This window comes from Pieris brassicae, chromosome 1 (genome assembly GCF_905147105.1).
Source record: "Pieris brassicae chromosome 1, ilPieBrab1.1, whole genome shotgun sequence".
NCBI lineage: Eukaryota > Metazoa > Arthropoda > Insecta > Lepidoptera > Pieridae > Pieris > Pieris brassicae.
The window spans coordinates 4,700,276-4,752,361 of record NC_059665.1 but is presented as its reverse complement, the minus strand read 5'-3'; the positions used below and the strand labels follow the sequence as shown (position 1 = coordinate 4,752,361).

The 52,086-nt window shown below is 32.1% G+C and overlaps 1 protein-coding gene across 4 annotated transcripts; it reads left to right on the top strand.

The window, feature by feature from the left end:
- The first annotated feature begins 1,143 nt into the window (after positions 1–1,143).
- Positions 1,144–51,663, top strand: LOC123706929 (fasciclin-1). Of its 4 annotated transcripts, XM_045656580.1 has the most exons (16): positions 1,144–1,360; positions 29,983–30,121; positions 30,608–30,786; positions 33,213–33,352; positions 38,296–38,392; positions 39,341–39,518; positions 41,957–42,117; positions 42,781–42,789; positions 42,933–42,968; positions 44,131–44,136; positions 44,433–44,590; positions 45,941–46,031; positions 46,842–47,062; positions 47,755–47,917; positions 49,107–49,254; positions 49,714–51,663. In XM_045656580.1, the coding sequence occupies exons 1-16, from the start codon at positions 1,253–1,255 to the stop codon at positions 49,911–49,913; spliced, it is 2,034 nt and encodes a 677-aa protein (XP_045512536.1). In that variant the 5' UTR covers positions 1,144–1,252; the 3' UTR covers positions 49,914–51,663. The 4 variants fall into 4 exon arrangements, with proteins under 4 accessions (XP_045512536.1, XP_045512553.1, XP_045512545.1 ...); XM_045656597.1 differs by lacking the exon at positions 42,933–42,968; XM_045656589.1 differs by lacking the exon at positions 42,781–42,789 and having other exon boundaries at positions 1,145–1,360.
- The last annotated feature ends 423 nt before the right edge of the window (positions 51,664–52,086 follow it).

The following is a 52,086-nucleotide window of genomic DNA, read 5'->3' as shown; positions in this document are numbered from 1 at the left end:
CACACAATACAAGGGTGTAAACTAAAGTGCTTAAGGGAAGATTATAGATAAGGAACAATGGGCCATAGGTATGCTTGTCACGTTCCCTATTCCTCGTTCGAGCAGGTAAAAACTAATCCAGAGAGCCTTTTGAAATCTTGCGGTAAGCGAAGCAAAATTTTCAAATGATAAATCAATTTATCAAGACTTTTTTTTTGTATGTAAACACTTACTAAGCATAAAAAAATGTGTCTATTTTGTTGAAACTAACGACTTAGTATTAAGATACTTTTAATTATAACATGATTTTTTAAGTTTAGTCAACAATCAACTAAGGTTTTTTTAGTATACGTATCGTATTCAGATTTTTTTTGAAATTTAATTTTTGTTATTTAAAGAATTAAATTTACTCCAGTATTAATGAACAGAAAACACATATTGGCGAATTAAAACTCGTTTCATTCTTGCATTTTACGTGAATTTATTTTGAATTCAAATTATAATAATTCCGTTTAAACAATAATAAAAATTGTATCTTAATTAGGTAAGTGTTTAATTATTTGTTTTGAATTATTAATTCAAACAACATTAAACATATCAACGACGTACAAAAACGTACAGGTAATATATGTTGTAAAACTTAGCATGAACTGTTTTTTCTATATAAATTAGTATCTAAAATATTGTTTTTTAGTTCCTATGTCTTTTAAAAAAATGCAATGACATATATGCGGGTAATAAGTAAAATCTAATAAAAATTTAAATTCTAACAAAGAATACATAAAAAAGATTCTAAATTTAAATTTGCATGTGACATAAATGGTTAAAATAGACGTTTTAAACATTTTATTTTATTATATAATGAATTAACAGTAGTAGCAATATTGAAATAAGAAAGGACATACTTTGCTTACTTAACTTTGGTTTGTAATTCTACACTTTTACATGTTCTAAAATCAATGAGTTTCAAAGTAACTTTTTGCATAAGGACTGTCCATTTAATTAGCGAAGGGTCACCTATTTAAAGTACGACAAAACCGTTAAAGTGACTAAGCCTTAAGTCGTTACTTTTTGAATGGACTATGGTCACGACGACCAGTGTGACCACATTGTGCGTGAGCGGGAAGGAGGTATGTGCGTCAACGCGTTACCGCCTGCCTTCGCGGCATCCATCCGGCATTTATTCTCGCGTGCCCCATAGCAGCGCGCGTCCTCACTTTGTAGATGAATTCCGCGTGTGCTTAGTGAAACTGTGTATTAGGATGCTTTAAAAATGGGTGGACGAAATGTGGTAATATTTGTGATGTTATTAGGCACGGTCATAGCCGACAGGAAGCCGACGGTATCAGAAAAACTTAAGGAAGATGCAGACCTCTCACAGGTAATAACTAAAGTTTCTCGCAACTTTCAATTTGAGCGAAACATTTGTCTGCAGTAAGTTTTGAGTTCATTTAACTTTAAGAGCTTTTAAAGTTCTTTTGAGTTTTTAAAATTCATCTACTTTTAATATGAATATTTTGCTTTGGGGTAGCGTACGAAACTTTACTTGGATTTGTGAGCCTAGCGCTCTATAAACATACTTAGGCTAAAAGTCTTAACACAGTTTGCCTTTAATTCTCCTAAGCAACGTATCTTCACTAATGGTATTAAAATCCTTGGTTAAGTCTTAGATGCAGAAATTTTGTGTATTGACGTCCTCTCAGGGATTTTTTATTATTATTATGGTACCATTCTATAACTACTAAATTTTAGTGACGTGTGGCATCGGTAATTTAATTTAACCTATGCAATGAAAGTCCTTGGTTCGTGATAGTATTCAATGTAATCCTCTGCAGTGTATTTGCGCTAAAAAGCTGCCCTTGCGGCTCTAATGAGATTAAGTTAATTCTTATCTTGTTAGGAGCATGTCATGCGCGGACAGTGAACGGTTATAGTGACTCACCTATGGTATGCTAATAGGAGCATTCCTACGCGATTTCTTTGTCATTTTATACGCTGGTTCAATTAATTGCATTTAGATATATTCAGGCGCCGATAGGCGTTAAAATGTCAACGTTGTAGATTAATATACATATATGTAATAAGCGTGTATTTTGTTAACATTAGTATATAATACACAAAAACGTCGTAACTTTTAATAATCTGTGGTGCTCCCATAAAAAGTAGTTGTGTATTAAAAATTGTCTCAACGTTATATAAAATTATTTACGTAAAAACGTAGTCGCCTAAACCTCTAGAAATTTTGTATTTTTGCAAAATATTGTAAAAGTAAAGAAAGCCAAGGCTGTCCAACCCTTTTTCAGTTGGGTCAAGACGAGCCGTTCCCAATATGCGGGAGTCGGGACATCATGTGGAACATCTATCTTAATTTAAAACCCTTGTCTGACGTAAAACTATACTGAATATTGATGTTAGTTTAAGAATATTTTAGATTTCAGACAAAAATAACTAACTATATGTTACTATACTATCTTTTACTTCGAAAATGGAGGATCGAAATTATTATGTATGTTTCCCTATTACTCGTATAAAGGTCCCATTCTTGTGTGAAGGTTGTATATTCTCATGAACATCCAGATTCATTACATTTGGAAGCTGGATGTCTGGAGACAACTTGGGAAATTCTCTGGCAATAATTATACTAATCTGTGCATAACTAAGATCGAATTTTATAAAAATATGAAAAAGATATAGTCATTTAACATAATTTAAATTTCACCTGTTAAAAATAGTTTTGGCTAATATCATGCATTTGGTAGTAGGTTTTATGTAGTCGAGACGTCGAAATCAAAGGATAAAACTGATTGAAGCTCAGACAATGTTGCAGGTGAACAACAAAGACTAGTGATGCGTAATATAGCTAATGTTTCACCTAATCAGGTTAATTAATTTTGTACTAACTTCACCGATTTGTTCTACTTTATCTTTCGCTCCTACGGTACTGGTGCAACTGTATAAATTCCATACTATTTACTAAGAATGAGATGGTTTAATGTATTTGATTTTCATATGGTTTTTTATAGACCTTTAATAAAATAATACTTAAGGAAATTATACAACAATAGTAGTGAAGTGAGTGCAAGTTTGTAGCGCTCGGAGCAATCACAAATTTAGACGTAGTCACTCCATAAGAAAACTTATGGAATTGTAAACTTTATACAAAGGAAACTTCAAGTAGAATGTGTCCAAGTTTGCACACAGTTGTTTGTCTATTAAATATTATCATATGTATGACAATTATTAAAGTGCTATGTGTGCTAAGTATTGCCTTTATTGCTTATACCACGACTGTCAATTAGTAGTATTGTTAATTACTTTGCGTTTAGATGAACTTTTCAGTGCACGAATGTAATTTTTGATGCCAATGGTCATCAAAAATAACTTTTAAAGTAGCTCTATTTATTTCAAAAGTAGCAAGTACAAAGTAACAAGGTATATCACAAAACATTTGTGTTTTAGTCAACTACAGAAGATTAATTTTACACTTAAAAAGATAGATTTGACTGTTCCGGGTGTAAATACAATCCTCATGGTTGAGAATAGCGCACCTAATAAACTCAAACTCAAAATAACTTTTTTTCATATAGGTATAAACCAGTACACTTATGAACGTCAGAAAAGAAGTTAAATTAATTGTAAATTTACATTTACTACCAGTTCGCAAGTCAAGGGCGTAGAGCGGGCAAGAAGAATTGACAAGAATCTTTCTTTCTCAAAAATTTTATAATTTTCTTTACTGCTCAGCCTATTCGAAAGAGAATCTATGTGTGGGCCCCACTGGAGCTTACTATCCATTATTACGCCTAGAAATACAGTTTAATAAACGCTAGGTATAAAAGCATGTAAGCAAAGAATAATCAGTATAACAATACCATACCCATTATTAGTTCACAAAAAAAAACAACCTTTTGGACCATAATGACCACCAAAATCTATTTCTTTATTACTAGGGTATATCTTATATATGAGCTGTGCCCTGCGGTGGAGTGTGATGTTATATAGCCTTAAGTCATCCTGAATAAACATACTATTTACGAAGTAAAAAGTATTTTATTTCGTATATAAATTCTGACATTAGCGCGTTCAATCAATCAATCAAAATCTTCAGCTTTATAACGTTACTAGAGTCAGTACGGGTATGCAAACTGAACTAGGCAGTTAATTTAATTTTGATTTGCTACGCGTCATATCATTATTTAAAAAAAGACATTCCTTTAATTAAGCAGTGCTACTAAAAAAACCGTTGGTCTGCTTGCCGGCATGCCTTAGACACGAAAGGCTTGTGTCAGGCACAGAAGGCTGACGCCTACTTACCTACTAGAAATAAAACAAAAGTATCACGAAACAGATACAGAACTCTGAGGCCCGGATTGTAGTGTGTAAGTAGTTGTAGCGCCACTGGTTTTTTCCTTTCAATATTTTAAAGTATCAAGATTGTGTGGTCAACATAACGGAAAAAAGAATATAATTTAGTACTGTAGCGACCTCAAATGTTTCCGCACAGACTATATAGATTATAGTTTGTTATAAATATTTTGTCTGTGTTTATTTGTCTATGTATTCTTACTGTAAATCTGCAATTTGAGACCATATCATTATATCGCACTCCTTATATGCTAAGTTCCCGTTAATTGAGCTGTCTCAAACGGTTGCATCCGCTTATCTTACGGACCTTGTCGCCAAGTGGGATTAAGGGCCAGGTCTAATGTAGGGTTTTGTACCTTAGATTATATTGTAATAAGGTTTGTTTTATTACACGATAATATATTATGCCCAAAAAACAGAGTCTAGAGAGGGAGAGATCTATTGGCTTGAGATTTCTGTATTCTTTGCTGGCATGTAGGTGAACACATTTTTCGAAATGTTTCCTCGTGATTTTTTTGTTTCACTGTACGTTCTGATTCATACACTGCTTGCTTACTTAATATCTAACTATTTCTTAATGGCCTAACACTGAATGAATTCGTTTTATTCATCAACGCTTCTCAAGTTACCGCTTCCTCAAAACTAATTATTATGGACAACGACTCCTTTATAAATGACGAACGCTTTAACGAAGCTTCCTGAATTTTACGATTAATTAGTAGCAAATAAAAATTAACTTTCAATTACAGTATACCGCCGTTGAATTGATACAGTATAATTTGTGTATCATCAATTTAAAAATAACGGTGAAAAATGTCTAATGAAAATTGTTTTGCGCATTCGCTTTGGTATTCGTAATTAAATTGTAATCCACCGTGGCGTATTGTGCTAAAATTCTCAAAATTTTAATAACCCAAACCGAGGAAACTCCAGACACCGAGAAACTCAAAGGCAGCTAAATAAACGAAGTTTCAATTGTCAGATATCTTTGTACGCATTTCGCTTTTAGGATTTTTATCGCTATTTAAAGTTTGTGAGTTCAGGCAATATGGCAACATTTTCAACAATACTTTGATCATTAATATTAAATTGTCTGGAAGCTTGTATATGTCTCTAACTGTCCACGGTAAAGCATTCGACAGAAACAGACATTCTATTCAACAATTATTAGTTCTTAAATTTATCAAAGATTAAACAGAAACTACATAGTGATAAAAGTTATAGAAAAAATCTCTTGCAAACACTTCGAGGAAAACATATTGAGTAACGAAATTACGCCTGCTGAATCTTTTAACACCGACGCCATGCTAATTAAGTAATTCTGGGAGGTGTAAAAAATATCCTGTCTCCATTTCCTGGCTTCCTGTAAATAACAATTGATGTGGAATTTAATATAGGCATCTGGATGCGGGCACACCATCTCAGCCTATTTATTATTCCAATCATGAATCATCGTTTGACACTGTCGTAAATCGACGTCTTTTAACATTTAAAAACTAATAAACTTTATCGGCAACTAAGTGATACCAAAAATAATCGTTTGTTATTTTTAAAGACTTATTAGCTAGGAACAGTTTGATTTTATTTTGTCCAAGCAGAAACTGGAATGTCATATGCATTATATGTACTTTGATATAAGTTTTTTTAAAATATTAAAAAAAATAATATGCAAATAAAAAAAACTGTTGTTTTCTTTCTTACTTATGCTCCTTCTCTAATAAGGAAGATACTTTATTATAGACTATATTATAATTGACTTGCAATCAATTCGCATTCACGACAATATGACTCGAGAAATAATGTAATATATCCTCATATAATGTCATGTATGATTGCGGTGTGTAGCTTTAGCCCAAAACAAAATATATACTGTTAAGAATATATCTCCGTTTATACATAGCCTGCATGAAGCATAATTTACTAGAGTTCTTTGAGTATTGTGAGTAATAAAGATAAAACTCTAATTTTGAAAATTACACTGAAATCTTTGAACGTGTATTTCAAAAGATTCCATTTCAGATATTGTAAGCAAAGTTCCCTGAAACAAAGCGCCGTTTCAATGTTTATTATAAAATTGTACACAGCTTTATCAAAGCGTATTTTTGTTACAATAAAAATAATTCGTCATATAAATTTGTGAGTTTGTACACTCTGTATTTAAAAACAATAAGTTATTGTAAATATCGATATAAAGTTATATGTTGATAAAACGATGATACATCATGAATATTGCTTAATAAAACCCAGCTTTTATTCCCTGCCGTGATTAAACTGAATAAATTTGTAATAATGTTATTCGTAATACGAGTATGTATCTGCTTTATTTAATGACAGTAATATCGCTTTTTGACCGCAAAGTACATTTATTTTTGGTGGTTTCAATTTGCATGGAATTTGCAAAATGAAATCCATATTTCTCTTAAGTTGCCAAGCCATAGTACAAGTTTATAACAGGAATTTACAATTCGCGTTGAAATATATGAGAGATGAGTCAGGAAAAATAGGTGTATGCTGAAATCGTGACATGTTTTGTATATTGATGAATTGAAGCGTGTATCGTGAACGTGACGAAACGCGTCCATTCTATTGTCTTTCGTAGCAACAGACGGCTTATCGCGTTACCTACCTTCGCGTTATATGGCTGCTACACGTTAAACCCCCGCAAAGTGTCCACCTAATCATTTTCGACCTGCAATGACCGGATAATATCGTTTAATGATCTAACCCTTTGTTTTGCGGTGGACGCTCCATTGGATAAACAGACGTTCTTAATTAAATATATCATTAAACAATTTCACAGTAGAGAGAAGTTTATAGTAATATTTTTTTATTAGGAATAGGCTTCTGAAAAAAACAGCATCTGTTTACGTAATACGATTGAAATAGTAACATATACTACATAAAATTTCAATAATTAAAGCTAATTTTTATTCAGATAAACGTTGTTTGTCTATGAATCTGGGAGTTGTATTTTACGTAAGATAAGTTCGAAATCGATGTCTAGCGGCATGGTTTATTTAGCACGAAAACTAAGCTCTCTACTCAATCATCTAGGGTAGCGATACGAGAGCTTTTTGTAAATTTTAAAAGCACATACGACCACGGAACATTAAAGCTGCCATCGTATCTAATTTATCGCTGGTTCTCTTCCCCCAATGAAAGTACATGAACCATGATCTTTATGAGTCTTCACTAATAACGTTGAATTGATTTTATTGATTATCAAATTCCTACGAATTGAATCAACTCAAGCTTAAAGTCATAATGTATTCCGAAATGGTTTATTTGATATCATTGATACAATATTACTCTTTTCCACGAATTTCGACATTTCACTCAATATTATACTCGGAAAAGTGATTATTAATTCCTTTGATCTACCTGTATTCCTGTGTTCATGGGTATAAACTATTTTATATGTTTCCGTGGATTCAAACGACTGTACATCACAAACAAAGTTTGATGAGATCTGGTACTTACATATTATGTAAAGCAGCGAAACTCGCCGCAGGCTTCCCGGCTCCTTTTCCATTCAACGATGTAAATAGCCTGGCCGATTAGAGAATTTGCAATTTAAATGAATTGCTTGCAACTGCCTTTATGCTCTTTAAGTTTATTTAGCCGTTCATTTGATGAATAACTCTATGTTATTGCTTTTATCGCGACTGCTTAGTAAGCTCTATTGATATTTATCGGAGTTTCCAAGTAAAATTATTCAACCATATACTTATTAAAAGTTTTTATTAATCATAAAATATATATGATTAAGTTCCGTTATAAATGTTTAAAATATTAAATCATATTTATTATTTTTTTATTATTTAATCCACCACTCTTTAAAGAAAAGAGCATACCAATTCTTAAAAGGCCGACAACGCAATCGCGAGCCCTCTGGCAATGAGTGTCCATGGGCGGCGGTATCACTTAACATCAGGTAAGCCTGCTGCCCGTTTGGCCCGTGTTCTTTGAAAAAATGTACTTTGGGTGTTCGTAATTTTGTTCAAATATAAACCCGCAATTTCGTATTTTTTTGATGGTTCATTGATTTACCATTATTATAATTCATAACTAGCCCGATTTTGTCAAATTAAATTACTAGAAAACACATATAATTTTTGAGGACTGTTAATATTAAAGGCCAAAGGTCGCATTGAAAAATTGTAATCATCTTGTAATAGATACACATTATAAATAATAATTTATGTTTCTATAATAACTGTGGTTAATATGCGATTGACACCTGATTCAGCCTCGTTAAAAAGTAGGTGAACCATATCACATTTTATGATAATTAATATCTTTCAAGCGTCTACAAGGCAATTGAGCCCAGTGACTTTTGTTTAAAGAAGAATATTAAAGAACCTCTCTTTGGAATGTCTACTGATATAAACAATGTCTCACGCCTCACTTAACGGGACCTTTAAGTATGCTATCGCATAATAGAGTGGCGTTAGAACCTTTTGGGCCTGGCCCACAGATTGTATCTATAACGTGATCAATTGTTTTTCTAATCTGTGCTAAACACACGTTGTCACGATGTTTTCCTTCGCCGCACGGTAAGAGCGAGAGTGAAATTGTATATATATTGCAGTGTTTAGTGTCATTATTGAACTAACTTGTTCCACAGATGAACGCTAAATCGATAGACACGTAAAAGCCGTTATTTTTGGATGTTGGTTAAAAGCAGTCATAATTCAAAGATATTTAATTTAACTGTATCACATTAATGTTCTTTAGGAGTTAGAAACTTTGTCCATTACACCCTGATACATATTAAAGCATGACGGTGAGGTCACGATCAAAATTAATGAGCTTCCAAGTGAATAAACTCACTTTGAGCAAGATACTATGTTTACAGAACCACGATATACTTAAGATAAATTATTCATTGTCTGAGTCAATAACTTTTCATAACTCGGCATCTCTTCTATGAATAATAGTTTTTTTAGATGATTCAATCGGAAACTATTATTAATAATATATACGTATTAAGAACATATAATAGATTAGATTAAATTATTTTTAGCATGTCTTCGATTCTAAGTTATTATCACCTCATAAGGTAGGTGGAGGGAAAGCCTGACGAGGTAAGGATACCAACACGTACAGATCCATCAACGCTGGTGCAGCCCCCTTGGGACAAAAAGTAGGTTGAACTTGGTACTTATATGCATACTAGTACACTTCAAAAGTTTTATCCCATGTTAATGCTATGCTATATTTAAAATCACGGCGCATGTTAAACCCATTTCCCTTAACTTTCTCGCTAATGTCACTATAATGACAGTTCCGTGTACAGTCAAAGTTTTGGTCAAATGTCGGCATTTTTCTAACACGTCAACAATGTACAATATTTTGTAAAGTGGAATAGACAAACTTTGTTGGTTTGATGTAACATTCATTGGAATTGCTTTTGCAACATTGTTGAGCGTTAGTTTAACTTTTATGAAGCAATTTTAGTTCGGCCTAGGTATTCGAGACCTTTCATTCTAATTTAGGAGTTACACAGTATTAGTGTCAAATAACTTCAATTTATTTTTTATAGCGGTGTTTAAAATTGAATCTCGGTTAGGTAAAAAAACCAATTGTCAATTAAGACAAAGAGTCATTTAAAATATAATTTTGCCATTACATAAGTTTGAATTTAGGTATTTCTTAATATTTTGAATTGCCATACAATTATTAAAAGATTATTGGTGGGTAGGTGAACCTTGTAGCTTTTTGGTTCATTAACAGGCTTTCAAGTCTTGTTATACCTACAATCAGAATACTTTTTACCTTTTACCAATACGTAAAGTTTAAAACTAAGTAAATGCATTGAACCCTCCTAACTATTTCTAGTTTTATACTCAAAGTTAGACTGCTCTCAAATATCTGAGAAGCTCAATATAGCTTTTGTTTTCAGCAAATATTCCATTCTTTTGTAAAAGGCTTGTATTATGTGTTTAGTAATAGATTTGTTCCAATTTCCTCGAACCCATATAACAAATAACAATAAAATTAAATGTCAAATTCTTAAAACCTCTTTAAATGTATAAAATATTTATTTACGCGAATGAAATAGAAGGCAGGAAAAATGAAGGTAAGTCGTGTAAGACCCGTATGAAGTTCGTAGTGACATTAACAAAATAATAACAAAACTTTTACTCAGAAATGGTTATAATAGCTTTAATATATATACATATACACGTCATTTTATGTTCTATAAAACCTACTTCTATATACTTTGTTCCCATCATATTTGGTGACATGAAATACAATTCAGTTGAATATGAGAATTCGTTATAAAAATACGAAGTATAATATTTTATACAATTATGAAGCTAGTATCGTCTACTATTTTTATAAATCTATCACGTCTATTAGACACGTGTAACATCAATCCTATTCAGAATTGTCCCTAAATGTTGTGTCGTAAATCATAAAGCTTTCGGTATTAACTTTCGGTGAACCATGATTTGGTGCCATTATATAAAGTACAAACATTGTTACGATAATTGAACAAAAAATAAGCAGGGAAGCGTAATGCAACCTACTTCGCTCGAATTATTTGTCATAGTAAAACGTTTCGCCCTAGAGCGGACTTATTTTTTGTTCGCGATATAAATATAACGCATGTTTAGCAACTAGCGATTGTATGACGACCCCTGATATATAACAATAGATCTCCTTTATTATGCGGATATTATCAATATTTTGGGACCGAAATCCATTGCAGAATGATTTTGTAAAACGACTAAAATACATGTAGTCTAGTAAGTTAACACTTTAAAGTACGATAAAATAGTTTAATATGTAATTAAGATAGTATTTAATCGTGTACATGGTTTTAGTGCAAGTGAAAATCTTCTTCAAACTATCTCAGACTTAAAACATCAGGTTATCAGTAAATAGATGTATGATATACCACCATGTATTTTGTTGAAATGTATCATTGAGTATGATATATTTATGCTTCCATGCTAATAAGTGTGAACGAACAGTTCACAAATTTACAAAGACAAAGTCGGTTGTATCTTTTTTGATATATCCACACTTTAGTGGACATGTCTAAGGTATATATAATTTATATTGTGTCAATATATAATAATATAATATATATATAATTTTTAATGCATTTTTTTTCAATTAAGTTAAATTTATCAAAATTATTCATTACATTACTTTTACTAACGTATCTAACGATTCCTTCCAAATAAAGTGGCGAGAACTATATTTTAACAAACCACATGTACTTTTAATTGACATATTATATATGGCATATGGCATATTATAAGAGAAGATGTCAAGGCAAAGACAAAGGCTTTTAAAAACAGACCGATGATTATTTAGATGGATGAAGTTCCATATTTCAGCAAATCACCTCTATTAGAAGAATCCGTGAGGTTTCACAAAAACTAACTAATATTTGTACAATATTATTTAACAACTATTTTGAGCTCACGTTGTGATTTTTTTATTCTTTAAACATCGATTTTTTTTGTCTATCTACGACTACTGACTCATAGCACACTTAAATTAGGGGATGCTTTGCGAAGTATGGGTAAGGACAATGCGAATGCACTGTTTTATAAAAAGCGGATAAATTGACGGAAGCCTGTTAAGGGCGTGTTCCGGTTTCCAGGCAGCCCGATTACGGCTTCCGCTTAGTGGTTACCTATGGAGACACTTGCTGTTTTAAACCCCAACTACGCTGTATTGTTTGAACGTAATTGTATTGTTTATTATAGAACTTATTCTTGAAGTAACACTCATTGTAGATGTGAAATTCCGTATGGCACCAGAGGGTAATTCTCACAGATTTGATATAACAGTTTTAAAAATATATTTATTTATCATAATATACTATAGGTATTTACTATGTAAAACAGCTATATAAAGAACTACGTGGCTTAGTTCACCGATGACTGGCGAAAGTATAATTGTTTCGGATCGGAACAGAAGACAGACGCAACAGAAATGTGTTTGTCTTTTGCCATACTGGGGGACCCGGAACCTATTTTTACGAGGAGGTTTGGTATATAAGGTAAACCCTTATTTAAAAGGTTGGAGGTCTTTCGGAGGAGGAAAGGTTCACTCCACTTTATACCACTTCCATTTTAGATTAGTTCACGTTATTCTTTACAAAATATAAATTGAAGGACCCGGAATCTTTTTTAGTTTCGCAAAAAGTTATTTTATGTCATAATTTGTCTTCTGTATAATTTTAAATGTGATATTTGAGTATATTTAGTCAGCCTCTTACACAATCTTAACAACTTATTAAAACATATCACGTATTTAAGTCTAACGAAATGTTAGTTTTCTCCTGAAATAAAGATAAAAGCAATCTTTTCGTTTGATAGAGTCGGTTATTGAAAACCACAGTTGTACTTGAAAGCCGAAGGAATTGGATTGAATTGTGTCGCGGTAATAATGAGGTTCAGAATGTTTCTATAGCATTTGTTATATCTGTGGAAAATACACAAGATATAAAATGTGAAGTTCTTATTCTATAGTAATAGTAAAAAAACTTCATTTATTTAACCTTATTCTATTCTTGCAATATTTAACACACGCCTGTCCTTACATCAAAACATTTCTGTGTTATGAACGAACAGACTCTTCCGAAAAAAAATACAGTAAAAGGAAACCAAATATACCTACACTTTTATATACTATATAGATATCTGATGAATCATCTCTTTTAACATATAATTATTATCTTTAAAATCTAAATTTACCTATCCACCACGACAGTGAAGGCTACAGATGCTTATAAGGGTTCAGAAACGAGACAGCGCTGAGATTGACTCACATACGACAAAAATCTATTGGATTGTCATTGTTCGCGCTAAGTTTTGAATTTAACCCTAACTTTATTCACTAAGAGAATAAATAAATCTATCGAAAGGGTGAGGTACTTAATCGACTACGAATATCTTTAATGCGGCCGCATTGCAGTGCCTTCGAAGTCGCTTTGATTTTCGAAGCTAGAATTTCCCATAATAACTGTATCATATAATAAAATTATATGAATCCTTCAGAAACTCCTCCTACTTAATCCTATCAATTAAGACCCTCATAGGTCTTCCATCATGAGAGTGGAGGAAGAAGTGCGGTACTACTAGAACACATGCCATTTAAAAATGAAGAGCGTGACTGAAGAATATGGAATGCTTTTGTTATGCGTTGAATATATACGAAATGAAAGATACATACGCATAACCTAGTTATTTGATAAAAAGCTTCAGAAGCGAAGAATGTGAAAAAATACAAGAGTTTCTTTGTTTAAACGGTTCATATTGAATGCAACCGTGCGCGTCTGATTGATATCGTATCAAAGGCCTGCCTTTAACAGCTTGGCGCATGGTGGTCTGACATACCATGCTGTATTTATATTAAATAAACGTTATTATTCAGTGAACATTTGTGTGCAAAAAACTTCCGGAAGTAAAGCAATTATTTGTGTAGGAATTATATTAATAACAAGCTTTACATTCGCACAGAAATCTAAAGTTTTACGGTGTATTTTCTAAAACAGTAATAAAAATTATGGATTCTAATGATAATTACTCCAGAATTCTTTATACCAAATTTCGTTTAAATATAGTGTTAATTTTTTGATGGCAAGTACCTATGTACGTGAATATTTCGTATAACAGGCACAAAACAGATTAATATAGTTTTTAGTGCGCACTTTACCAGAGATTATTAGCTAGTTTTATTCTTATTCCAGTCCAGTAAATTTCTTTCCCTTATTTAGATTTTATATGGCCAGTAACAATATACATTGTCAGAGACTGTTAGCTACTTTGAAATCAAAGGACATAAAAGTAGTAGTAGTAAGTATATGTTAATAAGACGAAAATGTAACTAATATTATAATTATATTAGTACAACGATCCGAAACAGCTTCGGAACATTATGCTTAGTCACGCTATTCAATATATTTTCATTTTAACCCTTATTGTTCAGATTTTACATAATAGATTTAATAAAATCCTTTATGCCACGATAGAGATTGATTTTATATCAGGAACAGGTACCTATAATAAATAAACTTGTTTTTTTTTTTACTATTTTCGAGTGTTGTGCGATTTTGAAAAACATAAATATATACATATTAACTGTCTAACAGCATCCAGTATATAATAACTGTGTAACAGCATTTAAACATATGCCATGTATTCTTGTAAATTTCACATAAATTAGTTGTGTAATTTGATAATATAAGAAAAAAAAGGACTTGCGCCAGTTTGCCCCTTAGCAAATTCGATTTGTTACCTAAAACAATCGAATAAAATGATATATTGCCAATTTGTGGAACAATAAAGTTCGTCCCCAACGTTTCTGTATTCATTGTAACCTACAAAGGGCATATTGGCGTTGAAAGTCTGCCGACTTATGTTCATTCAACGCGGAAGCGCAGATCTAGCGAACAATAGCCAGGGACGATTGCTCGTGCAAAATTAATCAGGAGGTACCATATCCATGCTGCAGTTGATTTACGTTCGGGGAATTAGCCAGCGTTATACACTAACTAATCCATAGGTTTAATTAGGGATTTCAGTTTATTTACGATGATGAATTTGCTATTCAGATTTTTGTATATATCTAATGAAAATGAGTGTTAGTAAGATATTTAATTATTTACGTTTCCAATAACACGTAATAGTTATGTGATGTAAGATTGTCATCTAACTTATGCATGTTGTATAAATACGACAGCGCTATAATTTTTTTAAATCAGTTTTGTTAATTACAAGATTGTTAGATGTTTTCAAGTTCCGACTCGGGATAGGCCAACATATGCGGCCCATGCGTAAGACATTATTTTTGTAGATATTGTAGTAGTAGTAGTAGATTTTGTAGATATACGTCTATCATCTATCTACAACAAATAATGTAATACTGTACAACATTTTTTTATTCTATCGAATAGTTTACACAGCGCACGCGATGATTTTTTATGGATAATGTTTTTACACGTTGGATTATATGATTGCATTTTTATTAGGAATTCCTATTTTTTTAATGTAATATAGCCTTACTCAGTCAGTGAAAACACAGATGTTTCCTCTTTATAATATTAGTATAGATAAAAACGCACTCGTGTATAGATCACCTCAATATCAAAAATTCCATTGATTTCATCCGTACTTTGACAACAAGAAAATTATTTTATTTACATGAGAAATTTAATATGTATATACGAACGAGATACACGTCGCCATCAGCCGAAAGTACCAACTTCAGTCGACTAGGCTCATTCTGATATGTATCTTTGATGCTCTTTTAAACTCGTTAAACGCGTTAATATTACGAATTTTAGACGGTAATTGATTAAATAATTGCACACCCTCAGACTTAATAGACTTCTTCAAATAATTTGTACGCGGCTTTGGCAAGATAAGCAAACTTAACTAAAAGAACCCTATAACACTCTATGGAAAGTAGATCCGTGATCGTAGATATGACGTAAGCCTTAATCACTGTATTGATATTCTGGATTCAAATTTGTTTCAACTGTATTTCAGGTTTGTCAAATGACAACTACGCGTATAAAACAAATTATCGTACTTCCAAGCATTCAGAGTATGTACATAACCATTGTGTAAGATGAAAACTGTGTGATGAGTACGGCTTCCTATTGTGCCTCAACGTACGTGTAATAACTGTTTTTGTATGTCATTACGGAAACCGTAACAAAAGTAAGGAAATATGTTTTATTGTAAATTTCACGTTATATCACTAGACATGGTTCCTCAATCAATTTTTAGACATGTATGAAGGTAGCCCTGAAGATCTTGATTAGGGTTCCGGTTTTACAAATTTCGCCTTACAAAGCATGATAATTACGTTTTTTTTCCTAAAATCCTAGAATCCAGTGACTAGTTGTAAGTTCAAATTTGTAAGTACAAATCCCTAATTTGTTTTACTTGTTTTAAGTTATACATTAAATGAATGAAAGCAGAGTATGAAAATATTGTGAAAAAATACAATGCACCAATAACTATCACATTCATTCATATTGTCAAATGGTTGAATTTTTAAAAACTCGGAATTGAATCGAGATATTTTTATTTCAAATTAAACTTAAAAAATATTCTCATTATTTTGTTTTATATTCCCAAATAACTTAGGTTTATGTCACAAAAGAAATACTGTCAATATTACACCATTTCTATGGTTATTTTTTGGCCATTATGGTTTGTTGGTGTATGTAAACCTGGTTTACTATGTTGCTTTATGTTAACTCAAAAATCTATATGAACAAAAGAGATGTGAGACTATTTAATAGATTTTAGTAATGAATAGGTATCGATCATAGCTTTAAATGAATAATTAATAAAAAACATCACTTACAAGTATCTGGTTTATCAACGATTGTTCCAGTAGTTTTAAAAATATAACTACAATTTTTTCGTATGTCATTATCTATTTATAACTCAAAACTTAGGTTATAAACTTAATTTTACTATGTTAACGAGCTTAGGCAAATTTGACTAACATGAATGTTAATATTTCAAATTCTCTTAACAAATGCTGGATAAAGGAATTCGAGCAATAATTGTAATGCGTAACACTACTATTAATTGAAAATGCCTGCATTGTAGATTGGTTTAGCTGTATTGATCTGTTCCTTAAATGATAGCATAAATACAATAAGACCGCAAAGGCGAATAAATAGTTAAGATAAATAGGATTCCCATTTTAGAAACTGTTATATGTTAAACGGCTTTTACTTACTAAATTACTATGAAAAAAGCGGTATTAATTTAATTGTCTTTAATTTATTTGCAAAGTGATAACAATAACGACGGCATAAGATGGATTTTTTTAAGGTTTCCTTATAACAAGTTTTGATAAAATCCTCCTCATCCTAAGTACTTAGAGGCAGGAGACTGTGTAAGTGTACTGACAAAACTCACTGATAAGAATCTATAGGTAGGAAGTTATAGGTGTTTTAATTTACTAACTGCTAAATCATGGGCATAATTGTTTATAAATTGTCCTATTGAAAAGAGTTTTTGCAATAGACCCACCCTCTTCGACACTGGGTTCTTAACATAGGGGATCCATACTTAGCGAAAACCGCTCGGGCAAATATCACAGAGTATTTTTATACGTATTTAAATTTTACCTACAATGGTACGTGGCCACATGCAAAGTGATTTCAATTAAACAAAGCTTCTTGTGACGACAAAGTGGACATCGTGTATTTTATTTAATTATGACTATCGTCCTACAAAAAGTATATCGTCATAATGTCACAAGGGTTTTAAGAGATAATAAAGTGCCCTTTGAAATAAACGTTATGATTAAAGCTATGACAAGTACCTGCTATTTAATAAAACCTTTGAAGTCCTACGCGTGACTCTTGAGCTCCGTTAAACGTATTACGGACGCAGATAAAAACAATATTACTTAAGTTAAATTAACCGTTATATTTCGTATGAGTTTTGAATGAAAAAGGAATTTTGATATATTAAAAAAAGGAATTTTGGTACTTCTACATGTTATATGTATTTAAAGTACGCCTTTAAATTCCATCACACATAATAAATAAAAAATACCAGAAACTAAAATTAAAAATAAAATCAATCTAACAAACTCCACATGTTTTCTCTTTTAATAAAATGTGGTTTTCTCCTTTAATCTGTATTATCCGAGTTCGTGAACCCCATGTAAACAGTCTGAATATTTGGCGACGGGATGGCTCTCTCAGTCGCGACATCCTGGCGCCGTCACTCTTGGAAATACGAAACTGCGGAAATAAGTCGAAAAATCAGCTATGACATTGATCGTGAAACTTTTGATGGACGAGCGTAAAGTTATCCATTAATAGAAGCTCCAACACTGATGTACTTTCATACTTCAGTTTCCTTTTAAAATGAGAAGTTAATTGGTGTGAAGCCCAGTTGCATCAATTTGTTTATCTCTCAGAACTTAGTAAATATATTTTTATAATTATATAGCTATAGTTGCGCGGAATATAGTGGAGATTAATACATTAAAAACTATATATAAAATGTTTAGTTTGTAATACTGGTTAATGAAATTCTAAAATGAGTACAACATGCATTAATGACATATCAGACAACTGTAATTTTAAGAGGGGAGATGTAACCATGAGCTGATAGGAAGTTCATATTAGTTGCTCTTGAACTAATTTATTTTTTCATTAATAAATAATTGACATTAAAACAAGATTTCGTATAAATACAATTGTATATATATAATATAATTGTGTCAATTCTTATGTAATCAAACTAGAGCTTCAGATTAGGTTTTAGTAAAACTAACATTAAAGAACAAATAAAAACAACGAAAAAGTACTTACGTTATTATGTATAAAAATAATTTTGATATACGCAAAAGCTTATGCGTATGTCAAAATCCAGTATATTTGCGTCGTATGAAAGCCAGTCTTAATGTTAAACAATTGTTTATTAATCTATTTCATGTTTGAAGTGCAGTCCAACCATTCCACAATAGAATAACTTCGTAGCAGATTACGGATTTTACTCATGTATATTAACATATATATTACATTAATAGTATTTGTTACTTTTTTTGACGATTATTTTTTAAACCCATCTGTACTAAAATAAAACGGTAAATTTAATGAACGAACGAAAACGTTTCCTACGAACGGTGCCGAAACGATGACTTGCGTTAGTGACATATGACATCTTGATAAAAATTGAATAGCTTGAAAATGCCTACAAAAAATAAGCGACAGCATATCGAGTTTTATGGTTGCCCGTGTGAAGCCGGGGCTGGTCGTTAGTTCTATATCAAAATACTAAAGTAAGCTGTAAATAGAAATTTCGATATTACAAAATCACGTATAGTATACGATTCTGTCTAATATCGCCAAGGCCTTTATCGTATGAAATATTATTTTATTATTCAACCTTCATGTAACTGAAAGCTAACATTATGTTGTCTTGAATTACTTCACATCTTTGGTATGTTATTTCGTGCCAGGCCGCGCGCGTATAATTTCAAAATTATATGTAAAGCTTTTTGTTAGTCCTAACACAAATATGGATCTGTTTTTGCTGAATTTTGTTACATTCTTTCATTTTTAACGCGATAGTTCGAACGCCTATTTAAATATGCCAATTGGTACGTAATTATTTATTCTGAATAATCTTTTATAATAGCTTAGTGCTTTGGCTCAGCATTTTAAATAGTAGATTATATACTTAGTCTGTCCATAAATACTGTTACAATTGAAAATTAAAAAAATATTACATTTGAATGGAGAATCTGTCATTTTTATATCATTGTTCATTGTGTTTTCTGATTTTTGCGCCAATGCATTGTACAATATTTTGCGATATTAAAATGGAGTGTGGTGATAAAGGTAACCGAATAGTTGTGATTGCATTACTCAAAGTAGGTATGGAGCAAATGAAATTTTTAAAACTCTCCATACGCTTGGTATTAGTAAAATTTTAGTGTAGAGAGGAGAGCTCTGTGACAGAAAAAGATGTGGCCGTCCACGTAGTGTTCGTACGAAAAAGGTGGCCAAAGCAGTAAGTGAAAGAATTCGAAGAAATCCAGTCCCAAAGCAAAAGATTTTATCTCGGGAGATGAAGATAACACCCAGAACCATGTCGTGTATTTTAAAAGATGACTTAGGACTTGTAGCCTATAACAGACGTAAAACTCATTTATACTTTGTTTCAGTATTTATGACTAGACTTATATATACTAAATATATGTAATTAAAATGAATTAAAATTATTTATTCCTACATAATTTATATTGGTATTGTAAGATTTTAGCCCATTTATATATTAGATGTTGCCCGTATGTGCCCAAAATAAAAAAGAAATAGTATGAATATTTGTCATGCCAGACTCTGCTGTCTGCTAAAATAATGAGCTTATATAGTAAACGCACTTTACAGATCGTTCCTTTTCTTAATAAGTAACAGCCTACTCACATATCTCGCTTTATCACAGCGTTAACACAATTTGACAGTGCGAGACGTAAACTTTAGGTAAGACTTCAATTATAAAGTCCTTATGAATAATTTATTCTTTCGTATTCATAGACATACTCGGTTGTAGATCTGATCTGAACACATTATTGTTCAACGTCTTGATTAGGTACATTTATCAGATTCAGTACATCTGTAGAGTATTCAGTGCGTACTCACTCAGCGCATGCATCGCTTCGTAATCTATCTGTTTGAACTGTTAATTAAGCTTCTCTGGTATCGCATACTAAGTCTAACAATATTATTGTGTATTGAACTGAACTCATCGAATGAATATACTTAGAATCATGATAATAATGCCTGAATAATATTTTTGGAGTGACTTATAATATCTCTTTTTAATTTGTTGCACACATTTTCCATAGAAAACAAAAGATGATCGCCGGAGTCCATTGACGTTTCCTTTCGTTCAATTCGTAAATAATATATTAAATAGGCTATTTTTCTGGATTAGATTTTTGAAAATTAGAATCAAGGATATATTTCACTTGTTGCTTTTAAGAATTGGTACGCTGTTTTCTTTATGAACCCTAAGTTGAATTGAATTATTTCGGAAATACTTCAGTAGGCAGCTGATTCCACATAGTTGTGGTGCGCGGCAAAAAAGATAACTATTACCTGCAACAGATTATCTTAGCGTTATTCCGATATAAGCCAGTTACCATTATATATCTCGAAAACTTCGCATTGTCTTGTTTTATATTCTATAGTTCATAGCTCGCAATGTTTATGACTATTTATAAAAACAATATATGTTATAATTACGTATAAATATAAAGTAATAATATTCTCGAATACCATATTTTTAATACATTAATGTGATTATCATCGAGATTATACAGTGTTTACTGTTTAGTCTTTGTGCAAACGTCAGCTTGTATCAAAGTTAATCCACGAGGGGTGAATAATATGTATTCTTAACATGTATTAGCATTGAAAACTAGTTTTACTCGAAATCTGTTAGTAAATATAAAAGGCCGGGTACAATGTATTTCTTAGGGCAATTTAAAAGATCGGAAATTCAATAGATAAAAATGATAATTAAATAATAGAAGGAAATTTTTTTTTCGACTGTTTGACACATACATCAAAAAGGTTTGAAATGTTCAATTACTTATGCTATGGAGATTTAAGTCTACCGTTTTTTAAGCAAGATCTTACGCAACATAAGGTGAGTTCCATCCAAGTTCTAGGATCATTATATTGTAATATACCTCAGTAAGCCTTGTTTTATGTTTTACATATTTCATGTTTGATATATATATTCAGATTTATATGGTCAGATCTGATTAAGCCCAGTGAATCAAATGAATTGAACTCCGTCTCAATTACAGACAATCATTTACAGATGCAAATATGAGGATGCGATGTGTAGGTGTGTTAAGGGAATAAACATGTTTTTTTGACAATTGATACTATCTTTGATTAAGTACGCAAATGAAAACGTATCACAGCAATACAAATAAAAATTGTTGTTGTGTATTGTAATCTGTGGCGGTGTCAGGTCAATGGAATAAATAGAAGTCATTTTCCAGACAACGACTACGGTGGGAATAATTAGTGATTCACGAGGTTTTGTATTTTAAAAATATTTGCTCTCATGGTCCAGATGGATTAAACTATATAGATGTAAATAGGAATTGTTTGTTTAGGTATATTTACTTCATTTAGTTCTATATTTTTGTGTAATGTTTTAGTTGATACTGTAGTTAGATACTTGATGTTGCGACATTGCGCAAATTTTATATCAGGCGCATTTTTAAATTATTATTCTAAGGTGGGGTGACGTGCGCCATCACTTCTAATTGTACTTGACCAGCAAAAGGTCATTTAAAGAAATAATACAAGTTTTACAAATCTAAAGAGTTTTATTAACCAAGCTAGTCATTCCCTAAAGACTGAACACTTGATCCATAAATTAAGTAAGAGTGATTCATGGATATTTAATTAAATTTTATTATAAGGCAGGCACATTTCTATATTTGATTTGTGGTAGGTCTATCTATAACCGGAAATATATAAACTCTATGGTGAATAACTGTGGCTCAAAATTCCAGTAGACTAACACTGTTATCATGTAAATGCTACATTAATACTAGTTTACGATATTATAATTTAAAAATATTTATTATAAATTTAACCAATTGGCAAATTTCAGAAGGCAATTGTACCCGCTAAGTTAAAAGGTATTGCCGTAATTATTTTACAAAAGTATCCACACAAAACGATTCGCACTTATATAATAGACACGGATAAAAATCTTCGAATATCTAAGTATCAGTCAGGTTTAATTTTGCCTTGATGTGCTTTGAAAGAATTCCGACCGCGTTACTAGGAATTTGAAAATGAATTTGTATTCTAAAGAATATCTTTGAAAGGCAAAAGTAATTTGCTTTGGCATTCACTTTTCAGTCACACTTTTGATAGAGTTAATAAATGTATAAAAGACAAACAATAATTGGTATTAGTATTAGACTAATGATATTTTGAAATATTTAATTAAACCAGTATCTACTCGCAATACTTTTGTACTTAGTTATGTAGATTTTCGAATTCGATTCCCAATCCGTTAAGAAGTGCCTGTCTCACTATGTTTACCTTTCACCTTCGAACGCATGACTAAACTTCACACAACCACTCCTAAAAGACCAACAAATCTTGTGGATATTAATTCGAACAATTCTGGATGAGAATTAAAGAATTAAGGATATTCATGGTACAGAAAAATACAAATAATAATAACAGACGTCCATTGTTTACTGCTGACATTTGTACAGAAAAATACTTGACAATAAATAACGTTTAGAACGTGTCCCATCCATGGTGAAACTGAACCCAATTTACTGGCGAACACTGAACGTGATCCACAAAATTATTTAATGTGAAGATATATATATATTGTAGATGCCACAGGAATTGCTTTTTATGGTACATTACAAATAATAACAAATGAAGGACTAAAAAAACAAATGATAACGTAAAATAAATTGTAGCTCATTACTACAATGCATGCAAAACATATACATATGCACTACATATATATTATATAATGTAGACATAAAATAATATCTACATTTAGAATATATGCCTAAAGAAGAAATAAGTTCAAGTACACACGATGATAGTGAATAAACACAGTAGAAGACTGTTAACGAACATATTAGCAAATAAGTCATTATAATTTTACTTATCACCCATTTTTATTGTATACTATACTACAAACAACTACTTTTTTGTGAGTTAGACATTTTATGATATTTAGTAAAATCTTGAACAAGTGGACGGCTGGACCGAGTGGATAGTTTTCTTTAAATAAAAATTATAGCCGAATTTTTTCACCGTTATTATGAATAATATAAAATATGATCTTAATATTTCATCCAGCCTCTCGTTACCTTAAGCTAATCGTGTTGATGGACGCCGTAATTTTTGGCTGAGTTTATGCTAATTACTCATTTAAAATCAAATAGCGTCCTCAGGGAATAATAACGCAGCAACTTTTGAGTATTAAAATATGCAACACCTATAAATTAAGAAATTCCATTACCGAAATATATCCGATTTTGCGTTCATGTTCTTTATATTGATTCATTAAGGCGGGGCGACTTTTTACAACTCAAGTTCAGTTAATAAAATTGAATTCAGTATAAATTCTTCGTGTAGACAACCCAATAACGGTTTTGTTTATCCTGACTGTTAGTATCCTAAGGTAGGTAAACGTTCTACTAAAGTACTAATATGTACCTTTTCATCACAGCGTAAACACAATTCGAAAGAAAAGACGCAAGAGTTTAATTTAAAGATTGCATACTGATTACTTTATAAATATGGAGGAGAATTACGAAAAAGTCCACAGTTTTACTTTTCAACTCAATTTGAAAAATCACGAAACTTGAATCAAATAAATCTTTCGTAAATCAAAACTTTGTGTTTCAAAGTGTTATAAGCTATAGAAAGTATTAAAATATAATTCACAGTTTGCTTGATCGTGGGATTTTTCTTTGACGTGGAATTAATTACTTTAATGATTGGAGACGTGTTAGAGTATTGGTAAAGCGTGCGACTTTCAGACCTAAAACCAAGTCGTGCGTTTGTGACCGGTTTACTAATACATTTTTATATGCAAATAAACATTGCTTGTACGATAAGGGAAAACATCGCGAAAATTTGTCTGCGCTGTTTTATTGTGGCGGTCACGATCACGATAAAAATTTAGATTATAGTTTATATAATTCAAATAATAAAAAAGCTAGATACATAAGTAAATAGCACCTTATATACTTCATTTATTTAACAGACACCCAGCTAAGGTTTTTAATAATATTGCATTTATCACCCGCTGAGTTTAAATCAGATTAACACTTATCCTTTGAAACCGATTTGTGAAAGCATTGTTATCAAGATTAGGGTATAACAATACAATTTTAACGTTTGAATACAAAACTGTCAACAAAAGCGAATTGAAAAGTACAACACAGGGGTGCGAACTGATTTTATCGCTTCTGTATTGGGGTAGTTGCAGCATGTTGACCGCCGTTTATAAACTTAATTTTTGACACATATGGCGAAGAAAACGTTACCCTAATGTTAATACTTACATGTAATAGAAAGTTCTGCTAATTTATTTGAGAAATTAAAAGAGAATCCGCTCGGTTGTTTAGTGAAAGGTACAGTCGAATTTTGAAACTCAAAGGAATAAGCTTCAAATTACCAAGAGTTCAAAATAACATGTGTTTTAATAACAACGGGGAACTCAAGAACAGTTTTAACAAAATTCGTGACTTATTATATTTATATAATGTATTAACAATAACATACAATAATACAATTTATCACAAATTTTTATTTCGAAGTTTCGATTTTTATTTTAGTCCGTATTTTTTTATGAGACAGGTTTTTGAGTCTATCATTGTCCAAAGATCTTTAATGAACAATTGACACATAAGGACCTGTGTATGTATGTATAGTGTATACACTTGACATGCATTTATAAAAACACTTACAATTATAGAAAGTAGGGAAGCCCGTACTTCAAATTATCACGTTGCCAAGAATGATACTATTTATTCAACTTTTAATTACTGGGGCGTCCAATTAGCATTGATTTGATAGTTTACATATTGCATTGAATTATTCAATCTATCGAGTATATTTCAAAGAGTTTTTTTAAAAGATACAAATACCGGGAGTCGAGTACGATAAAAATATATGACACGTAAAAAGTCGTACTATGTAAACTCTTTCGTTGCGTTAAACATGCATAAAAACCGGTAACAAACTATTATACCTTATCGCTAACTAGCGATTGTATTCAGGCAATCCTATTAAGGAGAAAAAATTAAATACATACAGTGGGTAAAGGTCAAATATCAAGTGCTTAACTAAATTAACGAAAAACCAGTTAACACTAACACTAGAATTATACTAAAGTAACGTAACAGTAAATTTGTTGACGTAACAATATTCTCCATTGTCCTCTACAATGAACAGTTTTATTTACATTACGCAACATAGATACTAAAGAGGGCATAGTTCTTTACTGACAAAATAGAGCGCCATGATTGGCAAAACAAGTCAACTCGATTGACGCATCTGTAATTTGCATTTGATTATCACTTCCTGCAAAATCTCACGTCTTTCACATTAGATTAATTAGACTAGGTAGAGGAGGAAGAAACTCATCCAATGGAACAAATATGGTATGATTTAATGTAACTAATTAATGTAAATATAATTTATCTTTATAACTTTAACTTAAGCTCCACATATAATATACATTTCCTCTATAATGCCAAACTATTTGATTGGATACGAAAAATAGCACATATGGGAATAACATAATATCAAACTAGCAGATTAGCAGCATAGGTAATTGCAGACTTAAAATATATATGTGTTTCAATGGAACATTTGCATTTTTAAACTTTATTATCCTAAGTAAAATATTGTTATAAGTGTTATAATTTTGTTAATATAATTAGAGGCTCTTCCGATGTTAAATAATACCCCCCGCCCATGGACACACACATTCCTAGATGGCTCGATGCTGGCCTTTTAAGAGTTGGTACGCTCTTTTCTTTAAGCCCTAAGTCAAATAGTATCGGAAATTGGTGAGCGGCAAAAACTGCCATAAGAAACTTTATGTTCATGTTATTAAATAAAGTTGCTGCAATGCCAATTCGCTCGCGTATGTCGAGTCTTTAAAAACTTTTGTTGGAGAATGTAAATGCTTACGAGGAATACCCCCTCCCCTAGAGCCAGATTTATAGAGTGTGCGACGCATGTTAAAGATACCAAAATCAAAGCATCGGCAAAGTATTTTCATCGATGCATCTCGGAATGGGCGGTATATTGTATCGGAAAACCGATCGCAAATGTTTTAAAGAAATCCAATGCGGTGCCTTATTAGATGTTAACCATTGTTCATTACAAGCAAAGGACAACTCTGCGGTTACCATCGCCGGCCACACGTCGCATAGCCTCGTGTTTTCTAATTAGAAGGCTCTGTGTTTATGCCTTACGGCTTCGCGAACAAAGCTATCGTTATATGAGTAACTCTGGAACAAAGAATTATATTGTATTTTCCTGATTGTACGTGATGAAAATTATTGAAATGCTTTTATGAAATAAAACAATTCTTGTTTGCACTTTATATTAAATAACAGTTTATACTACGCTTTGCAAAAGCGCAAAAGCTTGCAACTTCGGTTAACTTTCAAAACCATATTTTCTGTGTGTAATTAATTTGTTCGTGTATCCAACCAATTGTTTATTTTTAAGGACAAGGTAAAAAATATGTAAACTATATAGTTGGTAACGCATGGTTAACATGAATCAACTCTATAGATCAAATGTACCCCATGTTATTTTGGAATAATTAAGCTTTCTGCTACTGAAAGATTCGTAATAATCACTGTCGTCCCATTTTTCATGGCTATTGTAAGAAATAGATTCGATAATTATCAATGGAGAAAAGTTCCTAGTTAACTGATTGTTCTAACCCAATCTGTCTAGTCCAACAAATTCGGCGCCATGCCGTCGCCGTACAAACCAGCTTCCCTTGTTTCTACAGCGTTCTATTTTCGTTGCCAAAATCTGGATTTATAGAGGTCATGCTCCCCTGGTATTATTGAGTTTACGACTATCATTTGGGGTACATTTTCAGGTCATTAAAAGACATTATTTATCCGCGGAATGTTGGGTTTGGCCAATTTTACTTTTATACCTATGTTAAACATAATAGAGATAGATATAATAAATAAGCTTATTCAGTCTTATTCTTAATGTGATAAAAAATAATACCTTTTAGGATTGCGTCTCTGAACTCTGACTTGTTTTGTTATTGTTAATGGATAAGTTGATGGTCAAATCATCCGTGCCCGACGCACACCGTTTTTTTGAGTCAAAGCATGCTGGTTGTTAAACGATATTTTCCATCACCGTACGAGTGAATGTTAATGCGCAAATATAATGTCTATTGACAGCCGGAGTTCGACCCTACAACCTTAGGGATACGAATCGCACGCTTAAGCCAGATTAACCCTGTCTGGATAGACCATTATTGTCTAGTTAGTCCCATCAATAAATGATTGATAAACCAAGTTAACATTTTTTTGTATTTAGATTTCAAAATAAAACAGGCTGTTTCTTTTTCTGTTGTTTGTTACTGTTTCACTGAATTCGTTATTGATTATTTAAATATGTGGAGTAAGAATATTTTAGTAGCCATTATTCTTATGAACTTATGAACTAACTAACTATTCAGTTGTTTCTTAGTTTATATGAGTCGAATATTAAATAATACTATGAATGTATATTGTCTATGCTATTTAATTTAATATATGAAATTTATTTATTATACTATTATAGCTTTAGTTTTTTTTTTAAATAAAGAATAATTTAATGAAACTTTTGTAAATTTGTAAAATTTTATTACAATAATAGATACAGAACATAATATTCCAAGTAAAAGAATGTAAAATCCACATCACATACGAGTCTCGAAATAAAAAATTAACCCACTATTCAGTCGGTCGTATCGCCGAATAATAAATGAGCCTTAAATTTATTTCAGAACATTATTTCCCTCTATAATATTCCCGAAACGCTAGCCGGAATGAGGATCCACGGCGCGGTCTTCGGCGGCCATAATTAATGAGGTTTTTAATAGACAGGCTACGATTAATTTTAAAGTGTATCCGAGGAAAGTTCTATTTTCAATCAATAGAACGAGTCACGAGAGCACATCTAAGTACTTCATTAATGTTAGATGCACAATTATGTTTTTCTAGACAAATAAGTAACGTAATTTTGTTCGTACGTATTTTTGTTCTTTGGTATTTCTACATAAAACGCTTTCTAGTAGATACAAAGCGTTTTATGTATGGAAATTTTATAATACTAGCTAAATATACACGGCAAACATCGTTTTGCCACGCATATTATTTCCAGGAAACATATTTTTTAGTTCAATAAAAACAACTTATCTATTAAAATAGGGGTTGATTGTATAGGGATGGAAATTAAGGGTTGTACGTATTTTTGTATGCTGTATCACAAAAAAATCGTCTAAAGAATACATTTTCTTTTTTTTGTGTTATAATTGTATCACTTAGGGGTTTATAGATAGTAGCCGAATCTCTGACTTATTGAATATGCATACAAAAATTCACAAGCATCGGTCAAGCCGTTTCGAAGAAGTATGGGAACAAAAATTTGACACGTGAATTTTAATATATAATTATAGAGATTTATCACACTTAACCATTTTTTTGTTTGATATTTTTTACGCAATGTGTTTGTTACTTACATATTAGCATTTTACTACGAGTACTAGTATACACGGTCGGTAATAGGCTTTTAAATGACGAAGTGGTGAAGTCATATGTGTTTATTATAAGCAATTGTAAGTTTATTAAAACAATTTTACACCTGTGGCTAAGAAACTATAGACACGGTAACTATTTTAATCTCATGATATAATTGTTGAAGTAGCACAAAAATATTGATTCAATCACTAACGGTATTTTTAATATCTATACTATTTAATATAACGGTATTCTTTAATAATAAAATTTCAATATTTGAATTTATTTAAAGAAATAACTTTTTTTACAATTTTATGATTTTTTATTACAATTATACATATTATTTAATTATGACACAAATATTTATACTATTTTCTTCTTCTTCTTATCCGGTACACTCTTGACCAAGCGGTCGTGATCGCTATGTAGTAGTGGTATTAGAAGGGGCAGATGTGATGCGCTTCACGACGTTTCGCCTTCGTTGCATATTAGAGGTCATTCTGCTACACTCATTGAGTGAACCTCCTACGGCAGCCTCCTCCGAAAAAATTATTGTTCTGTTTAAAACAGACGTTGCTTGATAACGAGTTCTTAAAGTATCAAGACGTTTTTCCGAAACTAGGTCCACGAAACCCCAAGCATTCTCCTCCAGCACCACATTTCCAGAGTTTCTATTATACTATTTAATTCCATCTAAATACTTTATTTACTTAATTAATTAAACAATTGATTGATTGGAATTAGATTTGAATATGTAGCCTGGCCATAAATGTATGTAAATGGTTATACTTGTATATGTTTCAATGTCTAATATTTATACGTCTTTTCCAGTTCCTGGCGTTATTAGAGAGCAATGTGGTGGCAAACACAAGCCTGCAGTATCGTCAAATGACGTTATTCGCGCCAACTAACGCCGCATTCCAAAAATACAACCGAGAAATGGATGACTTTCTAGTCCTATATCACATATGTAAGTACATTTGAATACTAAACTATTGTCCATGTCTGTATTACGTATGGGTGGAAGTTATAACGCCTATGAAATCGTACAATTAACCTCAAGTAGTGATTCAGTATGGATTGCTAAGAAATTGTGTGTTTTTCTCAATTCCGAAGAATGCATATAAAAAGGAAAATTTAAAAGACAAAATAGTAGGTTTATTTAATACAAACCTTTCGGAATCTGCATAATTAATTCATTCAGCGAGTGAATAAAATATGAGATTGAGTTTCACGATGCGTCGTCTATAGACTATAGCAAAAAACGTAATCTGCCAATATTAACGTATATCTTATATAGTCTGTGGCAAAATATTATCTGTTAATATATTTTTAAATTAAGAAAAGGATTTAACAATAAAATTACATCTCTGTATTAAAAGTACTGAAATTTTATGCTGTTTTTATAAGGTCGAATACAAAGTAACGAAGTGTTCATAATTTAATATTTTCCCAGCAAATCTAGCCACAACCCTGTCAAATTTGGACTACTCAATATCGTCGGAACTCGACGGCAACCCTCCCTTGTGGGTAACGAGACGACGGGACCAACTCCATGATGACATTTACGTCAATAACGCTAAAGTAGACGTGTCGAGATCGTATCAAGCCACCAATAGAAACGGCAAGAGACAGGTAATATACACGTCATATTTGGTTTTATTCATTTCACATCGTAAGAGGCCATCAGTGAGTTGAAAATACTTGTAAATGAAACTTTTTTTAGATACAAAGTTATCGTTTTACATACAAAATTTCACTAAAACCAAAATACCTAACCACTTCAAAAGCATTTTGTTAATGAAACTTTCTTGTTAGGCTATAGGTATTTTATAATATTGTGTATGCAAAAATTTCATAAAAAAACAGTTTATGTAAATTGTAAAATGTTTTAAATGTCTTATTGTCTCTGAAATCCTTAAGTAATATTGTTATATTCAAAGCAACATCAATTAAATTAAAACTATGAATGAGATTTAATTTTGTATATTATAAAGTAATAACGTCATATGACAAAGTTATTCAGGTCAGGTGAATTATTTCATACAGAGAATTATTCACCCTCTTTCTAAATAAATATTCTGCAATCACAGTTTAGTAAGTTAATCTCACTGTCATAGGATCAACCTAGCATACACGTACTGTGTAAACGATTACATAGTTATGTTTAAAGTTTATTCATTTGTTCTAAAATCAAATAGATTTAACAAGTAATGAGCGCGCCCGACAACTTAACTTCTATCTCATGTCTGAACGTCAGGGCTATCAATTTAGCATGGAGTTGTCTATCTCCTCTATCATTTTAGCACCTATATCGATCTAGAGTTATGAGTACTACGAGTCTCACACTTGTTGGGTAGTTGTAGTTATTGAATGGCCGTTTGATTTTTTGTGAAGAGTAATACTAATGTATTGTAAAAGCGTTTTCCGTAGAAATAAACGTGGATTTGAAAAATATCACATAATATTTATCTTAGTTCTAGAAAGGAAGGTTTATGACGTATATTTCAATATTCACAAAGGAAAACCAACTAGAAGCCATTTAGCTATTATATTGTTTTTACAATCGAAGCTTTTCAATGTTATTTAATACATTCAAGCAGGTTATATAAATCAAGCTGATGCCCTATTTATAGTGAATATTGCTCGTTGTTAAATGGAGATATATCATTCTGTCGATTTTAATCATTATAAATAGTCCAGATAGCGTTAATTTATAAAGCATATATTAAAAAGTAGTATTATATTAAACGTTTGTGATGAACTTGTGATGTTAAAAAATTATATTATTAATAGTACTAGTATTTTTTTTCTTTTTTAGTTAATTACAAGACTTTTGCGTAAAGTTGAAAAACCCCCTAGTATAATCTTAAATAATATAGAAATTTATGTATTAATTTATTTCATTATTATTTTTACTTTTAAGCCAATCAAGTAGGAAATGTACACAGAATTAATTTTTGGGTTAAAAGTATGCTGACGATTTTTCATACTGAATATACATACATGACATTTGAGCGCAAAACTCATGGTTGACACTGACGTTTTCCTGTTCTCTACCCAGTCGAAAACGGAGAGCAGAGAGCGAATGGAGAAAGAAATCTATGGATAGAGTTATTATTTAATATAACAAATTTAAACTGTATATTGTTAACAATGTTAATGTTGTAAAATAAACATTGGAAATTATAACACTGTTCATTTAAAAATACAGATAAATAGAGGAAAGAATTTTTCTTCAATCAAAGCGAGACTCAAACATCTAATTAGGTGCTTGTTCATACCGAGATAACGAATAAAGTTATTTAATTACGTTTCTAGAGGCACAAATTGTTGCTTTGTACCTTTGATTGTGATTTGCACACGGGCTCATTACGCTTGATATGCACCGCACGTATCTCCCTCTATAAACTTTCAACTAGCAATTTTCCAACTCTCACATACATTGCAACTAATAAAATCTTATTAGCCGTGCTGTTAAGCTTTTATTATGAACATACAAAATATACGAACAGATTAACTACTAGTCTTTGTCAGAGAGTAATACAAATTGAGTTAAGAGTACAAATACACAGTCAAAGTACTTTCAGACGATTCTATTATTTCGCTCAGAGCCTACTGTGACTTCTATTTAGATTTTATTCCACTTATCTTCGATAAGATCTTTGTGTTGGACCACAGAGCGTGCTGTAGAGAAAGGATAGTGTGTAGTACCTCTAACAGTAGTAGTCACTCTATTATAGTAATTCTAATCCGGCGCGAAGGCCTTAGTGGCTAAGGTCCACAAGTTGTAGATAACCTTAGCGGTCGGAATAACTTAATTAGCGCTTTTCAAGGTCACGGCATTGCAGTTATTTGTAAGCGCAGATTGTAGAAAACACACTCGTCCATGACATGATAAGCGAAAAGTAAATAGCTTAATAATTGTATCGCATATATTATATGGTATGTTATATTAGTATATATATAAATGTATTAGCGCATAAAAAGTAATCTGTGATACATCAGTTTTAGGCCACATATACCGAAATTTATATAAATTGCTTAATATTGTGCTTTAGGTTCTTCATGTCATTGATCAAGTACTGCGACCCCTTTTACCGCATGGACCCAGCTCTATTGGTTCACCTGTTTACAATCCTAATGCATACCAGTTCCTGGAACACTCGGATGTCTTTGATATAAGTCAACATCGTCTAAGGTAAACATTGCAATTATTTTTTTATTAAAAAGTCATATTTTTAAAGGAATATGATATGTTTCAGGTTATGAAAACATAATTATTTAATTTGAATTAATTGCCAGACTTCGACAATCTAATCATAAACTATAATGATTTAAAATATCTTCTAATTATTTTATGATAAAGAAATATTTTTAAATTCTTAATCATTTACAAAACGTTTCGCTAATTATCAAATAATCTTAGGGCAAAAAAATAAAATAATAAATTCATTAAAATGAAACTATCGCACGACTTATGACGGATTTTTTCGGAATTTTAATTGAAAGTGTTAATTATTTGTTTGTTATTGATTCAAGGCAGTAGAAGAATAATTTTATTAAAGTTAATTAAGTTTTTCAATTTTATTCTTAAACAAAAAACCCTCTCTGCAATCTTTTAATCACCGCTCAAATGCAACGAATTAATGAATGAACCAGGTTCATTCTGATCCTAATCCTCTGATTCTGGAAACATCAACATTGATTCGATCAAAAAAGTATGACGGTAAGGTCTAAATATCATAATGACAAATAGTAAAAAGTGAACGCGACCAGTAGTACGAGTACTAAGATTTATATATTTTTATAATTAATTAGTACTTAAATGTTACAGTGAGATTAAACAACTTGCGAACCAAGAATACAGACATAAAGCTTTCCAATATTTCAATCATAACTGTTTAAAACTTTTATAATAAATAACTACATCACAAACTCCATATTTACTTAAGCGTGGGTTAACGTACCAACTTTTCACTTCTCTGATTAGATTTAGACTGCAGTCGAGCGAGTTAGAAGTTTATTTGCCGTGTTCAGATTCGTGAAATGAACATTAATGTATCATTGCAATATACATAATCAGAGTCTAGGTATAGGTATACGTGGGTAACACTGAAAATGTTTAGAACGGGCCAATTGGAAACATTGACTTACTTACTTGACTTAATGTCCTATAACCCCTAGGTGGGGCAGAGGGCATCCACAGTGAGTCTCCATCGCGTTCGGTCTTGAGCCTCGTGTTTCACCTCGCTCCAAGTCTTTCCGGCTCTCTTTGCCTCGTCCGCAACTGTTCGGCGCCAAGTTTGTTTGGGACGGCCACGCTTCCGCTTTCCTTGCGGATTCCAATCAAGCGCCTGCTTGGGAATATGACTGAGATCCCTTCGGAGTGTATGGCCTATCCAATTCCATTTGCGTCGCTTGATCTGCTGGCTGATCGGGGTTTCTCGACAGCGCTCCCAAAGTTGCTCGTTAGAGATCTTTTCAGGCCAGTAGATGTTCAGAATACGGCGAAGACAGCGGTTAACGAAGACTTGGAGTCGGTGCGAGATGTGTTTGGTGACCTTCCACGTTTCACACCCATAGAGCAGCACAGATTTGACGTTGGATCCGAATATTTTAACCTTGATTCGACGCGTCAACTTCCGTGACTGCCATATAGGCCGAAGTTGTGCAAAGGTTGCTCTGGCCTTGGCAATGCGCGAAGTGATGTCCTCTTCTGTACCTCCAGTTTCAGACACGACGCTTCCGAGGTAAACAAATTGTTGAACGCTTTCTATGTCCTCTGCACCCACCCGCATTGGGGTGCGATTCTCAACTCCAACACGCATTTCTTTCGTTTTTCGGGTGTTGATTTTGAGTCCCGCAAATCCCGCCTCGCGTTCCAGGTCGTCCAACTTAGATTGCATGTCGCGGTGCGTGTGACTCAGCAGACAGAGGTCATCGGCGTAATCCAAATCTTCTAAGATGTTGGTTAATCCCCACTCTATTCCGCGACGTTGGTTCTGATGTATGCGATCCATAATCCCGTCGAGAACAACCAGGAAAAGTAGTGGCGAGAGTAAGCAGCCTTGCCGGACGCCTGCGTGCACTTGAATATCGTCTGAGACGAGACCATCGTGAATCACTCTACAAGAATAGTTCCTATAGCTGGCCTTAACTAGGTTAATTATCTTTGGCGGGACACCAATGTTAGAGAGTCGCGACCATATGCTGCTCCATCTCAACGTATCGAAAGCTTTTTCGAAGTCAACAAAGGTAAGATAAATCTCTCTCTGCCATTCTGATGCCTGTTCGAGAATGATACGAAGAGTGTTAATTTGGTCGGTACACGAGCGGTTAGGCCGGAAGCCAGCTTGTTCTATGCGAAGGAGAGGCTCAACGGCTGCAGACAACCTGTCCAAGATAATTCTGCAGAAAACCTTGGAAGGGGCCGAGAGCAAGGTGATACCTCTCCAATTGCTGCATTGGCTTAGATCACCTTTTTTGGGCACAGTAATAAGAAGGCCCCTATTCCAGTCCTCCGGAAGCTTCTCGCTGGCCCAGATTTTCCCAATCAAAGGTGTCAGCGTGTCGACGGTAGTAGCCAGGTCCGCTTTTAACATTTCTGCGGCTATTAAATCAAGCCCTGGTGCTTTACCAGTCTTAAGACCCATGACCGCTCTCTCCACTTCATCACGTGTAGGTGGTTCGATATCGATGTCTAGTGGCCTGGGTGGTGGAAATGTGTCTTGCATGCCTCCATGCGTAGCTGTGGGACGAAAGGTTTCCTCGAAGTGTTCACGCCAGCGTCGTAGTTGCCCTTCTGCTGTTACGATAAGTTGACCGTCTTTTGATTTTAGAGGCTTTTTATGGTGACTTATCTTTCCTGCCAAGATTTTAGTCGCTTTATACAGTTCTCCCATGTTGCCGGTGTTAGCGGCAATTTGAGCGTGGTCAGCAATACCGTTGGAATTGGAAACATTGCCAATGAAAAAAAATTGAATTTCAATTTTAGAATTCTTCGGTAATCTTATGTTACTATTGCATTCATTTGTCATTTGTTTTTGTGAATTGGCGGCAAATCTAAAACTCTTGTTACACGTGAGAATGAACCTAACGCGAGAAAACTTTCGGTCAATGATTTATTATAACTTTCGTTGTGGGCTTACTCAACAACAAAGCTATGATAAGCTGCGATTAGCAAGCATTTCTTAATGAACCCCCTCTATTGCCACTATTTACGTAGCACTATTGGTTTAACGAGTTTAAGCGTGGCCGTAACAATCTCAATGATGATCCGCGTGAGGGACGTCCTTCAACATCGACTACTGAAGATAACATTAATGCTGTGCGACGCATGATAGAGGAAGATAAGAGAGTGACCTAGCAGCAGAAACAGATAAGTCATGGTATGAGGCGAATTGAAAAAATATTTACGAATATTTAGGTGTCAGGAAGCTTTGTACCAGATGGATTCCCCATACTTTAACCGAGACCAGATACGCACCCCGCAAAACGGACTGTTGGATATTTGACTATGGCAGGTGTCGAGATAATGAGTCATCCGCCATACAGTCCTGACCTGGCGCCCTGTGACTTTCATTTATTCCCAAGAGCTAAAAATAAAATTCGAGGTATTCGCTTGACGAGCCCTGAAGATGCGGTGAAAGCGTACGGAAATGCCATAGAAGAAAGGAAGGAAAAATGGGTTTGCTGCTTTTCTCACTGCTTTTCTCAGTGGTTCCATCGAATGCGACGATATGTAGAGAGGATTCTGTTCGGAGATTACTTTGAAAAACAATAAAAGTATTGGCAACCTTCTATATTAAGCCGTTTTTTATTTTCTAAACATTTTCAGTGTTACCTAGGTATATAAGTGTAACAGATCACAACTGAAAACGCTCGACGCATAAATACGATTTGTACTAAACTGCCTCCTAAGTGTTCTGTTACAATATATTATATAGTATAATTCCCACGTATGGAGTACACGCAATACGTAGAATCGTCTTATATATCAAGATGATGGTACTGGTGAGAAGTAAATACGAAATACGTGATATTCGTATTTACTTCTCATAAATATTTTAATTATTTTCGATTGTCAAAGCTATGTTTGATTTAATCGGCTGATAGCATACCTAGTCATAATTTAAGAAGACCATCGATGTTTCTCATACCTCGTACCTTCGTACCGTCTCTCTAAATACATCTTTATCTTCATAGAATCGAGTACGACACAGCAAAAATGACTAGAACAATTGCCCAAATTACCAAACAATGAGATGAGTTACGAAAGAGGTTGTTTTACAGGAATATTAATAATCAATCTGTGCGCGGCACAACGCGTAAACGCGTTTGCATAATTACACGCTCTTGTATATTTCAATTACTCAAAAACTTCACAATAAACCAATTTAATATTGCCAACTGAATAATATTTTACGCGGAAATATAAATAGGTAAATCAAGCATCGCTTTCCGTGTTAAATTAAGTTTCAGTGAATTTACGGTCATTATTTTTAATTGCACTTTAATACGGTTATTAATTCTTTCAAGGGAATCGAGGTTATTTATGTCTAATTTGGGAAATATTAAAGAGCTATGGTTCGATTAGGGAGATTAAACAGACTCGCTTTTGTTAAGCCAACGCCGACGGAACCTATAATGTAAATCTGATTTTCAAAAGCTTCTGTTTGGAAGTAAAAAAATAACACGTTTATTATTTAAGATAAAATCATATAATATTTTAGTTATAGGTGCTTATTTTTTATCTTGTTAAGTGTTTACTGTACCTTTCATACTATTATTAAATAGTATGTAAGCGTTTTAGAACACAGGTCACTTCCACTGCCTTTTAAAGTATTCCCTTGGATGTTTAGTCGAATGAGGCTCGAACCCACCAAATTGATTGAATTTAATTGGATTATACATATCGTCGATGTTAGTCTATAAGGCAGATTTACTCCTTCACCAAAGGAGCAGTGCAGCAGCAAATGCATGCGGGTTCGAGCGCACGACTTCTGAGTTGATAATCAAACTCTTTAAATTTAAAAGAAATGTATCAAAATTCTACTTTATATCAAAAACAAAAATCTAAATACAATGTATGGACAAAGGAGTATTAAGGAATATTAATGTTAAATTGTTCATTTAACCTAGGTCGTTCCGGCAAAAAGTTAATCAACTGCAAAAGAAAGACGTTTTCAACGCCGACGGACGACACACTTTCTTTATCCCCGTAGATGAGGGATTTAAGGTAATATTTTAGCATTTTAAACTAGATTGTGGAAAACTAAAGTAAGTATGAAACTCGTTTATTTTTTGTTTGAGAAGGGGAAAATCTATGCTTATTTTATTATTGTATGATTCTAGTGTTTAAACGCATCATTACTAAAATGGTTATCCAGAAGTATTCCCTTTAATATAAGAATCTTATTAACAATCCAAGGAAGAGACCCTAGGGAGATCCTGTGAGCATATTCCATCAATATAAAGATTGAAACTATCGTAGAATATTTCCTGAAATGTACTTACACATTATGATTTATATATAGTTTGCTATAATATGGTATTTATAGCGTCCCGTAGCGAACTTGATAAATCAACTATAATTATATATTAATCCTCGGCTTAAGAGTTAATTAGCAGAATTCTATTTTATTAATTTATGTGGAAACGGTAATTGAAACAGCCTATAACTATATTGTTTCTTCCATATATTAAAAAGTATAATAATAGAATGGTTCCTATTTAACACAGTTTAAAATCCTAATACGTATTTTATTGTAACTCTTACAAATAAAAACAAAACATTTATTTTTAAAGAAATATCGAAACATGTTCACGGGTCGCTCATGTTGCAAATGTAATCTTTTTATTTTTGTTTAAAGGTTTCTGTTTGTTTAAAAAAATCTCAATGTTTTATTGAAATTGTTACTGAGCAAACGTAGGTAAATTTTCAGAGATCCGTTTCAATCTAGATTTAACACTTTCAAGACTAAACTTCTGACTAGACTAACTTTCAACCAAATTGTTTAAAGAATTTCATATTTTAGAGTACCGCCATAAAGCATACTATTTTGGGACGTTAAACGCACACGCAGGAAATTTCTTCCGCATTTCTGTTTAGAAAAATATACATAAATTAATATTATCAATACATGATGAAATATTTCTGTCTTATAGCTTATTTTTTGTTTTAAAGCCTACAACTCGTTCGGACCTCATAGACGCGAAAGTGGTCGACGGCCACGTGATACCGCAACAAGTACTGTTCACACATGCGACCCCCGATAGCAAGGATTTCGAAAGCATGGCGTTTAGCGACAATGTCAAGGTCATCATCTCCTTCAGCACTGCAATGAATGGAAAAGAGGAATTGAGTAAGTGTTTTTGTTACTTTTAAACAGTCTTGGGGTAAATTTTAAGAAATCCGAGACCAAAAAAGAGTGATTGTAACGCCGCTGGTTTTATTTAATACGTTTAAATGGAGTACATACACCAAGTTACTGTAAATTTGTTGAAAATAAGGGGCCAAGCAACGCCCCTCTTTAAACATTAATAATCCAATGCCAGTTTCGTAATACAAAGAACTTAGTGTTTACGATGGCGCTGTAAATAAAGTTCTTAAGTTCAGGACTCATTAGCTAATGAACAATAAATTGTTTTGTAATTAAAAGTTACTTTTAAATGTAATTCTGAATGAGCTAAGTGAAAACCTCGTTCCTAAGATGAATAATTTTTTCAGAACATATTTTACATAAATTACAGATTGTATTGCACACTTACAATATTTAATTCTTTTGGGTATGACAGTTGATAGTTTGGCTGTTGTATTTAAGAATTCATTTTATATAATGTTTATAATGTTTCTTTATAATATTTTTAATAATTAAAAATCAGCTATAAATAAATATAGAATACAATATAACTTAGATGCTTTATATTCAAGTTATATTCGAATTTCAAAATACGTAGTTCTGTTTTAGGTGTATCGTTGACACTGACACCTAATTTGTATGTAAATACAAATATAAGCACGCACGAGAGTGCTTACATTGTAAGCACTTCACGCCATATCATAATGCTTTAGAAATGTACGGTTATTTTGCTAATAATATTTAGAATATAGCGTAGTAAAGGCTAATGTTATAGCTTATATATACAAAGTTAAGAAACATAATATTTTATCTATGGATCTCTGTACTTTACTATAATAAGATCATAACTATATGATTATTTGATAATACATTCCTACCCTCTAATTTTTAATCAAAACGTAAAAGTGACATAAATCGTACGTTAAAAAACCTAAATTAAACCTTTTGTCTTGTAGACATTAATTATTATTAATTACATTGACTACGCCCCGCTGTTTCGGCCGCCTTACTTTCGACGTAGCGTGTTTACAACCTTCCTCAATATATTGACTATTCATACACAAAACAAGTTTTTTAATTCGAAGCAGTTATTACGATTAGCACCTTCAAACAAATCAAGTCGTTTTTAGAATATTTTTATGTATGAGTTGGACACATTAAATATTTTGAAAAAAAGTCTAACTATGAATTTTACTTTAATGGAAATTTAGACATATCCCAACATTATTTACATAGAACTGACGTACGAGCGAAAGCACACTTGGAGAGTAAAAAAAATCCGAGTTATTTCAGTTGTTGTAATTTTCATCGCGCGCGGAAATGCAAAGCTAAGGATTTGAATAAATAATATCACTCGAGAAGAAAAAATAACGCTTTGGATTTTAAAATTTAAATGTGAAATATATGTTTGAAGTAGTTTTTCTGTGGGAAATGAGAACTGTACATCATTCGATCTTCGCTGCTTGTGAATATGGTGTTATCGCATACAATTACTAAGTTTTGGCTTTAATTATTAAGATGCGTATAGTGGCATATGCTATTTTAACAGAATTTATAAAGGCAAGGAAGAATGTCATGTATTTTTTGGAAGTAAAGCATACTGCACTGCCTGTGCGCCGATGTAAAGACTCTTTTCCATACATCATACTTCCACACAAATTCTTATCGCCGACAAAATAAGAAACATTATTATTACACTCTTCTCCACTCTCTATGTCCGCTGGCTCTACGACCCAAAATGTATACTTAAGCGTATGGGCCAAGGTCGTTTCATTAGATTTTACGCTCAGAAATCGTTGTTTTGTAATTTAATTTATAACAACATCCTTAATGAGATTGAAAGAACATATCCAATACAAAGCAATTAATGAATACAAAGAAAAATACAGGCTGAATACATCCAATAATAAACCTTGATTATCTAGAACAAGATACGTTTTGCGTCTGATTGAATACAATGACAGAAACACAAGCAATTTGTATGCTTTTCTCTTCGACGAAAGCGATAAATTAAACTCATTTTTCAAAGCAGTTTCAAGTCGTAATTTGACGTTCAGTTCAAACCAACGCCAGGTTAAACGTGGAACGGAACGTTGATATAAAAATCGAGCTTTGTCTTTGATGTGTAAAAATATGATTCACTAAAATGTTAATTAAATTCCATTTACGAATAATATTGGCTTTTCTTCGTAACATCAGTGTTATTAAATTAAATTTTAATAACGTTGACTGTGAAAACGACTTCACTTGAGGTTAGATATGGTTTATAATTTGATATTAAATCATATAGATTTTAACGGGTTAACAAAATACTTAAAAAAGAGAATTAAACATTTGTTTTCGAACATCGACAATTTCTTTTAATGTCTAAATAAAAATGTTATAATCTCTGCAAACATTGTTGTTTAATGCGTCGTTTTAATTGGAATAAATGTTTACAGCTTACGTTAAGTCAAACACAGTAGCAGGAGATACGAAACACACCCGTGGCGTGGTTTTAGCTGAGATTGTGAGAGCTAACATCCCAGTGAAGAACGGAGTCGTACACCTCATTCAGAGACCACTTATGGTCGTCGACACTACTGTTGTTGATTTCTTGAAGGTGAGGTATTATTTTACTAATAACCGCTTAACGTGTATTGACTATATGGATGTAGTAACGAAACCCAAAAGAAAACTTTTCTGAGTCTGTTTTATTGATTAATCTGTTTTCTGACCCGTAATGTTTTATGGGCATTCGAACCAAGGGTAGTGTAAGCCTTGGCTTACACTACGATAGCCAAGTGTGAGGCAATATTAGGCATAAAATATATATTAAACATTTGTCGATTTTTTTCTTTCAAACGAGTGCAAACATCTGTCTCAATATAATTCCACTTTTCTAAAATATATTATGAACACGCGTGGCACAGACTGCGTTTTAACGTACGTAGTAAGGTTGAGTTAATTCTTTTTTGGAACGTCTATATAGGGATCTTTAAGTAAGAAATATTAAACAATCAGTAAACTCCGAATACATTAGGTAGGTAATATCGTAATCATTAATCGTTATATTGTAGCAGCCAATGTTATAATATATTTAGTTCAAAGCCCAACTCAATTGTTTCTATCAGCTCTTTGTAAAGTTTTTCGTTAAATTTTCAAGATCTTATTACTTTGTTCTTTATTCAATTCTTGTTTTAAAACGATCGGTCTTCGGCACGTAATTGAATAACAAAGTTTTTGAATCTTTCGTTACCTTTTGGCTCCATTATTCGGGAACCAGGCTATGAAGGTAAAATAAAATATTTTTATTCTCCCTTGTTATGCTCTATTTTATATTTACAGCACGTACCAATAATGTAATTTATATTTTATTCGTAAGAACCATCAGTCCTTTATTATTAGATTCTGCATTTGAAAAGTTATACTTTTTAGTCTGCATGTGATTCTGAGGAACAAAATGAAACATTGGTAAGCGGTAACTGCTAAAACCCAGTAGTTATCTTGTAACCCGTGAAGAATTATCATACATTGAAATCCTTAGTATCCAAGTATTTACTATAATTAAAAAAGCATTAACCGTCATGTTCACACTTTTGTCTTTTACTTTTATAATAGCATAAGGTAAGGCTTGTTATTCCTATTAACTATTTAATTAAGGCACTTACGAATATCCCTTAAATATAAGAGATGTTACATCGGTATATAAGGAACCTCTTTACTGCATCCTGCAATTGTCAGGCACACTCATATTATATAATCACTCATAGAATGCGCCCGACTCGTCGTCATTCATCAAAACAGTGCAAACGTGACATGTTTGCTTGAACTGTGGGGCGCGCCTTTAAAGCCTTCGGGGCATAACTGATTCCTTTTTTAAACAAATGACAACTCCACGTTTGCCATGAATATTCTAGAAAGTTCCTATAGTGGGTGTATAGATGTTTAACTAAAACATTTAAACGCAATAACACAATATCACAATTGGCAGGTGTTAATTACCATTGCACAAATGTTTGTCCCTAGGGAGGAATACAAATTGTAACAGCATTAAAATAAGAATTCCTCTGGTGGCATTACCATAATGCTGTAAGCCTATAATGCCAGATTGTAATGTCATAAAATCTCGACCGGCGTTTTAAATTCACTTGTACTACTCGCTAGACAGACGTGAGACTGATAAATCCTGATAGAGCACGCCCTTGCTTTAAAGGTAGGGTTGCCATCCTTTTAAAGTAAGCTCTCGAATAGAACCCGCCTCGATAGTGCTCGGACTCAACGAGGTTTAAGTGCTTTCCGAGCATTTAAATACACGCGCGAAAATAAATTCATGCCGGGATTTTCTTTTTTCTTCGTTTTCCAGAACTAGGTTTTAATTTCGCATGAATTTCAATTTCACATATGAAATGGGTATATTTACTCAACAATCCAATATAGTTTGAATCGTTCTTAAAAACGATTTATGGTAGCCCTATTGAAGTGCTCGGAACTGATACATATGCTACCCTCAGAGTATGTATACGCTAATATACACGCGTTTTACCATTGTCATATAGTAACTTTGTATGTGTATTATATGAATTTCATATTATGTTTGTGCAAACTTGGATCCTGCATGAATTACCAACTTTAGGGCATTGTGAGTATATTTTGCATGACAGTACCTATTAACTTTTATGAGAATTATAAAACACTGCAGCCTCTAGCCTGCACTTCTTTTATTCAAGCAACAATTTTAATTACAGCATACCTATTTTAAATTATAAATACTATACTATATATTTATAATTATAGTTTGATGAACCTCTTAAGAAAAATATAACTTTAACTTTTGTAAATTTGCAGGAAGTGGGTTTATACATTTCGTCATATTTAATCATAGCTATTTAAATATAGATATTTCACTGTTATTTTAACTATCTTTTTTATACGCAGGAAAAGGAAGATGGTCCGCTATGTAAATTTTACGAAGTAATAATGGATTTGGGCGAAAAGAATCAGTTCCTTAACGAACTCAACTTGGCGAAAGATATAACTCTGTTCGCTCCCTCCAACGATGCTTGGAATGAAAACAGTGTTCAGAATATACTCAGGTAACACAAACATTTATTTACACCCCTTTCCTTTCCTATAATAAATTCCAATTATTTTTCCGGCATTTGAAAATAAAACATCAATTAAATATTTGATTTTGACGGGAAATAAAATGAAAGGCAAGTAGAATAGTAATGTCTTATGTTAAAATAGCTTTTACACATTAAGAAAAACACTTTTTGAACGGATTAAAGCTATGTATTATTATTAAAAACTTATAAATTCCAATTATTTTTCCGGCATTTGAAAATAAAACATCAATTAAATATTTGATTTTGACGGGAAATAAAATGAAAGGCAAGTAGAATAGTATTGTCTTATGTTAAAATAGCTTTTACACATTAAGAAAAACACTTTTTGAACGGATTAAAGCTATGTATTATTATTAATATTATTAATTTACATAATTCTAATTTTTTTTCCGACGTTTCGTGTGCTTTTCAGCGTGCGTGGTCACGGTGACTGAAGACAAAAGGTGTTAAATGTCAAAAGTATCACAGCTGCAGAGAATGTTGTTTTATCTGTATTCAACTTCGGGGCAATAAATACATAGCTCCAAAAAATCCATTCAAAAAGTGTTTTTCTTAAAGTAGAATAGTATTATAAAATCTATAACTAGCTATTGGTGATCTAAATAGTGACAGCCAATTGCCCACCTTATGCTTTTGGTAAATGAACAAATAATATACTTGACGTATTATTACAGCGATAACTTAAAGAAGACGTGAAATTTGAATGAAATACCAATATTAAAAATACATTTACATACCAATTTAATTTAGAAGGTTAACATTGCCGTTGTACTGTGTAAATTTTCTTAAAGCAATCGGAAAGAAAACTTTTAGTCGTGCAATCATCGTTACCTTAAAATTGAACGAAAACTCGAACAGAATTTTTAAGTAATAAATTCTTTATTTTCACGAGGGCTCATCAACTCATCAAGATTTACTAACTTTTGTTATTATTATCGATTATTTTTTAAGCTTAAACGATTCCTTTTTTGCAAAGCAAAATTGTTTTTAATTTATTTGAAGTTATATATATATATATATATCAAGTTGTATTAAGAACTCGCGTCATCGCTTAATTATAGAGGGAATATTTTCGCGCTTGTTTGAGACATTCCACGTTTCCTATTTATTTAAATTGCATGATATCTATAAACACACAAATAAGTAATTTTTAATTATTATTAAAGAATTGGTGGTCAAAGTGTGGGTTATTTATACGACGTTTTTAAAAATCTAATATTGTCTGTGTACGTGTTACAATTGTAGTTATTTAAATGTCAAAATTACTGATTAAATAAAAAGGAATAAATTCTTTAATAACAATTTCTATATCATTAGGGACCATCAAAAGCTGCGAGATATTTTGAGTCTACATTTGGTACGAGAGAGATTGCCGCTCGACGTTATTATCCAGAATAACATGAATCAGGTCAGTGAATTAAATCTAATTATATTTTAAACATCATTAAAGTGGACACACATACACAAATTGCAAATATTCAATTTGTGTATTTGGTTTATAATATTATATTTTCGAATTATTGCTGCTCGGAACAGCTTCCAGAAAATGTATGTTCAAACTAAGCAAATACTGTGTGTTTAAAGCTTTTAGAGATCGGTTGTCCCTGTGTCCAATACCAAATAATTCAATAAATTTTAACCATTAGCTCGATATTACATAAATAATCTTTATATAAGAAAACGTTTAAACACAGTCGTTTACAGATTTTGATTATAATTTAATGAGTTGAATATCTAGCGTTTGGTTCGACAATTTCGAATAGCTTGCCTAAAGACCGGACGAATATAGATTTTGAGCATGTCAACGTTGTTAATTTAGACGTATTGTCTGTGCATGCTCCATGTTTCCTTGCATATTGACTTGGGCTCTACGTCGTAGCTCGTAGCCCGTAGCCGGTCGACTGTAGCATGAAATTTGTAGCCTTTCGATGTGAAAATTCCTAACATGAATTACTCAAGCGGGAAATAACAGCGAACTTAATAATAGTTATCATATTGTATCTTTTGAACCTTAATATTTAATATTTTAAAATATTGATATTCTTATTATTATATTGTTATTTTACGAAGAAACTAAAACAAAATAAAATGTATAATCAAAAGCATATATCATACATTATGTATACAGTTTGTTTTGTGTTCAATGATGTGTGAAGAAACAAAATAATGACTTTAGTAATTTACATTTATTTTAAAGAGCAAAATATTATTTTCATAGATATATCAAGCCCCGACAGCTTTTCCCAGAAAGTACCTATACTTTAATGTATTGAACGCTGGGAACAATCAGACCTTGACTGTAGAGGGTGGTGGTGTAAATGCTACGGTGACGCAACCGAATATAGCAGCTACCAATGGCTTCGTACATATCATAGACCGCGTGCTGGGCGTCCCATATACTACGGTGTTTGAGAAAATGAAGACTGACCCTATGCTAAAGTAAGTAATTATAATGCGATTACTATTGTACGCATTTTTATACTGATCACGGTAACTGAAAGATAAAGCTAATCAAAAAGTATAATATACTAAGTAAATATAAGATAAGTAAGTATAAGATACACTTTTAATTGAGTTTGTTTGTAAATTTACATTTCTACAATTCACGGGGTATGTTGAATGTTTAATAAAAATGTAGTGGTAATATTTTTATTTACGTAAACCTTAGTGATTTAATGAAGAATGTCCTTTGTTTTACAAGCAAACAACAGAAATGAGAATACAAACGAAAATAGAACAATAAACGTATTTCCTTAATTACAGTATTTTTATTTTATTTATTCTCTCAAACTTTTGGACATTATCATGTTTATTTGATTGTACAGCTATGATAATTAATATCTTTCACAGTACATTCCTTTAAGCGAACCGTTCTTGGGTAAGTTTGTCAAGCTGTAATTATTGCACACCGCACTGTTTGATTTCTATTCCGTGTTCGGTGATATTTGAAATGTTCCAGATTGATTCCATTGTTATACTTACAATATCTACTGAATCGTGTCACTATTCAAACTCGTGTATGGCGAAAACTTCATACAATACCATTTTAGAACTCACATTGTATTATTTTGAAATACAATGACTATTCGTTCCATTTTCAAAGTTATTTAATTGATTATAAAACCTTTTAGTGTAACCTACAAGCTCGGCAAACGACAGATGTTCAACCACCAATTAAATGACCTGGAGCATCGCTACACCTACTTCGTACCACGGGACCACGCATGGCTCAAATTCCAAATAAAACATCCCTCAGCATACAACGCATTATTTAAAGAAGATTTTGGGTATTATGTAAGTATGAGTACGTCTTTTATTTTTCCTATTTGCAATTCAACACTTATATGCTAAAGATAAAAAGAAAGCAGTTATTTGGGATTTCTTCAGCAAGAAAATCTATATCTTGATGGATTGTTACAAAAATGCTATAAATTTGTATGTGAATTTATACGTATCTTGCTTCAAAGTTTTTAAAATTATTTTTACTACCAAGAAGAGATACTGTTGTTTATTTTAAATAAGCCGTGTGTGTCTACACGAAAACCTTATGTATAAATATTTGTTAGTTATTATATTAACGATTTTAGAAAATAATATAATAAAATAAGCCAAAATCTGGGCACAGATAACTTTTTAATACTTACATCTCTATAGTACCTAATGCACTTAAAATAATAGTACTGTAATGAAATATTCTGTATGAGGCAGTTTTCTGTATGATGCAACAAAACCTTTAAAAATCATTTTTCAAATAAAGAAGGGAAGTAATTAGCTTTTAAAACATTTACAATATTGCTTTTTAAATTTCGGTTTTACTTTAAAAGTATTTACGTAAAAGCTCTTAGCAATTTGTCAAACAATAATGTGACGGTGCGAAAATGTTACGCGTGAGTAAAATGTACAACATGGTCTGCATTTTATGTCTGCTTTGTGCATTTTCAGCTTTTATATAAACATTCATATTTCACTTTTTATTTCTGATACGTTTGTAGCATGTCGAATATATTCATAATTTGAAAGACAGACGTGATAGCGGCCAAAGCTTAGACACCATTTGTTTTTATCCCTGGTGTGAATGGGCAGAATACAAATATATATTTGAGACATCATGGTAAAGGGAAAACTCTGATAAGAAAATTTATGGACTCGAATTAAATTTATTTCGTGTCCGAGACTATGAATTCTAAACCGCAAGGTCCTGTAAAGTGCATTTATTTTTTGGTTGTTTTTCATGCATTTTTAATTATGTAACCACCCACTAGTTTATATCTAAATTATATAATACGTAATATATGTGTTTTTATACATCAACAACTATAGACTACTTACAATATTAAGAGACAGATTACACAAGTTGCATCATTATAGAGAAGGAAACAAAACTTAACTGGCTAATTAATTTGTGGAATTCTATTTTTAAATTGAAAATATATCGTTTTATGCTCATATTTATACTAATATGTGTATATTTTTTTTAATTTAGACTAAACAGATATTGGAGAGACATCTAATTCGTGCAGGTCGGGCTTACACTATTTCGGACCTCAAACTACTAGCGAATGAAACGCATCCCTTTGTTCTGCCTACAGCGCGGGACCCACTCAGGCTACGAGTCAAGGAGTCGGACAAAAGTAAGTATATTTGGACTTTCATTTATATTTTTACTAGGAGTTTCATTAGGAATATTCTAAAACTTAAAAAAATTCTATCAAAAACTTAATAAAGTTTACATGGCTTTTGTTTTAGTTCGTTCGTATTTTAAATAAAAATATTTGATTGCCATATCGATTAAATGGTTTTTAAATCTTTCAATTTTATTTATTGCTATAAAGTCGAAGTCAAAAAACATTTATTCATATAGGTAATTCAATGTACATGCATCTAATTCTACATTTACTGTCATAAATAAAATAAATGATAATATGCCTTGTAAGAAATTTAATATCAGTAAAATTGTAGTAATTTTTAGGCAATACCTGACGAATTGTATAATTCTCGTATAAGAAAACTAAATATTGATCTATTTATCAGAAATATGTATGCATAAATTATATTTGTTTCACTTGATTTAAATGAAATAATTGGAACAGATTACTACGTGGAATGGAACGGGCACTGGATACACGTGTTCCGCCCAGACGTGGAGTGCACTAATGGCATCATTCACGTTCTTGATGAGCCCTTCGTCCTTGAAAGTGATATAAGGGCTACAGGCGACGCACGCGCATTGACACACAGCCTCGCTGTTTTACTGATGTCCTTCCTTTTCGTTAGAATCATTGAAGAATAAATCTCAATTTAAAACAGGTTTGTAGTTTTAGGTTTTTTGTTGTTGTAATCTGTGGATATATACTTCTTTGACACATGACGTTTAATCCAAAAACTTAATCATGTGTTTTGTAATACTTGTAAACTGATACTTTTAACGCTCTCTTTATCCTAGTAAAATTTGAAATGATTGTAATGTTAAGGGTATATGTAAATTTTTGAGAAACTTATTTAACACTAGAACGTAGGTTTATGAAAAATAACTCGGTAATGAAACTGTATAGCGAATTTATCAATTATTATGGGTGTATTCGTAATACAGTATTTGATATTAATCATATTATGATGAATCTCGTCTACATGTCTAGAAACTAAGCATTTTATAGTTAATATTCCGTATTTGGCAAGTATTTCTATAGACACACTGCCAGATTTTTAATGAATGTTGAAAACTCTATACCAAATAAAAGAAAAGCTCCATTATTCGATGTTTAAAAATTATTGAATTTGTGTTCCCTAATTGCCATCATTTCATATTCTGATAAAAGCTAAAAGGCTGATTTCAGATGGTTAAAACAACAAAAAAAACAATGTTCGAAATGGTTGCATATGTTGGTATTTTCTATTAGCTTGGGAACTTTAATGAGGTCGTAGTTAAAATTATACCCAATTCAAGTATAGGTAAAGTTTTCGTCCTAAGTGCTTGTTAGGCTACAACTACAAGTCACCATGCCCATACTTTCAGTAAAGGGGCCACAAAAGCAATTTCGAGTTGGACGTAGGTCGGGAAATGTCAAGTCATGACCTTCCCTAGTTTCACGTTACTGTTAAACGTATTTAGGTTATGATTTAGGTTATAGAAGGGCCCACAGAGTATCATATCTAAAGAGCTCTGAGCCGCGTCTAATAATTGCTTTCTTTTCCTAGATTCTTTATTATAGTCGCATTCAATAATTAGGTAAATATTTTTTGGGTTCATATATTATAATAGTTTCCAGGTCCTCAGATTCTAGAAAAAAAGAATTTCTATCAAATATAACTGTTTTTTAATATAAATTCTCTAATATAATGTTTTATCTTGTTCGTATTGCGTGCCTTGTAAAGAATTATTTATGAAATTATATTTCTAAATCAATTATTTATTTAGGTTTTTTCTCATATAGATTTAATCATATTAGACATTCCATATTATCATCAATTATATACAAAATTTTGTTACCATAGAAAGGGAAATTAATATTTTAGATTAAAAATATGTCTTATTAAAGTTTAGCCTATCGCTTTACATAAATATTTTTACCGTTACACTTTCGGTAATTCATTTTTAAATGTAAATATATGAGTGTGCTTAAAATAATTTACGGTGCATCGATTGTCTTAATACCTATATAAGTGTACATAATTTTGTAAGTTATTATAGTTTTAAATAATATAATATCCACCGTTTATAGTATTGTCACCTCATCATTCATAAGCTTTTTATCAACAGATCAATTAAGTAAATTGTTTGAATTGTGTAAAATTAAATTCTACCTAATAATATACCAAAGCTATTGGAAGCTTGCAATAATCGTTGACAATGTGAATTAGACTTTTAAGAATAACGGCTTCAACCTACGTTTATGCGGCTGATAAGAATTAATGACAATATAATTTAACCAAATGTTTAAACCAAATATTTGGAATCGGAATCAAAATGTAATTACAAGTTGTGTAATCTCAGTATTGTAAGAGTTGAATGAGTAAAACGTGTTTATTGAATAAAGAATTTATCAATGAAAATGTTTAGTTATTCCTACTACGGATCCACCATGTTTGATTGCAGGCTGAATTTGTGCTCTGGATCAGGCTAAAAGTTTAAGCCGTTAGGTTAAAGTTTATACCTCTCTGGAGGAAACAGTGCTCCCTCTTTACTACAGGGACTAGGCATGACACCGTCAAAGGATCTCCTTAGGTAAATTTACCATCTTCGATCACTAACATACGTCTTGACTATGCACTATGCCCGAAGGAGACATCTGGAACGTCCTCGGTGTGGTCAAAGAGGATAAAACATTCGATATATATAGAGTTTATTAAGCTGACTAAAAATGGGGTCAGAGAAGGAACTCAATTTCTTTCTTTTAATTTCAAAACATTAGTGTCTATTATTAAACAGATCCCTGACAAGACAAAAAAATAGAACTAGAACAAAC

Bases quoted from the DNA above. Each gene is read 5' to 3' on its own strand.
- LOC123706929 (XM_045656580.1), top strand. From the start codon at position 1,253: ATGGGTGGACGAAATGTGGTAATATTTGTGATGTTATTAGGCACGGTC. The intron at 1,361-29,982 runs GTAATAACTAAA...CGTCTTTTCCAG, and splicing joins AAGATGCAGACCTCTCACAG to TTCCTGGCGTTATTAGAGAG. The intron at 30,122-30,607 runs GTAAGTACATTT...ATATTTTCCCAG, and splicing joins TCTAGTCCTATATCACATAT to CAAATCTAGCCACAACCCTG.